Source organism: Colletes gigas, unplaced genomic scaffold, assembly GCF_013123115.1.
Source record: "Colletes gigas isolate AHSC1104 unplaced genomic scaffold, ASM1312311v1 Colletes_gigas_Sc00002, whole genome shotgun sequence".
NCBI classification, from domain to species: Eukaryota; Metazoa; Arthropoda; class Insecta; order Hymenoptera; family Colletidae; genus Colletes; species Colletes gigas.
This window is the reverse complement of record NW_025106631.1, coordinates 1-62,500: the sequence shown is the minus strand read 5'-3', so window position 1 is coordinate 62,500 and position 62,500 is coordinate 1. Positions and strand designations below refer to the sequence as shown.

At 36.9% G+C, this 62,500-nt stretch overlaps 5 protein-coding genes and 1 pseudogene across 11 annotated transcripts in view; 3 read left to right on the top strand and 3 right to left on the bottom strand.

Moving 5' to 3' along the window:
- Positions 1–12,300, bottom strand: part of LOC122404395 (fibrillin-2-like) — a 35,841-nt gene extending 23,541 nt beyond the window's left edge. The window contains exons 1-19 of the mRNA XM_043408334.1: positions 12,036–12,300; positions 9,063–9,368; positions 7,925–8,182; positions 7,630–7,780; positions 7,313–7,524; positions 6,706–6,861; positions 6,415–6,567; positions 6,115–6,252; positions 5,313–5,577; positions 5,020–5,210; positions 4,575–4,915; positions 3,849–4,429; positions 3,601–3,695; positions 2,774–3,126; positions 2,220–2,680; positions 1,761–2,085; positions 1,409–1,661; positions 925–1,054; positions 269–717 (exon numbers count right to left, since the gene is read on the bottom strand). Of these exons, the coding sequence (XP_043264269.1) occupies positions 312–717; positions 925–1,054; positions 1,409–1,661; positions 1,761–2,085; positions 2,220–2,680; positions 2,774–3,126; positions 3,601–3,695; positions 3,849–4,429; positions 4,575–4,915; positions 5,020–5,210; positions 5,313–5,577; positions 6,115–6,252; positions 6,415–6,567; positions 6,706–6,861; positions 7,313–7,524; positions 7,630–7,780; positions 7,925–8,182; positions 9,063–9,368; positions 12,036–12,117 (4,857 nt within the window). The 5' untranslated portion in view covers positions 12,118–12,300 and the 3' untranslated portion in view covers positions 269–311. The remainder of the gene's footprint in view (positions 1–268; positions 718–924; positions 1,055–1,408; positions 1,662–1,760; positions 2,086–2,219; positions 2,681–2,773; positions 3,127–3,600; positions 3,696–3,848; positions 4,430–4,574; positions 4,916–5,019; positions 5,211–5,312; positions 5,578–6,114; positions 6,253–6,414; positions 6,568–6,705; positions 6,862–7,312; positions 7,525–7,629; positions 7,781–7,924; positions 8,183–9,062; positions 9,369–12,035) is intronic.
- Positions 12,301–16,647: 4,347 nt separating this feature from the next.
- On the bottom strand, positions 16,648–21,710 carry LOC122398291 (protein SET). Of its 2 annotated transcripts, none has more exons than XM_043398014.1 (5): positions 21,376–21,710; positions 20,184–20,373; positions 19,461–19,666; positions 19,103–19,370; positions 16,648–19,013 (listed from the first exon to the last, which is right to left on the bottom strand). In XM_043398014.1, exons 1-5 carry the CDS (start codon positions 21,634–21,636, stop codon positions 18,988–18,990), a joined length of 951 nt encoding a protein of 316 aa, XP_043253949.1. In that variant the 5' UTR covers positions 21,637–21,710; the 3' UTR covers positions 16,648–18,987. The 2 variants fall into 2 exon arrangements, with proteins under 2 accessions (XP_043253949.1, XP_043253957.1); XM_043398022.1 differs by having other exon boundaries at positions 19,461–19,657.
- A 1,395-nt stretch (positions 21,711–23,105) lies between these two features.
- On the bottom strand, positions 23,106–34,220 carry LOC122399745 (carnitine O-palmitoyltransferase 1, liver isoform). 3 transcript variants are annotated; one of them, XM_043400665.1, is made up of 15 exons: positions 34,017–34,220; positions 28,922–29,086; positions 28,719–28,855; positions 28,347–28,623; positions 27,871–28,194; positions 27,586–27,785; positions 27,296–27,500; positions 27,099–27,206; positions 26,993–27,018; positions 26,547–26,612; positions 25,476–25,590; positions 25,064–25,333; positions 24,779–24,928; positions 24,498–24,707; positions 23,107–24,395 (listed from the first exon to the last, which is right to left on the bottom strand). In XM_043400665.1, the coding sequence occupies exons 2-15, from the start codon at positions 29,060–29,062 to the stop codon at positions 24,291–24,293; spliced, it is 2,334 nt and encodes a 777-aa protein (XP_043256600.1). In that variant the 5' UTR covers positions 29,063–29,086; positions 34,017–34,220; the 3' UTR covers positions 23,107–24,290. The 3 variants fall into 3 exon arrangements, with proteins under 3 accessions (XP_043256617.1, XP_043256600.1, XP_043256608.1); XM_043400673.1 differs by lacking the exon at positions 26,547–26,612 and adding an exon at positions 26,074–26,136 and having other exon boundaries at positions 23,108–24,395; XM_043400682.1 differs by lacking the exon at positions 27,871–28,194 and having other exon boundaries at positions 23,106–24,395.
- Positions 34,221–35,774: 1,554 nt separating this feature from the next.
- LOC122399632 (gephyrin) lies at positions 35,775–39,153 on the top strand. The gene is made up of 11 exons (XM_043400452.1): positions 35,775–36,110; positions 36,366–36,517; positions 36,614–36,801; positions 36,894–37,107; positions 37,186–37,464; positions 37,549–37,615; positions 37,675–37,789; positions 37,879–38,154; positions 38,227–38,366; positions 38,445–38,632; positions 38,702–39,153. The coding sequence occupies exons 1-11, from the start codon at positions 36,080–36,082 to the stop codon at positions 38,939–38,941; spliced, it is 1,890 nt and encodes a 629-aa protein (XP_043256387.1). The 5' UTR covers positions 35,775–36,079; the 3' UTR covers positions 38,942–39,153.
- A 217-nt stretch (positions 39,154–39,370) lies between these two features.
- Positions 39,371–51,897, top strand: LOC122398884. Of its 4 annotated transcripts, none has more exons than XM_043399171.1 (12): positions 39,371–39,635; positions 40,489–42,932; positions 43,015–43,148; positions 43,244–43,379; positions 43,506–43,664; positions 44,684–44,822; positions 44,923–45,143; positions 45,516–45,832; positions 46,030–47,460; positions 47,545–47,704; positions 47,956–48,124; positions 48,586–51,897. In XM_043399171.1, exons 2-12 carry the CDS (start codon positions 40,628–40,630, stop codon positions 48,770–48,772), a joined length of 5,358 nt encoding a protein of 1,785 aa, XP_043255106.1. In that variant the 5' UTR covers positions 39,371–39,635; positions 40,489–40,627; the 3' UTR covers positions 48,773–51,897. The 4 variants fall into 4 exon arrangements, with proteins under 4 accessions (XP_043255106.1, XP_043255084.1, XP_043255093.1 ...); XM_043399149.1 differs by having other exon boundaries at positions 45,510–45,832; XM_043399158.1 differs by lacking the exon at positions 39,371–39,635 and adding an exon at positions 39,792–39,900 and having other exon boundaries at positions 45,510–45,832.
- Positions 51,898–56,822: 4,925 nt separating this feature from the next.
- On the top strand, positions 56,823–59,767 carry LOC122403661 (annotated as a pseudogene).
- Positions 59,768–62,500: the final 2,733 nt, after the last annotated feature.

Here is a 62,500-nt window from a genome sequence, read left to right as displayed (position 1 = left end):
GAAGCGAAAAAGGAAAATGTACATTGGAAATCGTACAATTTGGATGTATAGGAAATAAAATTTTCTTTCGACACGCTTAATCATTTTACAAAATACATACTAGGGGAATCGACTGTTAAAATTCTATTACTAATCGAAAGGATACGTTTCGATGATTATAGTAGGAGGAAGAAGGATTGCCGTTGAGAAATATACAGAGAAAATGATTATTTAACGATACAAAGAAAATTGAAAGGAAGGGATCGTGTGTAAAGTCTCGTATATTTCTATTAAATTGACGCGCGTGTAAAATAAAAATGTTTTAAAAGCTTTTAAAATTCGTATTGAGAGACGAAAATGAGGATCTTGGCTACCGCGCTTCCGGCGAAGATCGTGTTGTGGTACACTTCCATGCTCAGATCGAGTTCGATTTCTTGCGGGCCTTGTATGCTTCGTGTCATTACCAAGACAGCTTGCGTCGGCGCCGGTCTTCTCAAAGCGAAACACGATTCGGTCGCGCGTTGAACGCCAGGCGGGGCACGTGCTTCCACGAACGCCATGCTGAATTGCATCGCAGAATTCGATAAATGGTACCCTTTCATCTTAAATAATTCCTCCGGCTTGTTGGCCGATATCGGCAACATGCTCACAAGAGTAATGAAATTGTAGGAATAATGGGCCGGCGATCTCATGCAGGCTGCGTTGTTTATCTGACAAGGCCACGTTCGCACGCAACGACTGAAATTATATCAAAAAATTAACGCGCTGTCGATCTCGTGACCCGTTTAACTTTATCCCCATTTCTTCGATCACGATGCGAAAAAAAGAAAACGTTGTTTTCGAGAAAAGTTGAATAAGGTTTGATACGTGTAAACTTTTTCTAAATATGGGTATATACTCGTAGAGGTGAGTTTTGTTTCTTAAAAAAAACGATAAGATGCTTACTTTTTTCGTTCATGGTCCCGGTGATATCCCGCAGGGCAATTTATTCTGTTGCAGCGAAAGCTGCCTCTGGTATTATGACAAATCTCGTCGGCCCCTCTACATACGGTCCCCGTGCTGCATTCGTCGATATCTTGAAAATAAGTAGGAATTATATTAAAACAAACGACAGCGGTCATGAGAAATTCAAGAGCACACGAGTATAATCTATGATTGAACCGCCACGGCGCGGCGCGGCGGCCCAGATCTTTCCAAGTAGGTCAAGTACAGATTATACTGCATAATTGAAAAAGGGAATGGAGGAAGAACGCGCGTAATAAACCGTTTAAACGGCGCGCAGTTTCGTATCAATGCTTTGTCGCTTACGTCTGTTAATATATTCGAACGCGTGGTACAGTATGGAGGAAAGAACATCGATTGTCGAAACGTTGGATAAACGTGGCCGATAAGAAAGATGCGGATGACTTTAACCCGGGTAAAAATGTACCTTCGCAAGAACGGCCGTCGAGACCGAGTCTGTAACCGTCCGGGCATTTGCAACCATAACTTCCCGGCGTGTTCTCGCAAATTCCTACGCAGAGATTATTGCTTTTGAATTCCGTGCACTCGTCAACGTCCGTGCAAGAACGATTGTCCGCGTTTAACCTAAATCCAGGTTTGCAGCTGCATCTGTAGCTACCCCAAACATTTATGCACGCGTGTTGGCATAAACCGGGGGTCCGCAGACACTCGTCGACGTCCTAAAATTTCATAAATATTAGCTAAACGGTTTGCGAATATCTAAACGAAACGAATTGACAACTTTTTTCTAACGTAAAATTAATTCGTTTACGACTTACTTGGCAAGCACCGTTGTAACCAGCAACATTTTCGAAGCCACTCTCGCAGCTGCATCGATAAGAGCCAACGGTGTTCTCGCATTGGCTGTTCGGTCCGCATATATTACTATAAACACTGCACTCGTCAATGTCCACACAGTCCTTGTTCGGTCCGTTTACGTGTCCAGCCGGGCACACGCAAACGTATCCACCCAATCTGTTCTCGCAACTTTGATCCGGAGCACATTCGTGGCTACCATCTTTGCACTCGTCCCTGTCCACGCAATATTGCCCCGACAACGGGTCCAAAGTGTATCCGTTGCTGCATATCACTCTCGATGCACACCTAACAATTATTTTAATCGTTAGTCGTTAGAATCTCTTCTACCAGGATAAATGAAAATCATTCGTTTTCCGATTAAAATAATTTTGCCGATCAAATACACGTATAGAATTGTTATCAGAGTTTGTGACATGTACTTGTAAGATCCCACCGTATTGACGCAACGCAGCATCGCTCTGCCGCAAGGATTTGGATTCTGTTGGCACTCGTCTACATCGAAACATATGTTTCCAGAACCGAGCTCGAATCCGACGGGGCAAGTGTGCGGCCATTGGGGGGGCTTGAACGAAGAATTGGTCGTGGTCGTGGTCGTGGTCGTGGTCGTGATCGGTGTGGTTGTCTTGGCGGTGGTTGCAACCGCTGTTCGTGGCTGTGGGGCCGGCATACGCGGATTGCGATCGCACCGGTAAGAACCGAGCGTGTTTCTGCAATGATAACCATCCCCGCAATCGTGAGTGCCAAGGCTACATTCGTCGTCGTCCTCGCAGATCTCGGTGGCGGCGTTCAAAGTGTATCCTGTACCGCACGGTAAAAATCGCGTACAGGTGTAACTTCCAATGGTATTGTCGCACCTTTGCGTTGGCAAACAACTGTCTTCCTGCAACAAAATAATATTTTTCTTCTTACCCGAACACACACATTCGAACCCAGTCTTGTTGCGAGATATTTAAATCCGAATGTTCGCGTTTACCTGTATTTGACATTCGTTGATGTCCACGCAAGCTTGGGTGAGATTATCGCGTCTGTAGCCGATCTTACAATTGCAACTGTAACTCCCTATCGTATTCACGCATTGTTCGTTGCTGGTGCACACGTCTTCTACTTCGCGACACTCGTCGATGTCGACGCAGCCGCGATTCCTCACGAATTTGCTACCGTCGGCGCACTTCTGGTTCGCCGATACTGGCAACGTGACCGTGACCGTGACCGTGGTCGGTTTCCTGGTGATCGGCACCGGAGGCTTGGCGCAACTGTAACCGCCCGGCTGGTTGTAACAAACCTCGCCCTCGCAGACGTCCAAACCCTCCGCGCACTCGTCTACATCTATATCAAGTACATATAAATTTCTAATCAGCTCCAGCGTACAGACGATTCGGTGGTTTCGGTATTAAACGTACCAATGCAAACTTCCACCGATCAATTAAATCTAATTCTATCGCGATATGACTCGAAACTACTTCTTTACACAAATACGATGCACACGACGTAACAAAGCATATTTTACAGCAGTACAAAACAAATTTACATGCACATAAACAGCTAACGCCTAAACCCGAAGGATATGCAATCTAATAATATCTAATATACTATACTGTCACGTGTTTCGTTAACATATTAAACGTTGCAACATTCGAATAAAAGTATTTACGACTTTCGCCCTGAAAAAATGTTATCGTTAAATATGATCATTAAAACTTTATTTCAGAAGACTAAAAATATTTCTTTCTTACCGTTTCTCTTGGGATTAGAATTGAAAATATAAAGAAACGATCTTCCGTGAAATTTGTCAAGTTGTACCTGTGCATTTTCTTAATCGGGGGTGGTATCTGTAACCGGAAGGGCAGGCTGGTCTCTGACGCTGACGGCCAAACTGCGTCGCAGGCCTTTCGCACCTAAATAGATCAACGTGATGGGGAGAGTGATACCACAATAGTAACATACTCGTAGGCTATTTCTAAATAGATCAACGTTTAAATCAGTTTTCAAAAATATGGGAAAAAAAATATTAATTTCTGACTCCGAACGATTAAACGAAGATAATATACCTGTACGTTCCAGGTAGATTGATGCATTTCTCCAAGGATTTCGAGTCACACTTGTATCGGCCGGTGCTACATTCGTCGATATCTTTGCATCGTCTGCTAACCAGAGAATACTCGTACCCCGACTGGCATAACGGTAACCTCGTAAGGCATTCGAAAGTGCCGTTTTTATTCACGCAATACTGATGCAACTCTAATCGACAGTTGTGCATGTTTTCCGAGCACTCGTCGACGTCGACGCAAACCCCGCTAAAGGAACGTTTAAAACCCGCGCTGCAAGCTGGTATCAATTCGCAAAAGAAAGAACCATTTGTGTTGATGCATCTGTGTGTACCCTGGTGACAATCGTGCCTGCCCAAAAGACACTCGTCGACGTCTTGGCAGCCTTTCGTCGCTGTGCTAAAGTACCAACCGGTGGTACAAAGTGGCGAACATTCGTAGCCGCCCGGTATATTGCGACACTGTTCGTAATCCCGGCAACCCGGTCCTGAGACGCACTCGTCGACGTCCGTGCATTCCCCGGTATCCAATGTCCTCGCGTAACCGCGCTTACAGGCCTCCAGAGACGACAAACGGCCGACATTCTACAACATTCATTTCATTTCAAACGTTTCGATTGCAGTTGCTTCTCCCGGAAACTATAACATTTCATCCGTTTCATTTATTTTCACGAAATGGAATATGTATTTTCATTTAAAAAAAGTTTCGGTTATGTATACACGTATGTACCTGTACTTTATTACTCGTTGCAGCATAGAAAGGTTTCTTTGTCCTAGTTGCGGTTGTAGTTGTAGTTGTAGTTGTAGTTGTAGTTGTCGTAAACGACTCGCAAGAGTAAGAACCATGCGTATTAACGCAATAATGAGTCGACGAGTTGCAAGAATGTAATCCAAGTACACATTCGTTTATATCCTTGCAAGACTCGTCGACACTGCTAAAGTAATCGCTATTATTACGTAGCTGAAAACCAAGGGGACACGCTGCTACAGAGCATCCGTATCCTCCCTCAAAATTTTCACACTGTTCACCGATGCCACAGTTCGATAAACCGTTGCTACACTCGTCGATATCTATAAAATTAACAATTTTAGAATCACCAATAATTATTTTTCTAATTAGTATGCAAGTTCGGTGTACGATCGTATAATATTAATTTCTTTATATCTTTTTTTACCGATACAGTCCCGGTTTAGTTGGTCGAAAATGAACCCCGACTCGCAAATCAGCGTCGCGTTACGAACTTTAGAAACCGGCGTCGAAGCCTCGATTGTAATTTGAGGTTTGTATCCTCTACCGTACGAGAAATCATCATCAGTTTTCTCCTTCTCGTCCAAACTGGAGTTCTCTTCGTACAATAATTCGCATCTAATTAATTGAATATACAACGAATTATGTACTATTACCAGACATATAAAATTGCAAGGTTTTTCAGACGCGGGTAAACTTGTAAAATCTTTTTAAACGCACCTGTAACTACCGATTTCGTTGATACATTGTTCGTCCAGGTCGCAAGAGTGCAACTGCTCTTTACATTCGTCAACGTCGGTGCAGGATTCCGTGGGATTGTTCGTTGACTTGTATCCAGCGGTGCAAATTGACAATTCTGTCGTTTGGTCGAGCGAAGAGCGAATCAAAGATTTATTCAAGGCCCGTGTGCATTCGTAACTCCCTATTGTATTTTTACACGTGGTATTCGTTCCCAAACAAGGATTCCCGACGCACTCGTCCACGTCTAGAGATAAAAAAAAAAAATTATACGGCGATAGCGGGCGATAGCGGGCGATAGCGGGTGATAGCGAAATTTAATAAGAATTCGGAATCAGAATTTTCTAGAAAAATTATTTCTACTCGAATCGGTCGATTCGCGTCGGCGGTGATATGTATTTCGATCCTTTCTAATAAAAAGTTTTACCGCGTTATCATAAAGTGGTAAATAAGAAAAATACGGAAACGTAAGTACGTAAGAATGTACGTATAAAGATGTCTACTCACATGCAGATAACGATACAGTGCATGCTGGATCGACGCAGGCATTTACATACGTTAAATTTCCGATCGGTAGGTACATTCGACCGTTCGATTAATTAGCGAAGGTATGAAAAATGGTTTTATTCATGCACACACCTACAGGGAAAAGTTAATATCAGAAAAAGAAAATTACATATTATCGACGCGTTAGATGGTTATTGCATAATCTATAGCGTAAAAACAGTGAACTTTACCAGTTAGTTGTTTGAATGAAATATTAAAAGAACAGGAAAATATTTACCGGTGCAATTGCCGAAATTGATGTTATACGTGAATCCTTTCTTGCATTTTATATCGCATTCGTAAGCGCCCTCGATATTCCGACATACTTCTGTGCCCTCGAGACAACTGTGAATACCTTCTTCGCATTCGTTCACATCTGGCGATAATAGGAAAACACAAGTACAAGAATGTTATCATGTTAGTTTACTAGAAAAAATAATAAAATAAAAGTTCATTATTGGGAAACGAAGAGAAATAAAATCTCTGAACGGCCGTTCTCGGTATTGGTTGATTCGCGTGTTATTTACGCAATAGATACCTTTGCATTGCTGGGATAATTTATCGAACTTGAATCCTGCTGGACAGGATTTGATTCCTTTCATTTCGAGGCAACTGAAGCTACCTTGTGTATTGACGCAAAAATTTTTGTCGCTAGGACACGGTTCTGGTAATAAATTACATTCGTCGATATCTGTAAACATTATTTTCTCTTAAATTCTTAAATTGCGTTACAGGTTCTCGCCCATAACGAATAGATCTTTCTTGTATCGATTTCCTATTGCGATAGGCAAATAACGATTCACATTACCGTATTTAAAAATCTACTTACCTGTGCAGAGGTTTGTTGCAGGTTCCCATTGGTATCCAGCTGGACAATCTTCGTAAGGTATGTTTCCGAGCAGATTTTTCGCCGAGCATATATAAGAGCCTATAGTGTTTTCACATTGACCAGGGCACGATCCTTTTTCTATGCACTCGTTCACGTCTAAGCGGCGGGATACGCAATGCCAACAAAAGTCACCGTAGGCAGAAGCAACAATTGCGATGCAACATTACGTGGACGTAACACGCAAGAACAAATGTTCCGTTTCGTTGAGCGAATATAAAAGTAAGCTTAAAAGTTGCGACGAAGAAGCACTTTCGACGTGTAAACGTTGTACGAAAATTTGTATTTTTACGTATATGCGATTGTTAACGTGCACTATCTACAATAGTAGTTTCCAAACTACTGTACTTCGGTATACAAACCCTTCTTCATCGATATTCATCGACGAAGACGTATACATAGAGACGTAACGCGTATCTAGCAAAATGATTTTACGTAACGTGGATGCACCGATTTCGTTAGTTGTTACTGTCTGTGTGCAGGAAATTTGAACCAAGTCGGTGATCCATATTATCCGGTCTTGTTGCAAATCTGATTTAGTAACACTTACCGTCGCAAACCTGATTCGTAGCGTTATACCGATAACCGTTCGGACAAAGTGGATCGGTGTTTTCGCCCGGTCGAGTGCTCTTGTTCGTTTTCGATGGTTTACGAATGCAAGAACGTTTGTCGTTCGCCAAGACATAATCGGGATCGCAGCTACACGTGACCGCGACTCCATTGTCCGTGCAACGCTGCTCGCACGGGTTGCTCGTTTTGCATCTAAATCAGAAAACGTACAATATTTTTTAAAAATATTTTAACGTATCGTAAACTGAGTAAAGTATGAAATATTAATACTATTATTACTATGTACTTGTATTATACCTGTCGTCGGTCGGTAGATCTTCTCTACAACTTTTTCCATCTTCCAGCAGAGTGAAACCTTGGCGACATTTACAATAATATGATCCTGGCGTGGGAACGCAGATGTCGGAGCACAATAAATGTTTCATGAGTTGGCAGATGTCATCTATAGCTGTAAGTTAATATTTTACTACTACCAACGTACAATTTATGCGTATTGATAATAACACTTGAAATTCCAGTAATCCTAATCGCGAAGGAAATTTCAATGTTACGGTATCGAGATAGATGTAATAGTTTTGATAATTTTACATACGAGGCGTAGGAATTGAGAATTCGGACGATGTTTGCGTCGCGTCCGTCGAAGAAGAAGAAGAAGAAGAAGTAGCAGAAGAAGATGACCAAGTTTCGGTAGTTTCGCTCGACAAAGTTGCGTTCGTAGAATCGGAAGTTGACGTTGTCGTGGTGGTCGGTGACGCTTCGTAACAACACTGCAGAAATGCCGGATCCCAGGGGATTCCGAAGGTAAACTTTTTAAAAGCGCACTCTTGGCCCATGGATCCAGTCAAGATACCTAAAATTCAATCATCGCGTTGGGAATAGTAACCCCTTTGGCCTCTGTTTTCTCGATCTACATACATTTTCTTAAATCTTATCGTTAGTATCGAGAGAAACGGATACATATGTATATTAAACATTTGCATTTCTCACTTTATAATAGCATCGCTAATCACTAGACTGTACCGGATCTTTATGCATATTCATATTTTTATTAATAGAATTAATGAAACGGTGAAGCTTTGTAAAGGGTTGTTTCAACCCCTAGATATAATAATTGATATCGAGGGGTTTTGCTTGGGTGTAGGAATAGTTGGGCAGGTCTATGATCGGGACTCGTCGGCAAAAGGCCGAATATTCCTAGTAAGCCCCCGCCTGCCGCCGACGGAATATTTAATAATCGATCGAGGAACATGTACATGTACATGTACCATATACTATATCTAGTAAATATCACAATAACATTTTAACGAATAACGAACTTATTTAATAAGAATCGATACACTATTTTAAGCTTCAGCGTGTAAGCTGTATCCCTTAAACTCTAATCGTAGTACGATATGATTTAGGTCACTTATCAAGTTCCAGCAACTGTAGGGTTTATAGGTATGTATATGGAAAAAACATGTATGTATGTATAGGAAGGAAAGGGTCGGTGAAGAGCATTAGCGTCTGGTGGCGAGTACCTACTTACGGGAGGCATCGACACAGTATCTTACATACTTTATGTATTTCTTACATTTATGCATGTTTCAAGTGCACTCTGTAGTTTGTTGAGAATGAAATGCATAAACATCCGCGGTCTACCGATGACAGCGACACGATTAAAAGGAATAAATATCAGGTTTTCGAAAGCTTCGAGTGTCCGGTAGTAGGGGGTAGGATTGGGATTTTACCCAATTTACAGCCTTCGCAACAGTCGCGATGATAATCGCCTGGTCCCAGGCGTCTGGTTTTAGTGCCGGTAACGCATGCTAAACCAGCACGTGCATCCGATTTCCCTTTCTCGCATTGTCGTTCGTGATACGCTCTCACGCAGCAAATGTCCACGGCTTCCAAGCAAAGACCTTGCTCCACTGTCGGTACCCCGGACACCGGTCCCGTGAACTTTTCGCATCCGAGTCCTTCCATCGCCCACGACGTTCCAAGACCGCAACATTTCTCAAACTGTGCTTCCATTCTCGCCTCGACCATCGCCAACCCTTCAAAAGAAAAGCGTCCACGGAACAATTACGCTCGCAGCGAATAAAACTTTATTGCTTCTCGCTCGCGATATCACCGGGTGCCGCTCCACCCGTCTACGTCATTTCAATTTTCAGTTACTCCACGAGAGTGTAAAGTTTTATCAAAATCTTTTATGCACGCAATGTTTGGGAACTTGTGCGTAAAAATATTTCAAGTTTTTTCCCCACAGTTATTTACATCTAAACACAAATCGAATGATACGTTTTGATAGAATAGTGTGTTAATATCAACACTCCAACGAGATTACATTGAAAAGAAAATAAGAATTTTATTCAGGGACCAACGCGGTGTGGTGTACCGTATGACGCGGTTATCTCTTATCTGTCTAACATTTTTCTTTTACTCCTGACAGAATTTAAGCCGTTGCGGAATCCTTCCTGTTGCAACGAATGCAACGATAACGAGGAAAGTCTTGGATAGCCACGATTATAACAATTTCCAACGCTGTGAAATTATATTCGGAATAACGAATACTATACTTTTACCATAGGCCATCGGTTTCATTTTTCTCTGCAGATGGTATCAATCTAGACTTCTGTTATCGAAACAAAGTGGCACAAGCTCTGTTCGCGCAACAGAATATGGTCGAACGGTAAAAGGTTTGAGTAGTAGGATGTTCAGACAATTAGTGTTGATAATGTAACAAAAATCGAATGTAATATAAGAGCTTTCCAAATAAAAGGAAAGATAACGGGGCGCTTGGTTGAATGAATAGCCATGTACCATCGAATATTATTTACTTTGTGATTCGGTCATAGTGTTGTACCTACTTATGTACGTACATATGTACTTACAGGGTGTGTCGGCCACTAGGCCTGAGAGAACATTTTAATGGGAGATTCTAGCAGCCAAAGTAAGACGAAACGAGGAATATCAATTTGTTGATCGAGGCTTCGTTGAAAAGTTATTAACAAAATTAAATTCAAAAATTTCAAATCGTTCTGGAAAAATTATTTTTGGTCGCGAGGGTCAATTACAATAATTTTCGATCGATACACATAACTCCGAAATCCTACGTAATTTCGAGAGAAAAAAAAAGTCTTTAATGGCCGACACACCGTGCATATGTATGGAACCAAAAGTTCTTGGAATATTATCGCGCGACGTAATACGAATACATATAATGCGATCCATAGTACACAAAGAATCTTCGATTTAGGCGATTTAATTCTATTGTATCGTTAAACGATTGTAATCGTATCAATTAAATTTGTCCACATAAGATATTAAGAGGAACGCGACCGTGCTATGATTCGAAAAATTCAATTGATCGTGACTCATCGGACGTTTCTTCGCGATATTGTGTTTTTTTCTTTCCATGGTAATAGAACCAATTGGATCAAATATTTTTCATCGTTGTTGCTTCGTTGGATAAACGTTAATGTTCGATATTAAAAACATGTTCCTTTTTTTCAGCAAGGACGGAATGAATAATCATCTGTTATCTTAACGATGCGCGGTTCAAGATCTCTCTTAGAAATAAGACTGCTTTATCTTTTGTTGGAAACGACTAAATGGCATAATATTCTCAACGTAATTGTTGCATTACGTTGCATACGTCGTGTCCTATCAGGTATTTCGTGCTATTTATAAATACATACCGTTATCTAACAATTCCATTAAACTAAAAATCGGTACTCGTATTTTTATGAGAGCCGTTTTGCAACAGTGTTTGAATAGAGTCTCTATAAATCAGTAGGGAGTATACACGTTGACAAGTTAAAAGGAAACTCGTGATTTGTGCAATGATAAGAATGAAACGAGTACGCGCGCCAAGTTATTTCACTGGAAAGCTCTACAACGCTTTTTTCCTTTATTATCAACACTCTAATTTAATACAATTAATACAAGCTATGACTAAACTCATAATTTATTGAATAATCATTTTTAATTTTATCCGAAATTTAACTTCATACAGTCGGTCGGATATTATTATTGCTCCGTAACATTGTTTTTTTCAATAGCGAATCACGCAAAGTGTTAGTTTCTCGAGAACTATAAAGGGGATAGCGACAAAATTGCTTTTTGATATTTCAGAATTCCCTGGGGCCTTTTACGTGATATATGGTTAACCGCTGTCAAAGAAAGACACACCCCCTCCCCCTCCCCCTCCCCCTCTCCCCATTTAGAAAAAAGAAATGGCAATGGTAAAATGTGTTGCTTCGATGCAACATCCACAGATCTTGGTCCTCCTTAGCGAACGAAACAAAATAATTCCTTCGTGTAAACATTTTTTCAATTCGACTAAATAATTTCAATTTTGGTTGAATTTTAAGTACAATTTTCGTTCTATCCGTAGTCGTCGTACTCTTCGTTAAATGTTCATTTTTTATTTATTCCCAGTTATTTGTAACGTAACGTTGCACCGAATTTACTGAAAATCCATTATCGATATACATATTTCGATTCATATTAAACAATTTGTAAACGTGATTTTCTATTTTCTTTACATTTGACAAACAAAAGAAAATCTGTGTTACAACTTTAAGATATCGTCGTATATCTAAACATTGAGACGTTCGGATTTCTTTTAGTTCGGGTGATAATTGTATCCTTAGCGAATAAAATGCTTTTATCGAACTGTATATTCAAGAGACGTAATACGTATGTATGTACCTACATACCTCGTTTCGAAGGGAAGAGTTGGTCCAAGTGGATGGCTAGGAGCAGGAAGAAGCACGCGCGTGGACGAACGAATCGGGCCATCTTCTTCGAATTATCGTAAAACGTCACACTGGTTTCCCGTGATTTTCCTGGCGATTCGTACGTTTCTTTTCGTCGGTCCCGATGATGGGAGGAAACGCAGCAACTTTGAACAGTCCTTGTTTTGTCGAGTGCGCGCCGCCCGAGCGCTCAGCGTGCATTGAAACGTTCAGTTTGCCGGTACCGCCGTTTTCTTCTCTCCACCTTTCTATGCGCATCTCATTTCTCTTCGATCCTCCGCTTCTCCACTTCCACTTCCACCCGACAACCCCACCCGCGCGTTTCTTCCTCTCTTTTAAATGCGCGCGCACACGCGCTCGACCGATCTAGCGATGGCACCGATCCGAAATCCGTACAATCTATCCAGTCAGAACCAGTGCTCGAAACACCTTTCAAACTGTTGCACGCTGGACGAAATTTCTATAAAAACGCCATCATTTACTTGGCTTTACGCTTCCCACTATTCTGTAATTCATTTTCTACAAAACAGTCACGTTCCCATACAAATTTGTTCATCGGTTCTGAATTAAAACGAAAAAAATTCAAACTGTTACGGATCTACATCAGTTCAGTATAACTTTTTTTCTAAATTGATCTACGGGAGCTATATAATAGCTTCGAGCGCAAAAGTTTCAAGGGTTGCATCTCCGATTGGTAAAAGCGACCTCGTTTCTCTTTGTTATTTCAGCAGCTGAACTTTATTTACTTGAAATATTAAAAATACTCTGCTATCGAAGCTCTTGGTACTCCCAACACCTTCGACATTTCTAAGCGTCTGATCGCGTTCGAGTGTTCGTGGGCTTCGAAACTTGGAACAATTTCTAAAGGCAAGAGCAAGGCAAGGGCTCTATCGGCCGAAGACTCGTCGTTTCGCTCGTGTGAAAGAGCTCTTATCGAGTTCTCGAGTGGACAGCAGACATTAGTTTCGTCGCTGCTAGAACCGTGTCTCTTTCTCTTTAAAAACGCAGTCCGTTCTAGGAGTTTCGAGAGCATCTTCATCATAGGACTGGTGACTTCCGCGGCATATGCTACCCGCTCGCTGTTACGACCACAAACGATCCTTTTTTTTGTCGCCGTCCCGTGGACAGTACACGCCTTGTTTATCTTGCGAATTTCCGTAATATCCGGGGCCAACGATGCCATTTTATTTTTATTTATTACGCTCGCGCTGTAAGCAAAGATCGTTTCGCAATTAGAAATTATACAATCGTGTTCGTTATTAACCCCTTGCCTTACAATTACGAGTCCGACTCGTCACAAGTTCTCAAGTAAGTACTCGTCGTCGTCATCATCATCATCATCATCATCATCATCATCGAGTTTTCTACAGGGTGTTCGGTCACTAGGCCTAATAAGGAGAACATTTTAATGGGAGATTCTAGAGGCGAAAATGAAGAATAGCAATTTGTTGATCGAGGCTTCGTTAAAAAGTTCCGCCTGTAGAACGGCAACCTGCGTACAGTCGCGTGTATGCGATAATGGTTCTCGCTCTGCACGAGAAACTCTATTTACCGACTCATCGACAGCCTTACAGGTTTTTTTCAGTGAGAACCACTATACATATGTATAGCGTGTACACAGTTGTTCGCAGATTCCCGTTCTACAGGCGGAACTTTAAACGTTAATAACTTTTTAACAAAGCCTCGATCAACAAATTGCTATTCTTCATTTTCCTCTTACATTTCGCTTCTGGAATCGTCCATTAAAATTTTCTTCCAGGCCAATGGCCAAACACCCTGTATGTATATTAAAACGAACACATTTTCACATTCACCGAGTATTCTGTAAAACAAATGTATACTTTTTCGTGGCCATTCCTTGTACGAGTAAATTTAAACGAAATCAAATGGTATTCGTTTGAAAAATTACATCGAAGAGGTACTTACTTACGTGAAGAGGTTAAGTAGGTACGAATCGCGCATTGTACCGACCACCTGTTTCAAGGTAAGACCAAGTCGAAACGTCGGTAACGTGGGCCGTTTTTTCAACGAGCGATACAATTATTATCGAGAGAAAAATTGGGAAACCATTGTCGAGGAAATTCGATCGGAGAGCCAGTGGGAAAGCTTTCACCGCGAAAAGCAACCGGTCGACCGAGAACCGTCGTCGGTTAACGGGGTTGCGATGACCGTGACACGCGCAACACCGTGGCGATCGTCCAACACCCGAGTCACAGTGTCTTCTGTTGTGAAAAAGTCGAATATTTCGCCATCCACGTCGGCCGTCTGCACGCTTACGCATCCTCGTCGAACCTGAAACGTCTTTTTTTGCGTCCTCCTCGGATGCCAGCATGTGTACGGTCTGCTTGTATCGTAGCAGGGAACCGACAACTTTGGACAAACAACACGTAACGATGATATAATAACGAGGAAGGTAAGAAGTTTCGTTAGATATCTTACACAGCCCTCCCAGACGCGCACATTCACCCTCGACAATGCAACCGAACTCTCTTCGACAAACAAATACATAAACAGTGATTTATTTCACAATGATTTCGTAATGCAGACTAGATTCTGATCACAAAAAGAATTCCGATCGACGAACAACATAGAATATCCCAATGTAGTGCAGGATTACAAGACCCTGAAAGACACACAAATATATTGTACATTATTTGATGTTCGTGTAACCCCGTTAACGAAAATTTCAGACTTTTAACGAGGATTTTTGTACATTCTTTTATTTTAAATCCACAAAGTGATTTCAACTTTTTGCAAAATAATTTTTCGAGCTGAAAAATCGTGGGAACCCTCGTAACGAACAATCGGAAGTTCATCCATTCGATCAAAGTATGTACATACTTACATTTCAGCAAAGTACCATTCGATGTTTTCATAGACGTGTTGTTTTATATTCGTACATAAAAACTAGATCGTTGATCGTAAAATCTTATACATAGTATAACCTTAATCGTTTCGATATATGTAATCGTGCGAAAGAAATAATTTATTAATATTTACTTTTAAATCAATAATTTAATAGATAATAAAATACTATTCTATATATACAATTTAATTGAATAATAGTAAGTAGAACCTACTGTAGAAAGTTACTACAAGCACTGACGCCTACAATTATTACTTATCGTAAAATATAATTCCTTGGGTTTTTATACTTTTTTCTTTTTTTTTCTTCGTGTTTTTTCTTTACGAAATAACTACTGGGAAAACATTAAAACGAAAGTCGACTGTTCTTACCAAAACGTACATATTTCGATACAATTAAATTTAATATTTGTCTAAGAAACAGTAACTTAAATAATTGGTAAATCTAACTAAAAATTGTATTTCTATAAAATGAAAATAAACGTCGATTATCCAAACAAGGATAAATGATGCTAATGCTAACTAAATCTAACACCACTTACTTAATTTACTGCATATTTAAAACATGAACGAAACTATTTTATTATGTATTTAATGTCTCTAAAAATGTAAGAATTAGTTAAATAAGTAGAAAAAAAAAATAAAACAATTTGACAAACTATATCTAGTGTTTTCCAATTCCTATTTTCGAAGCAAAACAAGTTTAACCAATAAACATATTCGATCCGAAATCATGTGTGCAGAAAACATAATAGCTTCTAAAGATCTTTGAACTTTTTCTTTTACTTACTACATCAATTTGTTTCATATAAATATTTATTTTACTTGTATGTAGATATTAACCGATGAAATCTTTTCAACTATACCTGCTACATAAAAGATTACTATACTTGATAAAACTAAATGTACAATTTAATGATCAATATGACAACACTACTTGGCTCACAAAGCGAAATATACTCTTCAAATAGTAATATGTACATACATACATACATACATACATACATTTCATGAAAATGTATTGTTCTCTGTTTCAAGACTTTTCTCACTGAAATTGGTTCGGATAATCGTCGTTTTCTTTCACATTCCTGATTTACTTTACATCGCTAGGAACCACTACATATATCTGTAAAATTCTTGCACAAATCTTGTACATCTTATTAATATTATGAACAATAAAATCTTAAATATTAAAATCTTATATTTACCACTTACATATATTCGTTATATTTTATGATCGTTTCTTCGTTTAATTTTATTCCTTGGTCATATTAATTTCTCATTTCTTTTTCTCTTTTTTGTTTTTTTTTCAATCTTCTGTAGTGTTGGCAAAAAATGTAATGACAAATGAAGCACTATTTCGTAAAACACATAGAAATCGTCAACTCGTTTCTACAAACAACAATGCACACCGAAACCTCGAGCACTCGGTTTTCTTTCAAAGGACAATTCGAGGATCACGATTCAGGTTGATGTCAAAAGAAAGACAGTGTCTCCAGAAAGCAATCTTTATCGACAAGTGGGGAGTTATACAACAAATTATAGGAAAGTAATTCGTGAGAGGACATTACGAAAAAAATCGACGATACAACAATTTTCAATTAATTCCAAGTAACGTTGTACAAAAAAAAAAAAAATATATACATATACTATATATACTATATATATATATATATATATATATATATATATATATATATATGTCGGAGTAAAATGTTTGATCGATCCTTGTATTAAAATGTCTCAAGTTCGCGTATTTCTATTTATGAGTAGTTTCAAATATAAAAACTCATTCCTATATCAAAGTGACAACTTTGTTTCGTTCGTTTGCTGTATGATCGCATAACGAATACGTCGATCGATTTGAAAAATGTTATGCGCTTGTTCCGTGTCTATTCGCTGATCCCGGGACACAGGTATCCTTTGTGCGACCATGTGCCAACTCGACGCCATCATGAATACACATACATTGCTTGAACGCGTTATCATCGTTTAACGCTGATTATTTCAAGACAGTAGTCGTTTAATTTATTGAGAGGACAATTACGTCGTAGAAAAGCGTACCTTGTCGCTTTCTAGGAGGAATCAAATAATTGCTTACTTTGCTAATGTTAAACATTCAGTAGAAAAATAGGAATCTTATTCTAAGAGATTTTTATTTTTAATATCATAATAATTTCATGTTAATCGAAAGATCGTCTCTTGATTCGCAACTGGTTTATCCAAGACCTATTAATAAACAAGTTTTATTTAAAAACATGTTCCTTGGATAATTTTTGAGTAATTAAATCAGATATAATAGCGTATCTATTTTGAGCGGCGTAATTATTTGATTTTTCCTAGACTTGAGAGTAAACGCTGATCAAACCACCATTTAATAGAACCATTTATTCGCACCGAAGTCTAAAAATCAATCGCAATGTGTTCTTCGTTCTTTTAGTTTGTTTGTTGGCACACCGCGGGATATATAACAGGGGGGTTGTGATTATGTACTCCTCATTCTAACGTTCACCTTTCGATTCTAACAGTAATGTGAAAAGGTGCCCTTAGAATTAGAAGCGCGTGTCGAACTACGCGCCTGTGAAAAACGCTTGCGATATATTTTTACTTTTTCTCGCGAAACTGACAAGTTTTATTATGTAAAGTCTGGAAGAATAGAACGAGGTGAATTTCCGTTAACTGATAGCCGACGTGACAAATTTCGATTCAAAGTTCAAGCAAGATGTCGAGAATGTTTCACTGGAAAGCCAACTTTTCGAATCGCTATAAACAAACACGGTGAACGGTTATTTTTCCATCAACCACCGATTCACATGCACCAAATTTCAATTAAAATTAAATTCTTTTAATCATTATGTTGTACGCATTGCCACACTGGTGGCGTACAATGTTTAAAAAAAAGAAGAAGTTAAAAAGAATACATTTTTTATCATTTACCTGCACCGTATAGAAAAACACTTGCAAATACGCAATCGATAGTGTTGAACCTGATACATACACAGATAGCTACAATATCATTCATTTTTATTAACGTTAAAACATCGTTATAGCGGAAATAAATATGTAACGAAAACCGGTGGGTTTATCAAAACCTTTGTACACTCGTCAAAAGAGTAAATTTACGACGTCACAGCGTGTCAGCGACAAAAACGTAATAATAATAATAATAATAATAATAATAATAAAAAGTACTAAAAATAAAATCATGAATTGTATTTAGGTTTTATACTTTCGTATAGATATCACTCATCTGTATAAATACACTGTTACATTGATACACAATTATAATTCTTAGCGATATGTTGTCGGTTGTTTGTTAAAAATATCCAAACTTATCAAGAACATACAAAATTCAGAAAATTATCTTTACATTTTGGTAGTATTAAACAGACTGCGACTGCAATTATTCAAGGCTGTGATCCATCAATAAAACATATAACAGATCTCTCAATGAGAAAAATGAAATGCTGTAAATCTCGACATATAACTATGGGGTATTGTCACTCTGAAAAATATCTAAAACACCTCGTTCTGGAAGAAATGCGATGGAATAGATTTTTATGATAAAACAAGACGAAAAAAAACACCTGTCCTCTATCTCGTCATATTTTATAATTTCTTTTCTTCTTAATATACTCATAACATGATCAAGCTCAACAGGTGTTTCTCATCGTATGCCCACTATAATAGAGAATGACTAGGCCATATGAATACAACTAAGGGAATTCGTACTGCATTCTGGCACTATTTTCGAATAAAGTGCAAAGTAAAACCTATCTAACTTGACTCGGACTGCCGTTGTTTCCTTCGTTACTTTCAGCACGATCGAATAAATATTTCTATATTTATACACACACGGTTAGTATCCTTTTTCAACAGCCAAAAGAAGCCTGTTAAATTCAGTTGCCAAAACTTATCCCGAGGTTTATTCATATGGCTCAATATTTTCAGTCCTGCAAACATCATCTATTTTCAACCAATCTGATGTGTATTTTCAGTGATTCTTTTTCTTTTCAATGTCTATGTTGTGAAAAATCAACTTTTAATTCTATTCCGGGTCTTCTCCGTCACCATCTGCAATACAACAATTATAAAATTATACACATATATCAAATAAATCGGTTCTTGATGCAAAATAAACCGTCGAAAAGAAATATTTTTACCTTCACGATCCACTTCATCGTCGACTAACAAATCATCCTCTTCGTTTACTCCATCATCTTCGTCATTCACAGCCTCTTCTTCATCTTCGTCTTCATCCACATCGTCTTCGACCACAACTATACTATCGTCCCCTTCCTCACCCTCTCCTGCTTCGTCCCCATCGTCCGCACCACCATCTTCCTCTTCGTCCTCTTCTTCTTCCGTGTCGCAATCTTCGCCGTCTCCCTCGATACCGTTTTCGACGTCCATGTCCGGTGCCAAATAATACTGGAAACGATATAATTACGTTATATTAAATATTTATTGTCTCGATTTCAACATTTACTTTTATCACGGTAGAAAGAAAAGAATTTTTACCTGCAATGGATTAGGCCACATATCGTCTTTAATTAATTCTGCTATTTCGTCTGAACTTGGATCTCCATGGTCCGTGAACCAATCGAAAAATGATCTGTGCTTCAACGGCCTTTTGCGTCCTTTTAGCGGGGCTTTGGTTTTTGCTCTTTTTGTTAAATCTGCACCCTCTTTCCAACGAATAGATGTACTTTGAGATGCTGGATCTCCTGCAAAAAAGCAGGAGATACATTAAAACTATGATTATTCGATAATAGTCTTAATATTCACCTAAATACATATGTATACATAGCTAATATGAGTAGCATCGAAAATTGATTTTCCATTTCAAATTTCAATTTAAACAGACAATTTTCAAACAATATTTTCGTCGATTTTTCAAATTTCAAATCAATTACGAAATAAAACCACAACTACGACCAAACAAGATCAAAGTAGATTTTAACAGCCGAATCAAACGAGAAGTTCAATGGGCAAATTCGCCAACTAAATTTCATTTCATTTCAAGTGAAATAATTTTAAACGTATCATTTTTCGATGTTGGCCATATTCGCCAATTTTCCAATCGTTATTTACAAATTCATTTAAACAGATAGATTTGTTGGGAATATTAAAAACAAGAAAATTTTTTAGGCATAACGATTAAAACGGTAAATGAACGATACTTGGTCTATATTTAATAAAACCATAATTAGGGACAATATTTAAATTTAGAAATGTGCTCACCAGAAGAACCTAGATGAAATTCCTTGGTAAGAACATCGTTCTCAAAATATGGATTCTCATCAAAGTGAAAATTGATTCTATAACCAGATTTAATATCTTCAAATTCTTCAACTTCTAATTTGTTTAAAAATCGAAGAGCATCTTCTTCATCTTCTTCTAATATCTCTGCTATTTCTTTGTTGTTTACAAACTGTGTACGTAATAAGGAAATTTACATAGGGTTTAACACTATTTGGAAACAACTTGTGGACTTTTACCAAAATACAGTGATATTTCCAAGATAATTTAGGTCTCCCTGTTTCGACGATCACTCTTATAATTATAAATATATACTACATTTTTAATATAACGAACAATGGATTTTAAATGTTTTAATATTAGTAATATTAAAAGATACGCATTATCGGTACATACATAGTAAAGGAACCGGTAACTGAAAGCACAATAGGAACAAATGTTGGAATAATTTCTATGAAAAGAAATGTGTCTTACCGTTAAGTGACTTTGAATATTTAATATCAACATCGAAGGAAAAAATATAAAGTTTGGTCATATAGAACGGTGTTTTGTCCCAAACAAGTACAACTAACTGGATCTGATAAAAAAAAAAGAAAAAACAAAAAAAAAAAAAAAAAAACTTATAAAATTATAGAAAACGGAATAGGAAAACTTTGTACTCTGTCGATTGTTAATGAAAAAATTGCTCGTTTGTGTTTTATATGCATTCGGCGTAGATGCGTCGCTTTGGAACATGACCTAATAATTTATGGTAACGTTATATTGTACCCCAGCATACACATAATAAACGAAGAATTAACCGAAAACACAATAAAATGTAAGTTAAGGGAGTACGGTTCGACGTTAAATTTTAAACAGAGATAAAAAATTATTACGAGAAGGAAAAACACATTTGTTATTGGTGCAAGCATGCGAAAGAAAATAAGAACGGATCGTACGTAATAACAAACTGACGTATTTCATTATGGCTGGAATAATTTTAAGAAACAATTCCCATAAAAATAAATGTGTATCATATTCAGCGTGACCGCATGTAGTTATACGTATTTTCGTACGTATACAAGTAGGCAAGATGGCGACTAGCGCCGGTGGACGCCGGTATTGCCAAGAAACGTCAAAGATACATTAGTAATTATTATCGAGCAGGATGTAATGTCATCGTGTGAAAGGATACTGCAGTGACCCAAAAATTGGGTATCCTCTTGATAATGTCATTCCGTTTCTGGAAGTAGGGCTTACGCAACTTATTATACTTCTTCTCAACCTCGAGAATTTCATCGCTGGCTTTCTCATTGAGGCCATCGATTTGATTCTGACACCCGTCAATCTCCTCGAGTGTCTTTTGTATTTCAATGTCATAATCTCGCGACTCAACGCCTTCGCCGGAACCTGGATCCTCCAATTCTTTGGGCTTTTTACTCGGCGAAGACATCATTCGACCCGCGCTGCTGTCACCACTCCACTACTCTCTGTTTATTTTCAGTACGCAATCACTCCGCGTTCGTCACGCTCGTGTCACTAATTTGCGGCGCGTAAGCTTAACCGTAGCCACGAGTCCGACAGCTAAAATAGATGCGCCACTATACCGATTACTAAAAAAACTTTTCCTACCGGCTATTATCTTATTCTAAATAAACGAACTTGCAAACTTTTCACGCGATCTAAATGCTTTTACGAACACCTATCTCTTTCATAGATGTCGCCTACGTCCCAAACTGTTTTATACTTAAAATTTGAAATATTTGTAGAACCTACCCATGTCTGTGTCCCAAACAAAGCCAATTATCCCTTTACCAACGATACCAGTAAACACTCTAGTTTTTATTTCGTTCGTTTAAAATAAACATTCCTTTCAGATATTTTTGTTTCTAGACATATTTCTGTACCCGTACCCGTACCCGTACCCGTACCCGTACCCGTACCCGTACCCGTACCCGTACCCCTGTTCATCTATCGATAAAATAGCTTGGCCAATAATTTTGTTGAAATGATTTTACAAAGAAATATTCACGTTTTTTCTCTTTTTATTCGTGTAACGTTTCTTTTTCTAACGATTGTTAATTTCTACCTGTGATTTTTTTTTTATTTCTATAAACAAAAACTCACGTGCACATAACGGTCATTGAATGAAAATTAAGCTAGATTGACTACGCCGTCGAAAATAAGAGGGAACTGAAACAAGGACGTGTTCTAAAATCTGATCCTATTTCTGGACTATAAATCTGGTAATATGCTCGATCGGTGTTTTTTTAATTAGTTTTATTATTAGATGGGACGTTCTTCTATAATATACAATATATTTTGTATGACGCACATTAATGATCAAGTTATAAGGAAACTGTTCGGTAAGCATTATTTACGTTATTAAATAAGACGTGCAACTCGACTTCGTCAAAATTGTATTAGCATCGTTTGACAAATATTATACCGTTACATAGAAATCCTCAATTTACAAACATTTTTATTTCAGCGGTACAGAAAGATGAAGAACATTTACCCTATACGTTGCAAACATTTCGAAACTTAAACGAAGAAGGAAACTACATATGTATCTTGTACGTTATACATATGTATAGAATAAAAGATCCAATTACCGTTATTTCAACGATCAATTCGAATTCGTTGTTATTCGACATTTTTCATTTAAAAAAAAAAAATATACTGCAAATATTTCTTCTTGAAATATGATAATATATTTCGTATTACGCATTAGTAATTCTACGAGGATTTTTGTCGATCGATATATGTACTGCAATATACATACTATATGTATGTATAACTGTTCCATATTATTGTTTATTCATTTTTCTTCTATTTTCTTTTACATCGAGTAGATAAATATACATAGTATAATCTTAAAATTGTAAAATACCATTATTAAAACATTAAAAGCACCAATACCTGAAAATATAATTTTAACAAAGATATAGTAAAAAGATTAATACAGTATACATATAAAACTATTTATAATATTAAAACTTTGCATTGATAGGTTGCAGATATTAATTTATGGCGTATTATTTCACATATTTTTATACTAATTAAAACTGATGCGCCGTCGCTATATACAATTTCTAAGGTCATGAATAACTTGTAAAAATTTTCACATTTAATTAAAATAGTTGGCTTGCTTTTGTTGAGATTCACGCAAAGTTCATTTTGTATTTATCTAATATTACACAATGTATCGCGAATTGTATTGCTAACTAATTCGATAATTCTAACAATGTAATGTTATATAATTGCATTGAAGTTGTTATATTATCAACCATTCTGTAAGTATAGTATCGGGGGTAACAAAATATAGTAGTGAATGTTATCCTTAACATTAATGTAAAGTTAACAATATTCAATTGCTTATTTTCATATATGTATACTTCATATAAAAAGATCAACTATAACACGTTATTTATCTTTACTTTGAATACTTAAGCCCGATACTGTAACGAACATACATTTAGGCTATCATCTGCAATAAAATATAGAATATGATTCTATTGTCCAGTCAACGGTCTAATTAAAATTCCGCTTTACACTTTTATTGCGAGGCACAGTCTTCTACATACTTTTGTTTATTTTTCCCTTAAACTCGTCCATCATTTAGAAAGAAAGTATCCAAGAGCAAAAGTATTCAAGTGTTAACACCATTTCTTAAAATTTCGAACGATTAAATCTTATCGATTGCTATAATTGACGTATTTTCGTTTAAAAATCTCTCGAACAAATATCTATATAAAAATGACTATAGCTAGATTTTGTGCGCTTTACCATTCAATGTACAGTACTAAAGGATATAAAATAGAAATTTTTCGTTAATAAAATTGCTTAAATATTACAAGTAAATCGATGAAAAAAGCTCGGTTTATATGTCGGATGAATTGTACTTGGTTCCTTTCGTTGATATTGTTTAAAACTATCGTGTCGAGAACTTGTTTAGGCAAGCATAGAAATAACGAAATTTTTTAATAATACTGATCGAATATACGATCTTTTACGAACACTTGGAAAAAAAAAAAAAAAAAAAAGTATTCCGTATTACGAAATTTCCGCTAATACATAATGAATGTATTTTTCCTTCTTACACTGTAATTACATAGCTCCGTTCTTTTGAGCTTGAAGTTTCTTTCTTTCCAGGAACAAAAGCTTCAAGTCTGCCAATGCCTTTTCTATTCGATTAGCAAATCTGGCGGCATTCTAAAAGTAACCAGAAACACAGTTACATTCCAAGTAATTTTAGTCGCGAAGAAACTTGTATGTAGATAGCGGCGATAGTCGCGTGAAAATAATTGTCCTTACCGTTTCGGGAGAGGTACGTTTGCACGAAATATGGAAAAATAGTAGATTTTCTCCAGCAATGATGTAAGAAACGCCATAACCATCATCGGCAACAGGGCCAAAACCGCCTCCCGCGGAAATACAATTTGGATGTTTTTTCAAATCTATTAACGAGGTTTGACCGTGTGGGGTTTGCGAAGTAGACAATTTCCACGGCTCGCTTAAAACTTCCTGGAAGGAAACATTCTTAACAACGCTTTACGAGCAAATTAGAAAAGTAGTATGTAGAGAAAGAACATCACCTTTAAAAAGGGAGAATCGACTTCTAAATATTTTGATACTACATACAAACAGAACAGGTGCCTATCTATTCCTTTACCGCACATAGCGTCTTGATAAGCTTTTTGATGTTGCTTTGCTGCAGCCAACAATAATTTGTACTTGTGATCCACCTGCACAATGACAATAAAGGTTTCCAGATGTAACATAGATCAGAGAGAACGGTGGCGCGATCGAACGAATTTTCAATAAGGTATCGTAAAATGTTTAAAATGAACAAAATCATGTATTCGTCTTTGATCACTCACAGTCGCTTCCTTGTCTTCCATTGCTTTCACCCACGCTGTAGACTCGATTGTACATGGTCTCACTGTTTCCGTTCTTCCTTCGCGGAACAATCTAGTCATGGAAGCTTCGTACGTTAAATTAAATTTATTAGAATCACGGTGATAGGCCAACTGAAGAGCTAATTGTATATATGCATCGGGTGACATGGAATTGGTTTTCATGAAGCCTTTACCATACGCATCGTGTACATAAATGCGTAATTCGACGTCGTTTAATAACGTCTGTGCAACCTAATAACGAAGAGTTTTTTGTTTTTGTTTCTTTCTTAACAAAACTTTCTGCATGTTACAAATACATAAAGTAAATAATACTTGAACGTTTGTAATGTTTCCAAACGTATCTTGGAAATATTATTAATTTATTATACATTACTTGATATGACTGTTGAATAGCAGATATGCAGTTTACATCTAAATCCCATTGGAGTCGAGTAGGAGGCGGAGGCGTGAACTCTGGTGCACCTTTGGTATGCCCATCTTTCGTAAATCTGTAATAGGATTCCAGCAAGATCGTTAAAGTACGAGACACGATAATACCGCATCGTACGTAGTATCACTGTATGTATATGCATGCGTATGTATGTAGATGACTAAATTTTGACGAATTTAAATGTATCTGTGCGCCCAAGGAAAACAGATCCGACCGCATTAAAATAAATATGTACATACGTACACCGTTGTTTGTTGTCGTCAGTGAAAAAATGAATACACTGTCTTGAACACGCTACATTTCGAATAATGCAGTCGGATTTCGTCCCCGTAAGTCTTAGTGAAAAATTAGTGAAAAATTAGTGAAAAATTAGTGAAAAATTAGTGAAAAATTAATTAGTAAAAAATACAATGGGCGCAAGTTAAATCAGAGGTATAGTAAAACTTGGAATTCATAATGCTCAAATTAGTAGTTTACAATTAGAAACATTATAAGATAAAGATTATGTTATTAAAAAATAAGAAATATGAGAGACAATTACCCCATGTTCACCTCATTAGCGATAACATATTCCCACAGAGATCCCATAATAGGAGCATCAGCCCTAATAAGCATATTATAAATAAAATTCATTAAACTGTTATTATGAAAATGAAATTACGTGAATTCAATCAATTATTAAAATCACCAATAATCGAGGTACCGATAAAACAAATAGACGGCAGAATTTACGTAGATGATTCAAATTGACGATGATTTCGAGTTTTATTTTATATTTACTGTTCTATTAATAACCGAAGTAAATTCACATAACTGTACGCAAGTTGAGTTTTTCTCGTTTGACCGCCGCGCCGTCATCAAGCGGTTAGTCGTGTATGTATAAAAGTTATATCGTGTTTTCGATCCTATTTTTTCACTACGCCTTGTAAAAGTAGATGAATGAGATAAAAGAAGTAGAAAATTCAGTAACGAATGAAATTTAATACACCCGAAACTGTGAACTTGGATTCTTACTCTCTATCGACGATTTCCTCAGCCATCACGTACTCCCACAAATGTGACATCACCGCAGCATCTGCCCTACTCATTACTTCTCATTATAATATTGATTTTAACGTAATCTATTTCGAATTTATAGTATTTTTGTTCGTGATATATGTACATACTGTATGTATACTTGCTCCGACACACAATTAAATTTAAACGAATAGAATGATACTGTCACGTTAACACGATCAACGAATTTATACATATATCTTTGCATAGAAAACTGTACAAAAAATATGTATGTATATGGTAGTTTTATTTGTTAGGAGTATGTATAATTATTCAAATTTTACGATGCAAGTTGCAAACTATATCGAATACGATATTAACCATATTCTTGTCTTATATGTACTTATAAATTACTTAATGTCATCTTATGACTTTTAATACTTTAATTTGTAAAAAAAACTTACCAAGAGTGTTCAGCATTAAAACCGGTCTGTGAAATATAATGAAATATTTACGATTCGTATACCAGATTCTGTTATAAATTAATATTTAGAACGGTATTTTACTTACTCTGCCATTGCTGCCAATACACAAAGTAAAAGATTTGTCAAACCATCTGTCGTATCCTTTACCGTGTAATAGAATTCGACCGTACTGATCTAATTTCTCGGGATCATCCTAATAATACGTATACATATAAAACGTTACGAATCTATTGAGAATTCGCGAATAGAATTTACCGTGACTTGTACAATATATTGCTTTACCGGATCGTATATGTATGGTATATCGTCCAACACAACTACGAATGCTGCTCTTTCAATAAGATCTAAGGACGCCTTATTTACTCCTTTCGCAAAATACGTTTCCCTTGCATTCGCCCATGCTGTTCTTTCACCGGCTGTTAATGCAGCTAACTTTACTTCGCCGTCCGACGGTTCCGATTTATCGTCTAAAATTTGCTGCATTTGACTGTAATCATACACGACTCGTTATACGCATAATTGGGAACAAATCTTTAACGAAAGGTCTCAATATGTATATGTATTCAACATACACTTGGATTTCACAGGGTTGAAGAATTCTGTTTTTGTGATAAATAAGAACTTTAAAGTATCTGCCCTTGTGGTAGACAACCACGTGTTTCGAATCCTGGTAATGCACAATTTTATCCGTCTCGCGTCCCGGTACTCTCGTAGTATTAAACACTCTTTCGTATTGCCAGGAGCATAATGGTACTAGGCCTTGAATCAGAATCTAAATACGAAAACAATACCGTCTGTTTATTGGAAATCGTAAAATGAAACTATTCGACAGAGCGGAAAGGAAATTATTCACCGACCGGTTCTAATTCTTGTCGCTCGATCAGGCGTCTGTATTGCAAACATGAATAAATAACGCTTGCAGCACGGGCAGCTTGTACGGTAGTAGGATGCATGAGAATAGCGTCGATGGCGTAAAAGTTTGAATTCACCATGATGGGGGATCGGCCGCGCAAATAAACGTACTCTTCCCACCAATCGGAAACATAATTAGTGGCCCACCAGGACTTCAAAATTAGATAACGCTGAAGTTTTACGCTGATTCCATTTTGAAATTCATTGGCCAATGCCTCCATACGAGTATAATTTTCATCGTCCAGCAATGGCCGCACGCTTCGTAAATACTATTGAAATGCGTGAAATGAATTAGCGTTTACCAAACTAAGCGTATGTAATGTGTTTTAGTATCGCAGAGGATGGACGGAACTGGTAGCATTCGTATTACATAAATGAAAACTGACCGATAGAAAATGATGACGAGTTTGGTTAATCTTACCCGCGCCATAGTGTCTTTTACAGATGGTAACGGTAGCCGCGGTAAAGATCCTTGAAAGCTGTACAGCATCGGTTTATGCCATCCAAGGAGCAACTTCACCAACCAAGTCCAAATTCGCGTGCCCCTCGAAACGGTAGATCCTTTTTCTCTTGATTCGTACATCCATCCTTTGTATATAAGTAATAATTTTAACGTGTATCGAATCGCATATATCACAACCATCCATAAAACAAGTCCAACTACAAACGATCCTGCCAAGTGTGCCAGTATCCAAGACCTTGCGATAGAGAAAAACAACAGGATATGATCAATAATAATGTGTATGATCCTCGTCCAGAAGTTTACCGATCACAGAAATGAACTTAATTTTACCCTGAAAGGTATGGCGCGGTTTTACCGACAAGGTCGTAAGGTACCTTGTATCCTGCGAAATGGATTGCAGTTACCACAGCTATGGTAAGCCATAAGCTTTGCAAAGAAGCAGGATACACTCCGCTTCTCAAGTTGTTCTGAAATATGTAAATAATCTTTTTAGAGATTCGTTCGCGGAAATTTCGTCCAATGGATTTACTTACAAGAAATCTGAAGAACCTCTTTTTCCAAGAGCGGATACCCGACGCCCACACCAAGTGTAAAACTTCTCTATCAAAATTAACATCCCATCCTTCGTGAGTAATAGAAAAACTAAATGCTACAGCCGCGTGAGCTTCCGCCATATCATTTGTTTCTTAAATACGAATCTGAAATTTGAGAAATTCAACTTGTTAGAATCGGATAAAGCGCACGTAATTTTCTGTTAAATTAATGCAATACGCAGAATGGTAATGGTACAGGTGGTACCATGGGACCTTGAAAGAAATTTACAACCCTGTGGAAGGCAATATGTACAATGTAGTGCGTAGTTGTATTGTTTTTGAACGCGATAGGCTACTTGGGTAAGTACCTGATCTATCTATTGTTTGAATAAAAATAAAAGTCCAGAGAAATGGGAGTCGGGATCAGGATGGCTGTGACCGGATCAGAACACAATCGTGTCAAACAGCTGTTTTCTGGTTGTCGGTATGGAACTTTGCTCGATGTTGCATTATACGTGCATCGTGTGCACGTAGTAGGTACATACATACCTACATGATAGAAGCATACCGCGATATAATAGGACGCGTAAGGGGGGACACAAACCGCGTAAGGGGGGCCGGCCTCTCCTCATCCGTGGACAGGACTGAATTACATACTGCTTGAACGCTTGTCTTATATAACCTTGGACTTTGCACGGTATGCGCCTGGCTGGAAAAAAACGGCAATAATTTTAGCTAACAATTACTCAATCTTGCTGTAGATTCCAAGTCCATCGTGACATCATGCTTGCCGGTCGGAGACAGTATCGTTCGAAACTTAATAAATAACAACAATATATGTATGTATAGAGAATTAACTCGACACAACTAACGGAGAAAAATATCGAACGACTACATCCTCGATAGATCGCATTATATTATAGGTAATAAATAATCAACATTTCATGGTTGATGTCTACTTAATTTTTAATTTTTTCTAATCAGGATACATATCTAAAAACCTTTCTTTTGCAGCGTCTACTTTGTTTCCTATAATTGCGTGAACACGATTCCATGTTTCCTGTCGCAAATTCTTACGTTTAAATTACTTTTCCCTTATTATCTGAAACATGGGTATTTCTTCAATATGCATCCTACTGTAACGATACTGCAACGGGAACCATTCACCCATGGATGTGTGCACGTTGCACGTGCAACTCTTTAAGTAAGGTCAACTGGTGGACTATGTAATGTTACTTTTAATTTAAAATTTCACTCTCACGATTTCTAGTAATGTAGCACGCACATGCGATGTTATTGTATTACAATAGATATTTATTTGTATACGTATACGCAAACTGCGTAATCGATAATGGTCTTAAAAAGAGAAAAAAAATTCAGAAACTACGAGACCTCGTAAGAATCGAATTATTTTATTAATTAAATACAAACGAAGAATACACAATGAATTACGTATCTTCGCTCTAGATTTTAGAGATTTTTGAATTTATTTTTCGAAAGTAGAAATTGGGAGAAGCTTTGGCTCGGTTACAATAAATTTATAGAGTTTTTTTTGCTCATCTATTAAATATATTAAGGTACGGCGGCCAGTTGTAAACGTTGTTGCATTTTACGAGATACACATATTTCATATTCTTTCTTTGTTTGCATCCGATAATTCAATTATGAAATTGTTTCTAATGGCATTAGATCGCGTAACACCGGTGGTGACCGCGATCACCGGTGTCGGGTATACGATTTCATTTATAAATGTACATATTTTATTCAGTTTGTGACAGATTTATGCCTCGAATGCTCTTGCTTATTAACTGCATTAGATTGAATCGTATCATAATGAGATTGTCGCGTAACCGTCTTCTTTGGCAAGTAATTATCATTTGATCGTTATTCATAAATAATGCGCATACGCTAACAGTACCCTTCGAAACGAACATTCAACGAAGCCTCAACCTTTCCTAATCTATCTATATTCTCATTCTTATTATATGCCTCAAGTTTTTAGCGCACCAAATAATTGTTAGCTATTTATTTTCCGCGATAATAGAAGCTTCACCGGGCGAACGCAACCGGTTTTCTCGTTTCCTATGTAACCCTTTCTGCTCTAATACACAACCGATTGCAACGTTGGAAGTATCCGTTGGCAGAAAATAGATTTTATAATAGTTTGTTCAGGGTACATACATACATATTGTAATTCGCAATTGTTCCAAAGACTCGACCAACATAAACCACGAATACAAAAAACATACACTAAACGTACCCAAATGATATACATACACGTATGTATGTATTTATACAAAATGCTAATATATCAATGTATATTCTACATACATATTAACATATGTCGTAAATGCAATACATCCGCGGTCTAATAATAGGTTCCCTTTAACCACGTTAAACGCCAAGCTTATTTTTTTTTCTTTTTATCGTTTAAGCCGCGGTATCCGATATCACCGATATGCTAGCGACCGGAAATATTTAGGGGGGGGGGTTCGGCCGCGAGGCCTGGGAGAAAATTTTAATGGGAGATTCTAGCGACCAGAATAAGACGAAACGAGGAATATCGAGCGGGGCTCGATTAGAATCATTTTTGGTGAATACGCATACCCCTGAAATCCAACCCACTTTCTAGAAAAGAATTCAGTACGCGCGGAACCTTGAACGTTAATAACTTTTTAACGAAGCCTCCGTCAATAAATTAGTATTCTTGATTTTCGTCTTATTTTACCCACTAAAATCTCCCATTAAAATTTTTCCCAGAGGTGGCGGCCGACCACCCTCTATACATACATATGTATCGAATATGTATTTAAGGTTGCGATAAGATTACACGTGTATCTTCATACGTATATCTTATTTGTACGTAACTTATTGCAATTTGTAAACTATTCTTTCAGAAACGGTTTTCTTCGGCCGGTTGTCTTTATAGTTCGTATCGCGGTGCAGTTGAAACAATTTTTACTTTACCCGTAACAGTGACAATGTCGGTAGAAAAACCGTATGAAAGTTTTACACAAAGCAATATAGTTAGTGTTAGTGACACTTGACGTGTTAAACAACGTCGATTCTACCTATTTCTGTGCCAAATTCAACGTTATTAAGGCTTAGGGCATAGGCCATGGAAATAAATAAACAATTTCTCTTCCGTGTTCCGAGACTTTCGATTTATGGCTGCTGTCCGTCGTTTAAGTACCAGCAATACGATCTTCAGCTGTTTCGACACCGAGGACAAGCTTATGTTTACTTATTTCTCAATTCTCGGAACTGTTTCCTTTGTCGGAATTGTCGAGGTCTTCATATCACTGAATCTGTATTCCATTCAGGGATTATTCTCTCTCCAGCTCTCTCGTATACATACTACGTAAGTACCTATGTAGGTTCAGATGACACAGAGTTTCGGAAATTGTCCAATTAGAAATTAACACGAGGAAGAACCTAATAGCATATAATTTAACGATGTACCGAAATAGAATAGTAAAATTTCGTTAAATCTACAATCTGTTGGTTTTGATATTTTACTTACTTTTCGATATACATATGTACATACATATGTATACTATAAGTATCATACATACGAACAATTACCTATTTGATCTCGAGTATTCAATTATGTACGTAACAAACATTAAGTGTTATCGTCATGTTCACGAGACGTATACATATATCACTGTTGAATTGCATCTGATAATTATGTTAAATACCCGAGACCTAATTAATCGAAGTAAATGTTACGCGTAAGTACGCTGCAAACGATAAGACAAGCGTTATAAAATTTAAAGATAAGTTGACGTAACGAACATACGCTTGAATTTCTTTCACGTCACTATCGGTTAGTTCAACGACACGATTAAAATAATAAATGTTTTCATGATCAAAACATACCCGATGTTTTTAATAAACCGCGTATGTACACACATATTAGAATAACTAATGTGCATATAAAATATGAATCTAGAAAAGAAACGCATGTTTTACATTAATTTGTTTATGTTCTAAAAAAGGCGTCACATAATTTCTTCGTATTTCAGGTAAATTAATGGTGGCAAAATATCACGCACATTCCTGTAAATCTACCAAATGATACGGAAACAAACTTTTCATTCGAATTATACATGTACATACCTTACTATACCGTACATAACTTACGTATGTGGGTCATACGAAATAACAAAAATATCAACACCAATGTTGTGTTTAACGACGCAGAGATTCGAGAAAGAAAACATTCGATTAAAAGTCGCGTACATGATGATGAAAATTGTTTTTCTCAATCTCGGTTATCGAGATATCCAAGTTACTCAAGCTGTTTTCGATGTATGTACGTAATATGTATACATTTTCTCAATGTGAGAAAAAAAAGATCCAATTGCGTCGAGGAAGAGAGAAGAAATACACGAACGAAACGTTATTGCGTAAAATATCTCGATGCAACACTTGATTAACATAATATGTAAATGAAGAATGCACAAAAGGAAAATTAAAAGTATCATAATAATATGCAGGCAATATATTTTTATGACGTTCCATATGGAGTTTTGAAAACAAGTGTAAACGACGTTCGAAATGCATTTCCAAGATGTTTATCACAACATGCAAAACTTCCGTTTCATATAATCATATACGTGTGTATTTAACATTTAAAAAATTACATAAATAATTTCTATTAAAAAATTACTTGGTATACTATGTTTGTAAGTATGTAGATACGTTCTATGTATATTAATAGGTTACACTTAAAACATTGACACATCAGTGGCATTAAAAAATTCAACTTTTCATATTTTATAACTTTGCATGGCGCAAAGTAATTGTGTTCTTTTTATCTCAAGAGGTAAGTGTGTTTACGTTACACTGTCTCCTTTGTATAAATATAATGGATGTCAAAGGTTATTAGCCTTAAGAGCTGAAACTAGCACGCTGATTGGTTGTACCGAAGGGTGTGTGTATGGTCGTGCCTTCCATCTTGAATTTTTTCGTCCAAGTAGGCCAAAATAATCTACTTTGGCTATTAATAAAATGCCATTTTTTTTTTTTATGTAAACTTACAACCAAAAGCGAACTCTGAACCGTAAACCAACTATTAAATGGGCATTACCTTGTTTAATTAAAATTCCTGCGACGTATATGCAAGTAAATTTATCATAGAAAAACTTCACAGGTTTACAATCCTAACACACCTTCTGTTGCACCGTACCACTGCGACTTCCTATGTAACACTCGACTCACTCTGCTTTTAATTCCCTCTCTCGCATTAAGAACGGATCGAGCAACCATACCAACTTGTTGGCTCAACTGAACTATAAAGTGTTAGGCCTTGCACTGAATTCTTATACACATACGTCATACTATACATATGTCGTGCAGGACGCTGTACAATGTAAGTACAATATATGTACTAAATGCTGTACAGAAAACACTCAAAAGGAAAGTCCCTAGCGTTTCGTTAACAAAGGACCTCTAAGGGAAACCTGGTACTTGCTAGAAACTTCGCCCCCAAAGTAGAAACGAATTAAATTACTGATTTTTAAAAGTACAATAAGATCATTTACATATATATTTATGCTTGAAAATCCAATACTACGACAAATTTATTCAAGCAAGAACATGCGATTATACCTAAAGTTAATTTTATAACATATCTACGCCAATTAAATGGGTATCCAGCAACACATGCCCAGGTTTACAAGCATTACACATATACATTCAAAATTGTATAATAAATAAAGAAAAACGCATTCTGTTACAATATTATCCACCATCGTTCATGCACATTAAAAATGTCGTGATTAAAATTGTTCAGTTCTGTACTGTCGCGTATTTTAGCGGGGAATTTGAGATAAGAACGCGGGTTGGTGCCCGTGGAGCGCAGAACCGCTCTGCTTGTCGGAGTGTGGGAATTTAATAATAAAACTAGACAAGAGAACTCTTTCGTTCGGTAACTTCGTACTTTATTCTACTGGTCCGAAGGCCGGTTAGAGACGCAATGACATAAGAAAAATCGTAGCGTTTCGAAGTCACCTCCGAGGTCCTCGCCGAAGTCGTTGGCCAAATCCTCCTAGTCCTCCCATAGATCCTCGTAGTCCAATCAGGGTGAAGGACGCATCAGATCCAAGCGGTAGGCCGTCCTTCCGATGCACGCACGCCCCCGCGAATCGGCGTCTAACTTTCCCTCCGTCTTCGGGTGGTGGTGGGAACTCGGTGGAGTCGCGCTTTTCCGTTACACAGCGGGGTGCCCACGTGGGAAGAGAAAGTACCTAGGCTCTGCTCCGAGGATCGAGGGAACAACCCTTGAAGGAAATTTATGACTTCCTTAGCGTCGCCAGCATTTCTGGAGTCGATCGACGCTCCTAAGACTAACAAAAGGACAAGGCCTTTTCAAGAGGTTACGTGACTTACAAGAAACTCGCGATTCGTTTCGGGGTCTGCTAATTGGTGTCCTCTTCCTGTTTTCGAGCTCTACCCAAGATCTTTCCCACGCGTGCCACCAGCATCGCGCATCCTTAACAATATTCTCTCAATCACGCATAACCATCCGCTTTTGAATTTCGCTCCTAATTTACCTATCGATTATTATATTTCTGGGGCTACGTTCGCGTGGTCACGCAACAGTACCAATCGTTACGTTTCATAGGAACAAAGCCCGCGTTTATTTCAAGCGATTTTTAATGTGAAAACGCGGCAACGTGATGATGCCATCCCTGGCGAGTCACGCATGCGCAATAGATTTCGTTCCCCCAATAAATAATGACGGTGTCGCGTCGTCGTATCTAGTTACACGTAAGTACTCGGTGACTCTGACTCTGTGCTGTCGCTGTGTGCTGTCTCTAACACAGTAGTGTGGTTTATGTTGGTATAGAATTATAGTAATATACATATAGCTTTGGCAACATTGAAGAATACAATCTTGTGATCTCTTTGAAAAGTGATCAACTTGACGTTGATTAAATATTTGTATTAAGTTTGTAGTTGTAATAAAATCGTATCATTATATTTCCATGTTAATCGATTTAATTATCATAATATAACAGTTGAAATTATAGACAATTTAATACGTGCTAATTTCAAAAATTGATATTATCTTAATTCCATCGTTATCAGTTGTATAAGTACCAGTACTTACTTACGTTGATACTTGTGTAAAAATACTTTTATAAAATTATGGATAAAATAAGATTTGCAGTACTGATTGGTAAGTATTCCTTCTTTTACACCAAATACGTAAAAATTTAACTGTTGTACTTTGTATTAAACGCTTTTAATTAAATATTGAACGATATGCTTTTAATAAAAACAATCAATTCCTATTCATTATCAGTCGCTTTATCATTATCATTATTATTCAGTAAAATTCATTCGTCATTCTAACAATGATTATTTTAAATCTCTGATAATTTTTTTTTATTATTCATTTTTGGTTAAACTGTATTATAATTTTTGTTCTTAGTTAGCGATAGTTGCTCCAAGAATAAAAATGAGGATAAAAGTGGACCGGAAATAGAAGATTGCATTGATAATGATAAAAATGAAATCGGGCAAATTCTCAAGGGCAAAGTATTCTATAAAAGTATAGTTCCCGATGATCAATATAGAATAAAGGTAAGTATTGGTTTACAGTAACAAATTATCTAGTTGTAAGTATATATGATATTTTAATGAGAGAGCGTTAATGTTTTGTATGTTTGTTGGGTATAGGAAAATTTAATAACTTGGAGCGACAGTAGGCTTGTGGATGTTATTCTTACAGTCGGCGGTACAGGATTTTCCAAGCGGGATGTCACTCCGGAATCAACAAAACAAGTGATTGAAAAAGAAGCTCCTGGTATGGTTATCGCGATGTTAACTTCAAGCTTAAAAATTACTGAAATGGCTGTGCTATCTAGGTACTTTGCGTTAGAAATTCCAAGTAACACGGCAATGTATTTTAAAATAATTATAATTTATTATTAATGATCTTCTAATGGGCGCCATTTAGAGCTACATGCGGCATAAGAGATAAAACGCTAATTATTAATTTACCTGGATCACCAAAAGCTGCAAAGGAATGTTTAGGTGTAATTGCACCTGCTATTCCACATGCGGTTGATTTACTTAGAGACAATAGAAAACAAATAAAAGACACGCACGAAAATGTACAAAATAATTCCGTTAGAAATGTTTCTTCTCACAAATGTGAGAAAAAGACTTTGGTAAGATTCGTTTTTCGTATTATTTTTATAATTTTTTATACCGAAAGCATATAGATATACAAAACCATATTTTGGTAGTTGTGTTTAGGAAATGTAGTCGATCGGTGTAGAGAATCACCATATCCGATGATTTCTGTCGAAGAAGCTTTACAAATGATACATAATAACACAGAACCGTTAAAATTTGAATTGTTAGTAGCCGTGGAAGAAGCTTATGGTAGAATATTGTGTTGTGATTTATATTCCAAATATAACTTACCACCGTTTAGAGCTTCTATTAAAGATGGCTACGCTGTCTTAGCGAGTGATGGAAAAGGCAGTAGGAAAGTTTTAAGCGGAATAAAGGCAGGAGACATCGTAAGTGATATTATTTCATTTTTCGACTTATTTTTAAACGTAGAATTACCCCATGCCCGATCGTACTAATTTATAAATTTATAGGCCACTGCAATTAAACTTCAGCCTGGTACTTGTGTAAGGGTAAATACAGGTGCTCCGATTCCAGATGGTAAGTTAATATACAATATTTACTTAAGTATCGATTAAAGTAATATTATTACATTACAGATGCAACAGGAGTTGTACAAGTTGAAGATACTAAACTATTAGAAGGAACTTTGGATAATACAGAGGAAAAGGAAATTGAAATTTTGACAGAAATAAAACACGGACAAGACATCAGGTAAGTACTTGACTTTTTATGATAGTGCGATATTTAGGGAAAAAAATTTGTTAAAAATACGATGGACTTATTTAAAAATTTATTTCAAGACCCATTGGCTGTGATATCAAGAAAGAAGAATTAATTTTAAAGGCAGGAACAAAACTTGGAGCAGTAGAATTAGGTCTTCTCTCTGCATGTGGTTACACAAAAGTATCAGTTATTGATCTTCCAAAGGTTGGTGTCTTATCCACCGGAGACGAATTACAATGTCCAGGAACAGATTTAATGCCTGGGCACATATACGATAGTAATAAAGTTACTTTATTATCGCTATTAAAAGAAAATGGCCTTGATCCTGTGGACCTGGGTATTGCACAAGACGAGTAAGTATTAATTGGTCATTTCGGAAAGGTAAGAACTAGAGTTATTAACTATGTAATTTGTATATTATACAGGGAGATTATCATGATAAATAAACTTGAGAATGCTTTGAAACAAGTCGATGTTCTTATTACGTCGGGTTCCGTATCAATGGGCGATAGAGATATGTTGAAGCCTATTTTACAACATCATTTTAATGCCACGATACACTTTGGTAATACTATTAAAAAGATCGTAATTTAACACGGCCGGTGACTTTACGCGAAAAAATTAATAATAAACATATGTGTAGGACGCTTGAATATGAAGCCTGGGAAACCAACTACATTTGCAACATGTTTGTTCGAAGGCAAAAAAAAATATTTATTATGCTTGCCAGGTAATCCAGTTTCTGCAACGGTCACTATGCATTTATTTGCATTGCCTCTATTAAAGTTGTTGTGCAAGGACTCTTCCACGCCTACTATTTTAAAGAGCAAAGTATGTCGTATTTTTATTCAATACCGATCGTTAAGTTTCGTAGTATTGAACAATGTATTTTAATGGCAGTTGACGACATCTTATAATTTGGATCCACGTCCGGAATATGCAAGAGCAATTTTAAAATGGAACGATACAGATACTTTGCCGCTGGCTTACAGTACCGGGAACCAAATTAGTAGTAAATTACTTAGCTGCAAAGAGGCAAATGCATTATTAATGTTACCAGGACGTACAGCGAAAATATCTGAAGTACATCAAGGAGATGTAGTGCAAGCAATGTTACTGGGATTAAGAAATTGCACATAATCAAGCGAAAGAAGGATTCCAGTGAAAATAATACATTGTTATAATTGTTCTATGGATTTATATATTTTTCTTAATGCATCTGAAATGTATTTATAAATAATGATTGTTGGAAAATCTATAGTATATATTTTTATATGTTCGTTCAAGTCGGATTATTCGGACAAATTGTATGATTAATATGAGAAAAGTAAACACCATTTATTATTGTTGAACGGTAACGTAATCCTTTTTCTTTCGTTCGAGTTTTGTTGGTTTAAACTCTATCTATACCTCTCCTTTCCGTTCGGTTTCAATTTCGGAACAAGAGACGACGAAAATCTTTATTCGTTCGACGGCGGAGAAGCAATACCATCTAGCGGATGTCTTTGAGAGAACTAAAGAGAAAATTTGCTATTTGGTAACGCGTAAGGAGAGGAGTGGGGGAGCGGCGCGAGGAAGAAAATGGCCGACAAGGCAACGGTAAAAGGGCAGGGACGTCGTGTGAGATACGTGTTTTGGGAGAACGAAATGCAAATGCCGTGTTAGACTTGACGAACCAAAACGGAAAGCATTGGCAAAATAGTCGTGTTGTCGCTATTGTTGGTGGTGTATTTGAGCAAAATATCATCACGCTGGTCAACTGCATTGGTGTATTAATTTATCGTTTAAAAAAGCGTTCGCGGGCCGTACGTAGGAACAAAAGGGCTCGCTAGAGGTAAACATAAATTATGCATAGCTTTACATTTATCTTCTTATCGCTCGATGATATATACATATACATATACATATACATATACATATACATATATATATATATATATATTACGGGATTCTGTGAATTGGTTTATCGAATATATCCGTTTCTTGACTATCGTAATAGTGTGTACGAGCCTGGGAAAATTTCGTACGTGACAAATTCATCGATCAGTAGACTAAGTTTATGTTAGCCACTTGTGGCCATCTACGGATACATTTAAAAGGTATCCTGGTGTCCTTGTCCTTTTAATTTTACCACTTAGAACGCGAACTGTGTATCGTTTCGTGAAAATTCATTGCTCTGAAAATATCGTGGTAATCTGGCATGAAACCTTAAAATATGAGTTTCGGTAATGTATGTTAAATGATGGAAGCAGCGAGATTTAAAGGGATCGATTTGTCAACAAGTCGATGAAAGTGCGCGCACCCGACACACTCGATCGAAATTCTTTTTCATTTGCTCTTCCTTATAAAATTCGTACATGGGAATTATTGGAAACGAGAACATAGAAATGCATCGATTTCACTTATGTTTTTAGTGCACGTAAAATATCGTATTTCGTTCTAAACAACGTCGAAAATTATAAATGTCAGTTGATCGTTACCTTTGGGTTTTCCTTGAAAAAAGAACAAAATACGAATTACTCCGTTGTTAGTGAAATGTTTAATATTTAAAGTAGAAATTGTGGATGGACACAATGGTAGTGCAACTGTTGAGAAAGTACTCCATTTTATATTTATATGTTGTATGCTATTTTTTTCTTTTGTAATAACCATTTAATAACATTAGATTTCTCTTGTATTATTTGCAGATACAGTCAATTCTAGCACAAGTTACAATATTTATTACATTTTATAATGGCAGTGAGGTAGTTTTGATTGTGTGCTCAGGGCTTTAATGAACTTTGAGCATATATTGGTTAAACCGAAAATGTAAAGAAAACAATCATAATGAAGCCACAGAAAAAGGCAATGGTTGCCCGGAAGGCAACCAAAATGCCGACAATTGCTAAAAAACGTCGTTCGTTCTTAGAGAAAGCTATAACCGATGCAAGAAAAGAGAAAAAGCCTAAGAAGCTCGAGATGTTGGAGGATGTAAAAAGGAAGATGGAAACGGATAAGAAAAAATCAGAGAAAGGGGAAGAAAGGAAAAAAGTAGAGGATAAGAAAAAGGTTGAAGATAAACGGAAAGAAAAATCTGAAAAGCCTGACGAAAAGAAGAAATGCGTTAAAGATCATGAAAGAAAGTGGGAGAAAGCAGAGGAGAAAAAATTTGATAAAACGGAAGAAAAAGTCACCGACGAGTGTACTCACGATATTACGGAAAAAAAGAAAGTACAAAAAATAGAAGATAAAACAAAGTCTGAAAAGCAATTTATAGAAAACAAGAAGAAAGTTGAAAAAATGGAAGATAAAAAGAAATGCGGGAAGCTCGACGACGAGAGTGTAAACGATGAAATGCATCTCTCAAACATTACGGTAGTGAATGATTTACACGAAGAAAAGTTAGATATCCTTTGTTCGGTGGAGAAAAAGAAATGTAAAGACGAGAAGAAGAAGGATGTAAAACTGATGAAACCGGACATAAAAGAAAGCATAAAGATATCTGTGATAAAAGATAAAAAATCAGAACGTAAAAAGCTTCTTGAGAAAGGTACAATAAATAGTAAAAGTTCCGTAACGCGAAATACAAAGAATACGAAAACAACATCGATGCAGAAGAAAGGTATTTCTCGAAAAACCGTCTTGGCAAAAAAATCACATTTATCGATAGTTAAGAAACTGGTGGACAAGAACATCAAGCAAAACAAATCGATAAAGGATGAAGATACACCGACTAGCGAGGAAGACGATGCAATGTTAAAAGCAAGAAAGAAAAATATCAATATTTCTAAAACTAAAGTAATGCAAGAGAAGAAACCAAAGTTAAAGAAGCATATGAAAGCTAAGTTGCCTTCGAAGAGTAATAAAATAAGCAGTACGTTAAAGAAAGATGATAAATTTAAAACCCTGGTGGAGAAGGCTATACCTAAAAAGAAAATGGATTCCAAGGAAACAGAAAAATCATTAAACGAGAACAAAAAGATTATAAGTAAAGAAGAATTAAGCGTAGAATCTGAAACGAATAATGTAAAAAGCGAGATAGAGGAAGATAAAGATATTGATAAAAATAGTAAAGAAGAATCGTTGCAGTCAAAATTACAGGATATTAAAAAGTCTGTTAAGAATAGTTCAAAAATTGGTAAAAGAGTAATGAAAAAGAAGGGTGTAAAAGTACAAATGGAGAGCAGCAATCAAATAATTTCCTCCTCCGAGGAAACCGGTGCCGTTGAATCTGGTAAAGAAATAAAGGTTTGCGAAATTAGTCCGAACGATAGCGTTTCTTCTAAACAAGAAGAAGTTGATAGCGAAAATCCAGTCGACGCAAACGTGAAAGACGAAACAGTTAACGGCGAGAACTCGGACGAGGATGCTTTATCGTCAAATTCAGAAAATGAGAGCGACGAGGACGTAAAGAAGAACAAGCAAAAGGAAATTAAGAAGAAGGAAAGAGCCAGTTCGCCGTCCGATGAACGCCTTCGACGAATGAGACTGTTTGGTTTTTGGAGCGGACCGAAACGACACAGGGTGGCTTCGTTGAACGCGTTGGCCAAAGTTCATTGCCTGTACGAGAACGAAACCGGTGGCGTGTACCTTGGTGGATTTTGCAAACCAAAACCTGAAAAGGAGAAACAAAAGAAAGCTAAAGAGGAGAAAGAGGAGCACGTTCGAAAAGAGAAGGAGAAGAAGATCGAGAATAAAGGCGGGGAGGAAAATATTCCGAAAAGGAAACTTCGGAACGTGCCGGGACTGCGCGGAAAGCATTGGGACATGATGGAAAGCTCTTCGTCCTCGTCTTCTTCGGACGATGACTTTGAACGCGAGAAAACTATGGAATACAACAAGAAAAAGATTATCAAACGAAGGAAAAAGAACGAAGAAGTAATGGATTTAAAGGATATGGTGGTTTGCAAAAGAATGGCGAGCCTGAATGCTACTGCGATTCTTGCCGCTTCTTACTCGGACGAAAAGAATCGTTGCGGTAGCAGCTCCGATTCTTCGAGCGAGTCAGAAGTGGAGATTATTAGGAAACGAAAACCAAACGATTCCGATATCGAGAAACGGAAATCGAGACAGAGCTCTGAACAGGACGAAGTTCTAAAACCATCGAATAAACTCGTTATCGTGAATCAGGATACAGACGTTACTATTACTGGTACTGCAAACAGTTGTATTACTTAAACACTCTCGCCTTTCTCTATCTTTAGAATTTATTAAAATGGGAATTTTCTTTTAAGGTGTTTATGTAAATCAAACTCGATCCACTCATCACGAGGGGTTCTGTAGCATCGCTGGTATGCAGTATAGAATAAGTTCAACCAGTCATACTCAAACTGCAGCTACTGCGGTTGCTACGGACCTTCATGAACAGGTGGGTAACTTTTATGATTCGAATAAAATTTCCTTTACAGAATTAACATTTAACAAAAATTTATCGATAAATGTATGTATGTATATATATAATAGCAAAAGTTGGAGCAACCTTGTAAATCATATACACCATTAGGAGCATTATCCTCTATGCAACCACCAGGTAGTCAAGGTAATCATCCAAGCATGTCGCCTCGAAGACATTCTGCATTTTCGGCACCGCATCAACATGGTAAGTTTAGTACAATGCGTAACATAAAAGATAAATATAACAAGTTTTTCAGTCGTCGGAAGGATCCGGGGAAAAAATAGCATTTGATATCGAGTATGTGTCTTAATTCCTTTTTTTTTTTATTAGGGTATTATCAGCCGGCTGGACCACTGATACAGCACCCACCAACTTTACCACCCATTAAAGGGCCTCCGCCAGAACCAACTCCGACGCCCCCCCAAAATTCCGAAGGCTCGGATGATTTAGTTGCAACTTCAACAACTTCTGGGGGAACTAGCAGTACAGGCACGAATAAATTACTAATTTACATCTTATTTTAACTCTTTCGATACGGCGAAAAATATTATCTTGGATCAATATTGTTCTCCAAACAAGCGATACAAGCTGGCTTAATTATATATTAAATTTACTTTATTAAAACAATAACAATAGTAATATCTCGGGAGTTGTCACATCACGCTACATTCAATACTCATATTTACTAAAGAAAACTGCTATTACTAATAAACCAATTCTGCTTACGAGTTCGCGTTTGGAACGAGGAAATTTAAAAGGATTGCGTGATGTTTATCATTTCTTTGCTAAAAAAATCAAAATTCGCGCTGAATAGCGTTATTTGATGATACAGTAGTAGTGGTGTATACATATGTGTTGCACGTAAGCAAATATATGCATGTTATCATCGTACGGTTAGGACGGTGTTAGATAATTCGTAATACGCAACAGCAATACACATATCTACGATGACGCATAGTCCGTTACCTCAGAGGAATCATCGCAAGAAAAAGAACGGACAATTAGTAATCGTTTTTGAAATATCAGTGTTCGTTGATTCACTAAAGGATACAAGAATCCTTTGCATCGGACCATCGTCAATACTTGCTCTCGAACTCTCGTCGTGTAATCGTTGGTGCTTTACCTATGCAAAACATACATAGTGGTAAAGTTTTGCGTCATCTGGATCTTGTAAAATCCAGATCCTTAAATGAAACGTTCTAATTGATCAAATTGGAATAGGACTTTCATACGTCCAATCTACTACGTATCAACGATTCCGTTTTGTTAAAGAGAGCATACACAGTTGGGAGGATCTTTTACCAATGCCATGTGAACAGTTTAAGTTGGTATTTTCTTTAACAATATGTCTAGGTGTTACAAGAAATGTTCATTTTTTTAGGAGATGAATCTCACTAATGCGGTGAATGCGCTGTAGTATCTCATAGTCTTTAAATCTTTAAACTTGGATATTGTTTGGGTTCACTTACCATTATGATTTCATATATGAATTCGATGATTTGTTTCAGGAGGCGGATTCTATAGGGCATATTGTCCTCAATATTACGGTACACCGCCGCAATATTCAGACCTGTGCTATCCACCAGCATATTCTCATCCACATGCTCATCCACCTCCTTACTATAAATATGCACCAACATACAGAAGGTAAAAATAAATTGTGATTTGCATAACGGGTAACTAGGATATTTATTTTTGTCCGTAAAAAGATATATATATATATATATCCATATATATATATTTCCAGGCAATATTATGGATATCAGGAATCTAGCGGAGGTGGCGGTCCTGGTGGTGGTGCCACTGCAGGAGGACCAGCAGTCGTCGATTATCAACCACCCCCGCCACCACCCGGTGAATATCCGCTGCCTCCTTATTACGGTGGATATCCTCCTCCTCCTCCTCCTCCACCACCACCTCCACCTAATCCAGCATATTTGCATTCTCAAGGAAGACCTTTTGTAGATCGTAAGTATGAGAATTTGTATAGTCCCCGGGGGCCACGATATAGCGAGGTCGTAAACTAAACTGTTGAGAGTTGGGACCGATTACTGCTGCGGCACTTAGGGCCGTATGTATACATGACATGTTGCTTGAGGCTGCCTTTCTGTGTCCGTAACTGGACTATCTTGTGACACCTACAGGAGCTTACGACCTCGGTATATCGTGGCCTGCCGGACTATTATGTACATATTATTCGAATCGTTTTCGATTATCTTTTCACGGGCAGTTGTCCAACTGTTAATGTCAAAGTATACCGAAATTCTTACGAGTATGAATTAGTTTTGATGTAAGGCAAGCCTATGGATAAACGTTGAATGATTTCTGTGTTAGATGCAGCCTTCCAGGGTTGCCCATGCCCGATGCAATCTTGTCCAAAAAACGTGGATACTGGGCCCCTTATTGGTAATGGTAAGGGAGCGCCAGTGGTATCGGGGCCCGGTCTGTCATTGCCGCCCAGTGCTTTGGTAGGTCCGCCCTCGCCGGCGAGGGGGCTAGCCGGGCTAGCGCCACCTCACGGTGCCAATGCCTGGGATACGGATCGCGTCCAACTTAACACTCATCGCAACCTGAATCAGAACCAAACTTCTGTCCCTCCGTCTCACAATCTAGTCGGTGGGCATAACCGCCCTCAAAATTCGGATTGCAAGGATAAGGTTTGCATTAAATTTTTTACTTTACTTTTGCAATCATAATAGAGGTATTCCCCTAATAACGCGACATTCAAGTGGAAATGTAGAAATGGATAGATCGCGTAGACGAAGATATCCTAGAACAATAAAAATCGATCGTTAAAGCATCATTGTACGCGTCAGCCTCGATTACAAGTAAATTAATAAAGCGATTTTTCTAGGATGAAAAAGAATCCGCGGAAGATAAGTTAGAAAAGTGTGGGTGTCAGAAACGTGCATGCACGTCGACCTGTGAGGTTAAAATGGAAACTCTTTCGCCCAGCGAAAAGATAACCGTGCCAACGTGCCCAGGCAACAAGTTTCACAGTTTCAAGCTGGAAAATAATAATGTGAAGTGCGAGTCTTGCAGTGTGGAAATGGGGGATAACTTGTCCTGCGTTGCAAATTGTAATGTTAAGTGTGAATCGGATTACAAGTGCGACATAATGAAATGCGAACAGTGTATGAAAGAGGGTCAAATGGCCATTCTGGAGATCGACAAGGATTCTGGTATTTTACTTGACGATAAATTAGACACGGACCCCGATGTTAAAGAGGAGTTGAACGATGTTGTTGTGATCGAGAATGAAAATTGGAAGAAGCCGGATTACGAGCCAACGGTACCGGAAACTATCGAAGAAACCGTAGAGAAAGATAGCGCAGAAAGATCCGACACAGAAGATGAACAACCAAAATGTCAAAAAGTGTCGAAAAGAAAGCTATCCTTGGATAGCTTGTCCGACAGTAGAAAGAAAAGGAAAGTGAGTAAAAGGACACTTTCTGTTGGCTCGTCGCAAGATTTCAGCAACACCGACTGTTCGCCAAAAATTACTATACCAATTTTGTCTCTTATAAAAAAGATCGATGGTAACAACGGCGACGCGTGTATTTCGAAAAAGAAGCAACCCAGGAAAGATGGTCAGAATCAAAAACGGAAAGTGGAGAATCCAACTTGTTGCGAGAACGTAATAAAAAAATCGAAGATTTGTAAGCAGAGTACAAGTAACAATATTCAAAGCTGTTTCAAGCATGCTGCCAGTGATAATTCCATTATGGAAACTATTAATAACGTTATACAGCAAAGTTTGGAAATGACGCAGAAAAAAGACCGGAAGAATAAGAACGCAGAGAAACCGGAGAAAACGAAGAAGGAAGCGAATACGTTGTCTACGGTGAAAAAGGTAACTAAAAAGGTTGATTCGATGAAAGAATTAACGTCGGAGAAATTATCGAAGATAACTACGAAGTGCGGCCTGTCTAAAAGTAAAGCGGACACGCGGACGAAATTAAGGGCACACGATAAAAATAAACCGAAAGGAAAGGGTAAATCGAAAGTGCACGAAACGAAGGTAAAGGATAACGGTAAAAAGCACGATAGTACAACAAAAGCGAAAGCGAAGGATGTTTGCGAGATCGGTAAAAAGCCAGCTTTAATTAAGAAGAAGAGAAAAAGTACGAAAAAGGTGTACGTTAAGAAATCCGCTTCGAAGGTCGAAGAGTGTATAGTAGGCAGTGAGAATTTAATACTGACTAGAAAAACATTTTTAAAACCCAAGTGGAGTAACGGATGGAGTTGGGAGGGTTATCCGTTTGAAGCCAAAGTTTATTTAACGGTAAAAGTGTGACGATTAAATTTTCTCCTGTTACAAGTATGCTACGGGATAGTTTCAATTTATTCGTTGTCGTGTCTTTTACAGAACGAGGAGTCGGCTATACGTCGATGTTACGCGAGCATGAAGCACGAAAGTGGCGACGTTCTAAGACCTCGCGACTGCGTTTTACTAAAGAGTGGTCTACGAAAAGCTGATTTGCCATTCGTAGCAAAAATTGCCGCATTATGGGAAAATCCAGACGATGGTACGTTTCCGCGTACAATACCGCAAATCACGCACGACACGTACCATTCTCAAACGAGAACAAGGCACAGCACAGCGTGTTTACATCCCCCCACTCTTGGTTGCAGTCCGTTGACTCCACAGGCATTGGTCGAAAACGGTGACAGCCAATCAGCGGACTGCAGCAACAGTGTGGATTTAAACACGTTCTGCTGTGCCCCTTGCCTTCTTCTCGCGGAGAAGCATAATATAGCATAAACTTTTCTTCCATAGGCGAAATGATGTTTTCCCTATTGTGGTACTATAGACCAGAACATACCGAGCAAGGTAGAACTCAATACGATACCGAAGACGAAGTGTTCGCTTCACGGCATCGAGATGCAAACAGTGTTGCTTGTATAGAAGATAAATGTTATATTTTAACATTCAATGAATACTGTCGGTGAGTTGATGTTTTTTTGTTTTATTTTACATATACGGGAATAAATACAAATTTTAAATATCTATCGGTATTACGAAGGTAGCTTGAATAAAATGACCGATAAAAGGGTCATTGTCCTAAATGTCCAGAATCGACTTTTGTCTCCATGAAATATGCCGTTACACACCGGACTATAGTCGATGCTGTTATTATTACAATTATTCCAATCTGAAATTGTCATTTACCAAATGAGTTTCAGTCAGGCAAACTTGAAATATCTCGAGAATAAACAGTTTAAAAGACGGATAGGAGTAAAATGATTATCTCATTAAGAGAGCCGTTCTTATGTTTTCGTCATATAAAATAATAATAAATGTTAATAATGTGCGGGTTTTACTATTCCTAAAAAAAATGTTAGATCTGAGATAACTAAATGTCGTAATATACATACATATGTATATGAATGTTAATACAATTTGCAGGTATCGTAAAAATTTACGGAGAATCGAGGAGGGATTAGAGAGTCCCGGTTTAATAGTTCCACCGGGAGATCAAATATATCCACGAGAAAATCGACAGCCTCCGATACCAGTGCCCTCGGACATGGTCCTGTTTTGTCGACGCGTTTACGATTATCGTGGTAAAAAACTTGTTAAGAATCCTGGATGACTCGATTTTTTATAAAACGCTTTGAACAGGAACCAATGGAATGCACAAAGTTTGCAGTAAAAATTGAAACTGGACGTAGGTCTCCCTTCAAGCGTAATTGCATCGATTGATTTACATTTTAAAAGACGACGGATTTAGATTAATTTTCGATGAATTTTAAAGCTTTGGGGTACACGCGTAAATATATGGATTTTTTATAGACATAGGTATACTTTTGTTAATGGTAAACGATTGCATCGGGAATTCACACATTTTTTTTTATTTCTACGTTGACTATTATGTATACATCGCGTATTAGATTTGTTGGAATGATCTATTCTATCGCATGCGGATGTCCTATGTTTTAAGAGGGCAAGAAAAACACTAGATTCGTGGAGTATAGTAATGCAGAAATTTGAATTTCAACTTTCGTAAAAGAGAAAGGAACGATAACGAACGAATAATACACACACACACACACACACACACACACACACACACACACACACACACACACACATATATATACTGTTTTAAAGTTATAAGATAGGCAAATGCTTTTTAACCCGTTTTCTACGTTTCCAATTTACGATACGATAGAAATTTTAACGAATCGTTTGATCAATTTCGATGATTAGTATTTTGTTGAAGCATGTATCTCCGAGTCGATGCAATGAAAATAGTATGAAAATATGCCGCTCGATAGCAACGTGGCACGGGAGGTTTTCAAATAAGTTATCGAGAAACGGTTGTTTCTTGCAAGCTCCTCGATAAAAAGTTCGTTTCTATAGAGGGCTCTGTATTCGTCTATCGAACGACAAACGACACGACACGATCGCCGTTTTGTCAATACGGGTTATTTTATCGCGAGCGCAACACGTTTTTAGGGAGATAATAGAATTTGACAATTTTATAGAGAGAATCATATTTTTTGTGAGATAGTATTTATAACAGTGAAATGAGTATTTTTCACATTGGAGATACGAATACGTACATGGTATGTATCTCGGCGCCCTCCTTGGAGGAGACCTTCGAACAGTTTCAAGGTAGAAATCAAACGCCTGGGGTACTTGACCATTTAGCAAAAAAATAGTAAATGTATGCGATGTGTTGTACGGGACAAGACAAGAAGCGGAAGCTAGGCGAATTCGGTTCTAACATGAAGGAACACTTCCATTGTCTTGCGATGGTTCACAAAACCCATACACATGCGTTATTTTAATATGCGTAACGTAACGTAAGTTTCATTTTTAAAACGAGAACCGTCGATAGCGGAGCATCGCGAAATGGAATTGATTGGATTTGGAAATTTTACTGGAGACGACGGTAGGCTTCGCGTACTCGAAACACAGTTACACAAGACTTTATCGGAGATCGAGAAAAAAGAAAAAAAAATTCTAATTCGAATTTTATCCAAACTGCCATATCACGGAATATATTTAATCGTTTCTTTCGTTGTAAATTTATAAATGTTAAGTTAATGTTCATACGCTTCTGAACAAAGTCAGACCTTTACCGAGTACGTTGAATCGTTGAGAAAAAAAAAAAAATCATACGATTAATAGATCTATTTATAATGATAATTTATATTCGTTCGCTGCGTAGTACGGAATCGTCTGTTTTCTTCTACGTTTTTTAAATGAAAGAGAAAGCAAAAAATAATAATGAAATTATAGTTTTTCTTATTGCGACGTGGAAATCGCAAACAAAAAAAAAAAATGTTATTTTTAGAAACATTTACGTTCTGACCCGTCACAATTTGTACATCTCTTGTAACGAACATTTATTGCTTTATTTAACTTGAAAATCACGTTCCCTAATTATTAGGGATGAAAAAAAACGTGGTTATATGATAATCCCTTATATCTTCATTATTTGGAGTCACATGTTATTCATTAGCGTATAGTTAATGTATCGCATCGTAGTATGCCAAAACGTATTCGTGAATTACGAGAAACCCTTACGTTAGCCAATAACTATAATTATATTACACGAGAGTTTATAATAATGAGTAGAAATCTTAGGATGTAATTATTTTTACTGAAATTCCAAATAAGCATAACGTCGACGTATATTTTTGATTATTTGTTGAGTGGCGGGTGTTTTGTTAGAAATTATATTATTTAAAATTAATATATTGATGATACGATTATTATTTAATATCTAATATATTGGATATAGATACTAAGTTATTTCCGATAGAACGAAAATATTATATGTAGTATAGATAGGGGAAGGGGAGAGCGCCCGTGATTGTTCCTGTCTGTGTATGCGTGTGTGCGATGCGAAAATAATCTAGTGGCAAACACATTGAGAAAAACAGAGAAACAATTGAAAATACAAAATGACAAGGGAATACGTTTAAAGAAAAAAAAACCTGTAATACCAAAACATTTTATTTTCTTTTCTTTTTCTCATTTTTTAAAATGCTTTCTTGACGATTTAATATATATTATATTTATTAATTTATCTATAACGAACAACGGACATGCCGTGTGAGAATCGTGTTAGTATTATACGCGGAAGTATCGCGTCGTTCCACGAGAAGAAGGCACAGCGCGGTTTCCATCCCCACTGTTGCTGCAGTCCGCTGATCAGTCCGGCTATCACCGATCTTCGTCAACCGTTTTCGACCAATGCCCCTGTGAGTCGGCGGACTGCAACAGAAGCGGGGATGTAAATACGCTGTGCCTTGTTCTCGTGGAAGGACGATATCGTCGTGCGCCGTGTTGTCGAAACAAGAGAGGAAAAAGAAAAGAGAGAAAGAAGATAATGCATGCCCGTGTTTCCGTTGTCGCGTGTTATCGGTGACGAGAACAAGCCTAAATAGAGTCGATCGCAGAAACGATAATGAAAAAAACGCGGCGTATGTAGATACGGCACACACACCATTCTTGCGATCTTTTACGAATAGTTTTTTATTAATTTTTATCGCGTCGCGTGCCGATGCATTTTATCAAGGTAAACGAAATTATTCACGAGGCGAGCCACGAGAGACGCGTAGATATTCGAGTGTGATTTGCGTGTAATTCTAAGGGAAAACGAGGGCGAATGGCTTTTCTCCGTAGCGCAAAAAAGAGATAAAAAATTTCCGAAATACACTTTAACGATGGTAAATATGGGAACATTGCACAAAGAGAGAGAGAGAGAGAGAGAGAGAGAGAGAACGAAAAAGAAGAAAAAAATACACACACACACACAAACAAACACACACATTGCATATCCTCTGTTCATTCTATGTAGCCGATTGAATTTTCATCGAGCGTATTCAAAAATTTAACGGTTTAAGACTGTAGGCGTTACGATTCGTGCGTGCGTGGCTCGCGGAGCTGTCGTATTCGCTTCAATAAAAAAAGAAAAGAAACAAAAAAAAAAAAAAAGAATAGAACTTCCAGTTCGCGAACGATTAACCCGATGGACTTTCATTGCGCGAGGCTAGTTGAATTTTAACGACGACGCTTCGCGCAGATTTCTGCGCGACCGAGAACAGAGATGCTCGACCGTCTGCTGATGATGAGAATTGCCTTCGTTATCTTAAGCTTTTTGTGAGATTTGTATTCCGTAAACGTGTATGCCTTTCATGTTTTTCAGTATTGTAAAGCTCGTGTTTCGTTACAGAATGAGTCTCAGCCGAGGGTCATTGAACAGAGCCCATTCACACGATACAGTTTTTGTTGTTGTTTTCTTACTGATAATTTCGTTTTCACGCCTGTACATACAGCGAAGACCAAATTCAATCAATATTCTTTATTTAACGGGTTGATTCCCCTTTGTATACGTTTTAAAAGTAAGGAAATTTAATGATGGATTAATATAGGACTAACTTGTTTCAAAAAGCTAAAGTATGGTGAAAAAGAAATCCAACTGTTCACAAAACTTATTAGAATTTCAAAAGTTTCTGTATAGTTGAAATACTTTTTTTTAGTAAACTGAATATACATATTTCAGAATTTAAATAGAATTCTTTCATGTTCGATGCTTGCGTTTACTGTTGCATCTAAAGAAATATGTCTGCTTTAGTTTGCAGCGAATGCTTATAAAGAAAATACAATGTTATATCGAATGCAAGTTATCTTTACCCCTCTAGTAAAAGTAAATAGATGTTAAATGGTAGTTGTAGTATTAAATACCATTGTTCTTAAACTAGTTCTCATAACTAGTGTAATGTAAACGGTGGGGACTGCCCTGTAACTGTTTTTAGTATTATGCATAGATTTTGTATGAGGTTTAGATGTGAAAAAGTCCAGAACCTGAAATGAACGCGTGAGAATAGTGCAGATAGTTATGAACATTGTTTCACATATTACCGAATCCATCTATCTTTGAAAACCGTATCGTGCGAACGGGCTAACAAATGTAACAGAAACTTACCGATTGAGTAACATCCAGGAATTCTTACCGTTTTTAAGTGTATCGTATTTCTATTCGTTTTATGGTACTCTTGGGTAAAATGTCGTCGACAATTTTGGTGCCGATCAGTATCAGATCGGTTTCTTTTCTTTTCTTTTTTTTTTTATGTCATACAATGTTTCGCAGTATTTTCATTTATACTTGTTGTATTTATCGATTCGCTTCGACACATATACATATATTCGTGGCATATGTATACATATTCGTGGCATACGCGGAAGATAGATATCCGGTGAAATAATTAATTTCAATTAATTCGTGTACATACATTGAACGGTAAAATCGAAATTGAATATTATTTAACAGCGTGTAAAATAGTCCGAACAATCGTTTCAAAGAAATTTTAATGGACGATAGAAAAATATATTTAAAAAAAAGAAATTGTTGTTCGGATTACTTTTTACGCCATTTCAATTTTATTCAGCTTGTAGATTACCAACGTGTTGATGACCGATCGGTTAAACTGCGGTTAACATTTTGCATGCATACAGGGTGTTTCATCAGTTGTAAATTAGTTGATTATTGGAAATTTGATAGGTAACATTATATTTGAATGTTATTTCATGTTGAACGTATTATTACTTGCTGCAGAAATCGTTCGACAGTTTATTAATCTTTTCAATTATTCAAAATTCATTGGAAATATACATTTTGTGATTTACCTGATTGCATTATTTGGAATTGGTAAATATTATACAGAAATTATTGGATTTGTTGTAAGATATGATCTTATATCATTCTCCTTTTCCAGCCTTACGCATGTAATTTTTACAATTTTTGCACTATAAATGAACCCTTTTGCAAGTCAAGTTTTTTTACAAATTTGGTTTTTAAGCCGCCGTAATAAAAATAAAATTCGATGTAAAGTTATTATTATTCCGAAATAAAAATTGTATCGTACGTATTATAAAAGTCACAGAAAACGACAAAATGACGTATTACTTCACTTTTCGGTCGCCCACAAGGTGAATTTCGGATCAACTTTTGTTATTAATAAAGTATTACTACGTGACTTGAAAACATTTCATTATTTTTTTCTCTTTTTACCGTATAACATTTAGTTAATATGTTTTGTACTGCTTGAACGTTCTAACAACGTAATGCACTTTTACAACTAAGAGAGGCTGCAAAACTTGAAACGTTATTATAACAACAACAATTATCATCGTGTTGCTACGAAGCCTGCGATTATCAATTTATAAGCTGTGAAGCACTCTGTATATCTCAATATTTCCGTTGTCTATTGTTTGTAAAAGAAATCGGCTGGGGCCAGAATTAAAACGAAAAAAAAGAAATTCTACGAAAATAACCAGCAACACTATTTTTATTACCGTTACTGAAATAATTGTTGTAACCAACTACTTCCAGTCGTCAACACAAATTTGTTAGGAAACATTTAACGGTCGAATAATGACGAGCGTTTCGCTGCTTTATTCGCGATGAGTTAAACAAGGAAAAGAAAATGAAAGAAAAATCCGAAAAATGTGTAGACGCTTAATTTAATTGTAAAAATATTTTTCAATATTTATTACACTTGGCTTGATAAGTACTAGTCAAAGAGTTAAATATAAACTAAGAAATTACCGAAGATTTGTTTACGTAAGTTTCAATGCATTCTGTTAATGTTAAAAGTATGAATGTGGATAATTTATATTAACTACACGTAGAAGGTAAGTACACTTTGTCTTTATTTTATGTAGCTGGATGCACTTTTTCTTAATGCGGTTAACATTGGTATGCGATTTTTTAAAATTGCCTCCTACAGTTTTGCAGATTTTGATGATTTACATCTTGCGCGCACATCCATTATGGTAGTAGCCGTTCCAACTTTGATTTTAATGAAGCACTGTAGGCTCGCACTACTTCTAGTCGGGAAAATCGGGAAAAATACAAGAATACCAATTTGTTGATGGAGGCTTCGTTAAGAAATTATTAACGTTTAAAGTTCCGCCCGTACTGAATTTTTTTCTCCGAAATGTCCAAGATTTCGGGGGAACGTGTAATGACCAAAAATGATTGTAATCGACCCATGCAACCGAAAATAATTTTTTCAGAATGGTTTGAAATTTTTTAATTTTGTTGAAAAATTTCACACATTCTCGAATTTTTTTCTCAAAAGTGCGTAGGATTTCGGGGGTATATATATTGACCAAAAATGATTGAAATTGACTCCCGCAACTGAAAATAATTTGTTTTGAACGATTTGAAATTTTTTTTTTTCGCCGGAAAAATGAGGCAGCTACCTACCCCCTGTCGATTTTTTATAGAAATTCGTTTTTCATTTTTAACAAATTTGTTTGAGGCGCTACGGAAAGTTTGTCTAATACTTTTTTGTAGGTACCTATGAGCTCTACTTCAGAAAAAAGTTTCATTGAAATATATTCACTATTGTAGGAATTATGGCTGTTTGAAGATTGGACAATTTTTATGGGGTTTTTCTCATTTTGCGGGGTCAAGGATCAACTTTTTGCATATTTTTGTCATTTCTACATATTATTCACTGAAATACGCGTAGTTTGTTTTTTTAAACATTAAAATCGTCCAATCCGTTCAGGAGTTATGACGTTTTAAAGATACGCATGAAATTCTGGCCTCGCATTAGATTTTCGATTAGGAATTTTTTTCTCGAAAATGGTTAGGATTTCGAGGGTATATCTATTCACCAAAAATGATTGTAATTGGCCCCCGCAATCGAAAATAATTTTTTCCTGGAGGATTTGAAATTTTTTAATTTAATTTTTTAATAACTTTTTAACGAAGGCTCAATCAAGAAATTGATATTATTTTTATTTTAGACCACGAAAATTCACAAGGTGAAAGCACACACGAGGTATACGAGTTAAATCTTAAACCTTACAGACTCGAGACTCCCCGATGATATTTTAACTAAGAAAAAAAAGAAAAGAAAATTTTGTTTACTGGGCGTAAAGACGCGCGTTCGTGTATCTATATTATATTATAGTACGTGGAGTCTACAGCACAAAATGAATATTGTAATGTGCTCCGAAACGGCAAAAAGACGAGCAGTGTGCATCCGCTCAGGCGCCGCTCGTCTTTCGCTAGGTACGGTCCTGAAGAATATCGCGACAATTTGCTCGCACGCATGTGCGAGTGTGCGCGCTGCACCGCGTCACAGCTCCAGATCGATGATTGGTCGATGCGTCGCCTCCCATGCTCGCCACCAGAGGAAACGGAAAAAGATCTCACAAGCGATCGAGCGAGCCTTGCCGATTAATTTGCTTTAAACTTCCAATGCGTTATTAATATTGTAGGGAGCAGGAGTAACTCCATAGTTACTCCCGCAGATGCCGCGATTGGCGCCGATGCCAACCGTTGAGAGAGGCCGGGATGCTATAGGGAATTTGTCCCTAGGTACTCCCTGGGGCCTCGAGAGACAAGGGGGGAGCAGGAGGTCTTCCCCGAGCAAGCATGAGAGACGGTCCAATAATATTATGTGTTTCGATGTATTCATGTATCACTGTTACGTTAATGATTTCAGTTAGTGCATCATTAAAGAATACCCGTGTAAGCCGAGGTAAGATTTTTGGAATTAAATTTATTTTTAAACAGAATTTAGTGATTCGAAGGAATGGTTTCTACCATAAAATGCTCATAAAAGCTGTTAAATTTCTTTATCGATTTACCCCATGTATAATGTTTATCGAAGAATCCACCAAACTTTTTGATACAATCCGAGTTACGAACGTACGCGACGCCGAGGGTGGTATCGCCATCAGAAGAATCTTTCGAGGAAAGGTAAACTTAAATAAAGTGCGAATAGAAAATGTTAATACTAATTAGAAAAATGATCGCTTATTACTCTTACGCGATAGAAGATTATTAATTGTTCCGAACATATGTATTTTAGAGAAAGTCCCATCGATCATTTACAGCAAGAAAATAGTCGCCAGAGACAAGAATCGCATCGTCTACCGATGGATCATCAACGAATCACGGAAGAGCTTCAGAGTCGTGTCATGCAACTTGAATCGGGTTTGCTTATTAAGGTAAAAACGTTTTAATTAATCATTAACATTATGGTTTACAAAAACAGTCTATGTAACAAGTTGTTTTTATTTTTTAGGGCAATGAAATTGAAGAAGAAAAACAGGTAAATCAGGACTCTCTTAAACAAAAAGCAGACACGATGGCGAAAGTTGATGAAAGCGAAGGTTGGTGCATACATACGTGTACATTTATATCGCAATCTAATATAACTTCTCTGTTATGTTTTTGTAGAAAAGTATAAAGTTTTGGAAGAGAAATTTGAGAAATTGAAAGATGTATATGCAAAATTAAGAGAAGAACATATCAGTTTAATCAGGAAGGTAGGAATATTGTTAGGTGTATCCTCGTATGTAACAGAAAGCCGAAGTGGAGAAGCAAATTGGGTTATTAAAAATGTGAGAAGAAAATTCGGAACGTCGAACCGTTTTTAGCGGAACGCCGACTGGACGAGTTAATAGAAGGTGAAGATATAACTGAACAGGAAGCTCGAAAAGCTATCGAAGGACAAGAGGATTTGGACGATATAAAAGAAGAAGTAAATACCACGAAAGGTGAAAATTTGGTTAATACCTTTCTTTTACTAGATTTACGGTTATATTTTATTTTTATTTCGTTCCGGTAAAAGTGTAATATTTTAGGCGTTGATTGGCAAAAATGATTTTACAACTTGTAAAAAAACGGCTTTAGGGTCAAAATAGACCCGCAGAACAGGGTCAAAACAGACCCACAGAAAAGGGTCAAAACAGACCCACCGAAAAGGGTCAAAACAGACCCGTAGAAAGGGGTCAAAACAGACCCGCAGAACAGGGTCAAAACAGACCCGCAGAACAGGGTCAAAACAGACCCGTAGAATAGAATAGACCCGCAGAACAGGGTCAAAACAGACCCGTAGAAAAGGGTCAAAACAGACCCGTAGAATAGAATAGACCCGCAGAACAGGGTCAAAACAGACCCGTAGAAAAGGGTCAAAACAGACCCGTAGAATAGAATAGACCCGCAGAACAGGGTCAAAACAGACCCGTAGAAAAGGGTCAAAACAGACCCGTAGAATAGAATAGACCCGCAGAACAGGGTCAAAACAGACCCGCAGAACAGGGTCAAAACAGACCCGTAGAAAAGGGTCAAAATAGACCCGAGACTAAATAACTACTTCCTGATTTCTTATCTATTTTTATTTCGTTCCGGTAAGAGTGTAATATTTTAGGCGTTGATTGGGAAAAATGATTTTCTAACTTGTAAAAAAACGGCTTTAGAAGGCGATCTACATGATTTATTAGCTGAGAAAGAAGAATTAGATTTAAAGATGGAAAAATTGGAAGTTGAAGGTGAACGGTGCCGTAATGAAAGGAATATGCATGCCGATACCATGTTGTATGAATTATTGCGTAAGTATTTTAATAAAATGGTGAATGGTTTATGTTGATATCTCTGATAGAAAGGTGTATTTTTATTTCAGTAAATTGCATCTCCGAAGCAGAAGATATTATCGAATATTCATTAAATGGTATCGATAATCCAGCGATGTCAGACCTAACTTGTACTCCTCAATACTCATTAAAAGTGCAATACACGTTGCATATGTTTTGGGTCTTTATTTAATACATGGAAAATCTACATGAAACACATCTATTGATATTGCATCGGGCGATAGTAAGTTACGAAAGTTAAAAAATGTAGAAAAAAAAAAATGAAGAAAGTCATATATATTATTTTGAATTTTATCGTGTTGTAGAATCGACCGACGAATGTAAACAGTTGGGAGTTGGAAGTTTGGTAGAGGCAGAGTTGTTAAGTATGGATAAAGCAATAGAAGAAGCTGGTAATCGAATACAGGTAATCGCATATTACATTTTAGTGTAATATATAAATTGTTTTTATACATGGTTATCACATATTTTATGATCAGGACATGGTGGAGAAATCTCGCGCTGGTGATTCCGGGTTAAAATTAGAAGTGAACGGAAAAATGTTAGATTCATGTACAGAATTAATGGAAGAAGGAAAGGTACGTCCCTTATTTTGACCGTTAATATTTAATTTATGAATATTAAATATGGAAAGAGATTTTGAATCGTAGGGCACAGCCTCTGGAACCGAATTCTAGAAACGTAACCAACAATGGTCCGAAGGGCTGATATCAGCAGCGAAGGCGGTTGCATTTGGTGGTAATCTTTTATTGTAAGTGTAGAGGATTTATTTCGGTTTTTGTTTGTTATTAAACCGTAAAATTTGTTTACGCGTGTAGAGAAGCAGAGTAAAAGCAAATAGAAATAGGAATAACTTGGCTGCACTCTCAGAGGCATCGAGAGACGTAACACAAGCAACTGGAAGTGTTGTTGCAATTGCTAAAAACTGTGGCCATCTTGTGGAAGAGAATGGTAATTGTAGTTACTACTCGTTATGCACTATTTGGATAACGATGATAAAGAAAATAAGCGTTAAAGTTGTTAAGTATTAGAAAGAGTGAATATTTTGAACGATTTACAGATGGAGGCACAAGTTGATGTTTTGGAATCGGAAGAAGCTTTGGAGACTGAAAGATTACGTTTAGCTGCTTTACGCCGCTATCATTATCAACTGGAAGGTGAAGAAGAATGATCGGTACGTATTACCGAAGAATATTAAATAATACACTTTTGAAATAATTCGATTGAAATTAAGAATCAAAAGAAATGACAATGTTTCATCGACATGAAGCAGTATGGAAGAAAATGTTTAGAAATGGAAAGTAAAGAGATTCCATTATAAAATAATATATTACGAGAACAGATTTATTTAGGTTGTCCAAAATGTATTATTGTAATCGAATGGCTACACAAAAGTTACCGTTGAAAATGTAACTGTACCTTTTCTTTAAATGGAAACCTAGAAATATAGTTTCTTATGTTGTACATAAAAGTACCAACATACTTATGCCCTGAACTTATTCGTTAGGAAGTTATCGAAGATAAATGAACTTGTAAAGTTGCAGTAAGAACGTATGGTTGAGTTATTAGAAAAGTAATGAAATAATGTGGTTTTTCATAAATCAGAATATACATTTGTCCTTTGTTTAAAGTGTATCCTCATCTGGGAAAAGTAGTTGTTATGTAATCGAGCTATCATTTATTTGCTGAAATCGAGAGACAAGTCAGGAAAAAATGAGATCTTTAAACGTTGAAATTCGCAAGTTGCACCTTTTTTTTGTTTTTTATTATCATAGTCATATCAGTATTGTAGTAAAGTAGCGATACATGCATATGTATCGGAAGTTATGAGACGATTTAACTAGTAGATATATGTGGCGTCACCTCACCTCCCATGCTCGCCACCAGAGGGCCACCAGATGGGTCGCGCTCTCACAAGTGTTCGAGCGAGCCTCCGTTAGTATATATACACTCGGCGAACGACTTTCTATCCGGGCGTCGGGCTACGGGCGTCGGTTAGGTCGTGGGGGTTTTGTCGCGGGGGTTAGGTCCGAGCTTACGTTGGGGGGGGTTTCGTCGCGGTTAGGTCGCGGATAGGGGCGTGTATAGGTCGCGGGATAGGGTCCCCGGTGTAGCAACGCAACCTTCGATCTCTGGAGTCCAGGCTCCGGGTGTTAGAATTGATCCGGAGAGGGCTACAGAGATCGAAGGTCCGGTGTTAAACCGGCTCGGTGGGGGGAGGGGGCGTAGCTCGTGCGATATTTCGCCTGACCTTGAAATATCAGTCGTTCTCAAAGTACTTGAAATTAAAATTAAAATTTTCTAATTTTTTTTTTTTCATAATAATTCGAATAATGCCGCGTGACAGACAGTGAAATATAAGAGTGATCGTAAATTTAAAAGAAAAGAATCGTGAAAAGTATGGCATAATGGTGGCATCGTATAATAAATGTAATAAATAAATGAAATGCTAAAAGGCCATGTGCGTAGGTGAAGATCAATGAAACCAGAAATACAGAAATAAATACAGATGAATTATAATTTAAGGGGCCTTTCTATCTTTAAAATAGTCTCGAAAATATGTGATAACTAAAAAACTATTCAAGATATTACAGTATCTTTTTCTTTCAACAAAAAAGCAAATATGAAAATATTCAGTATTTTTTCGTAAAATAGCTGCCATGAAAAGATCGTAGTTCATGCTAACCACACTCATCTATAGAATATCGTTTTAGGATTTCGAATATATCACGTACGCAGTCGGGTGCCGTTCGTAAAATTGATGATCGACATAAATGTATCTACACAATCCGGAATTAATCGCAAAAAAAATCACAAAGAAACATGTATTTTCCATGGTAGAGGGGCCCCTTAACGAGTGAATAGGAGACAGATAGATAAAAAATAGTAACCAAAGGTAAAATAAAATTTAAATGAAATAAAGGATTTTAAACAGATGGGGATAACATGGAAGTTGAAATAGTAGAAATTATGAAAAAACCGGTAAAAAGTAGTGTACAATAATCTAAAACTGGTAGATGGAAATGCTAATGGACCCGTAAATAAAATAAAATACAAATATAATTAAAAGCAAAGTAGTATAAATAAAAGTAAAGTAAAAGTAATAATTAAATAGCCATCTTACAGAATACATTGTAATTGTTTTTATCGTCGGAGCAGTAACAGTAAAAGTTGTGGCGGCCAAAGCACCTTTGATGAAACTTTGTACATAATCGACACGTATTTTTTTTTATAACTCGAGTTTAACGGGTTCTAACTTTAATGAAGCACTGTAGGCTTGCACTACTTTTAGAGGACAACATCGGGAAAAATACAAGAATACCAATTCGTAAAAAAGTTATTAAAAAATTTCAAATCCTTCAGGAAAAAATTATTTTCAGTTGCGGGAGTCAATTTCAATCATTTCTGCTCAATATATATACCCCCGAAATCCTACGCGCTTTTGAGAAAAAAATTCGAGAATGTGTGAAATTTTTCAACAAAATTAAAAAATTTCAAATCGTTCAAAAAAAATTATTTTCGAATACGGGGGGCAATTACAATCATATTTGGTGAATAGACATGCCCCCGAAATCTTGGCCGTTTCGGAGAAAAAAATTCGTACGGCCGGAACTTTAAACGTTAATAATTTCTTAACGAAGCCTCCATCAACAAATTGGTATTCTTGTATTTTTCCCGATTTTGTCCTCTAGAAGTAGTGCAAGCCTACAGTGGTTCATTAAAATGAAAGTTAGAACAGGGTCAAAACAGACCCGCAGAACAGGGTCAAAAAAGACCCGTAGAGGCGGGTCGAAATAGACCCTTACAACCGGGTCAAAATAGACCCGTAGGCAGCATAGATCAGTGCCTGTCTGTAGTGGTAGCATATACATATGACGGTTATGGTTCTTCTTATAGAATAGAA

Bases quoted from the DNA above. Each gene is read 5' to 3' on its own strand.
- LOC122398291 (XM_043398014.1), bottom strand. From the start codon at position 21,636: ATGATGTCTTCGCCGAGTAAAAAGCCCAAAGAATTGGAGGATCCAGGT. The intron at 20,374-21,375 runs GTATCCTTTCAC...TTACGTACACAG, and splicing joins CCAATTTTTGGGTCACTGCA to TTTGTAAACAACAAAGAAAT. The intron at 19,371-19,460 runs GTAAAAATTCTT...TATCGTTTCCAG, and splicing joins TGTGGCCTAATCCATTGCAG to TATTATTTGGCACCGGACAT.
- LOC122399632 (XM_043400452.1), top strand. From the start codon at position 36,080: ATGGATAAAATAAGATTTGCAGTACTGATTG. The intron at 37,465-37,548 runs GTAAGTGATATT...ATAAATTTATAG, and splicing joins GAATAAAGGCAGGAGACATC to GCCACTGCAATTAAACTTCA. The intron at 37,616-37,674 runs GTAAGTTAATAT...ATTACATTACAG, and splicing joins AGGTGCTCCGATTCCAGATG to ATGCAACAGGAGTTGTACAA.
- LOC122398884 (XM_043399149.1), top strand. From the start codon at position 40,628: ATGAAGCCACAGAAAAAGGCAATGGTTGCCCGGAAGGCAACCAAAATG. The intron at 42,933-43,014 runs GTACTGCAAACA...TTTTCTTTTAAG, and splicing joins TACAGACGTTACTATTACTG to GTGTTTATGTAAATCAAACT. The intron at 44,823-44,922 runs GTAAAAATAAAT...ATATATTTCCAG, and splicing joins TATGCACCAACATACAGAAG to GCAATATTATGGATATCAGG.
- LOC122399745 (XM_043400665.1), bottom strand. From the start codon at position 29,062: ATGGCGGAAGCTCACGCGGCTGTAGCATTTAGTTTTTCTATTACTCAC. The intron at 28,195-28,346 runs GTAAGATTAACC...GCATTTCAATAG, and splicing joins TAAAAGACACTATGGCGCGG to TATTTACGAAGCGTGCGGCC. The intron at 25,591-26,546 runs GTAAGAATCCAA...ATCCTATTACAG, and splicing joins GAGGAAATCGTCGATAGAGA to ATTTACGAAAGATGGGCATA.